Source organism: Megascapheus bottae, chromosome 19, assembly GCF_031878675.1.
Source record: "Megascapheus bottae isolate mThoBot1 chromosome 19, mThoBot2.hap1, whole genome shotgun sequence".
Classification (NCBI taxonomy): domain Eukaryota; kingdom Metazoa; phylum Chordata; class Mammalia; order Rodentia; family Geomyidae; genus Megascapheus; species Megascapheus bottae.
Window position 1 is genome coordinate 20,058,119 of NC_143527.1, and position 71,864 is coordinate 20,129,982.

At 43.1% G+C, this 71,864-nt stretch overlaps 1 protein-coding gene across 2 annotated transcripts; it reads right to left on the reverse strand.

The window, feature by feature from the left end:
* Nucleotides 1–1,710: 1,710 nt before the first annotated feature.
* LOC150049719 (urea transporter 2) lies at nucleotides 1,711–45,476 on the reverse strand. Of its 2 annotated transcripts, XM_090353176.1 has the most exons (19): nucleotides 45,305–45,476; nucleotides 43,634–43,814; nucleotides 42,520–42,709; nucleotides 41,292–41,420; nucleotides 37,734–37,926; nucleotides 33,093–33,240; nucleotides 31,740–31,874; nucleotides 31,296–31,345; nucleotides 30,687–30,861; nucleotides 17,942–18,064; nucleotides 15,806–15,888; nucleotides 14,289–14,448; nucleotides 13,298–13,487; nucleotides 12,659–12,787; nucleotides 11,664–11,856; nucleotides 8,525–8,672; nucleotides 7,857–7,991; nucleotides 5,008–5,057; nucleotides 1,711–2,210 (listed from the first exon to the last, which is right to left on the reverse strand). In XM_090353176.1, exons 1-19 carry the CDS (start codon nucleotides 45,473–45,475, stop codon nucleotides 2,010–2,012), a joined length of 2,784 nt encoding a protein of 927 aa, XP_090209302.1. In that variant the 5' UTR covers nucleotide 45,476; the 3' UTR covers nucleotides 1,711–2,009. The 2 variants fall into 2 exon arrangements, with proteins under 2 accessions (XP_090209302.1, XP_090209304.1); XM_090353178.1 differs by lacking the exons at nucleotides 17,942–18,064; nucleotides 30,687–30,861; nucleotides 31,296–31,345; ... (5 more) ...; nucleotides 43,634–43,814; nucleotides 45,305–45,476 and adding an exon at nucleotides 24,386–25,115.
* Between the last annotated feature and the right edge of the window lie 26,388 nt (nucleotides 45,477–71,864).

The following is a 71,864-nucleotide window of genomic DNA, read 5'->3' on the forward strand; positions in this document are numbered from 1 at the left end:
AGCCATAGGTACCTGGCTAAAACTCGCTGTTGTTGTTTTTTTAAAGGATGGATTTTGGTAAAAGTGTAATTATTCCTTAAAGCTGTGCTGTAATGGGTCCGCCTTCACCCCCTTTCTCCCTCTTCTTATGCCATCACTCATCATGCTGAACTGGAAGTATGTGTGTGGCTAAAACAGGTTAGTGCTCCTCTAAAGAAGGGTGGAAAGCTGGGGTATGCGTCTTTTCACAGGGAAGACCTGTGGATTAGGACAGCAATTGAAGAGATACCAAGAGTGACTAATGGTCAAGGTTTACTGCCATTCAAGAGGGGTTGGATTAGTTATCTTGGCACACAAGGCTGAATTGCTACATACTGAAAAATGGTCTGGGAGTTAACAGTCTTCTCTCCCACAACAAAAAAGCCATGTCCAGTGCCATTTCTGTATACCTCTTCTTCTCAAGCCCTGCTCTAAGTTCTTCTGAGCCCTCATGTTTGAACTCAGAGCCCCAACTTACTAGGTAGGTACTCTGCCACTTGAGCCATACCTCCAAATTCTTTCTGTTTTGGTTATTTTGGACATACATTCTCACTTTTGCCCAGGCCAGCCTGGATGAGGGTCTTTTCACTTATGCTCCCCACTGTAGTTGGGGTGGTAGACATGAATCACCATGTGTAGCCTTTTCTGTTCTCATGAATTTTTGCCTGGGTTGGTCGCAAATCACAATCATCCCAACTTCAGCCTCTTGAGTATTGGGAATTCCAAGTGTAAGCTACCAAACCCACCTCTCTTCAGATCATCCTTTTGTGCGTGTGTGTGTGTGTGTGTGTGTGTGTGTGTGTGTGTGTGTGTGTGTGTGTGTAGGGGGTGGTGGGTCATGGAGGCTTGAACTCTGGGCCTGGGCGCTGTCTCTGAGCTTCAGCTCAAGTCTACAGCCTTAGCTCTTGAGCCACAGCCCCACTTCCCAATTAACCACTTCTAGTGATCAATTGGAGGTAAGAGTATCACATTTTTAATGTCCGGGCTGGCTTTGAACCTCGATCCTCAGATCGCAGCTCCTGAGTAGGATTACAGGTGTGAGCCACCACACCCAGCTTCTTCTGATCATTCTTAACTCACCCTTGTCTCCTTTCAGACACTGGAAGGGTTTTCCACAAATGAGATGTGTGCAGAGAGATGAAGCTCCTTTTAAGAAAACTGACAGCCAGCTTGAAATTTAAACAGTTTAATGAGAGCATGGCTATGAACATTACAAAAAGAGAAGTAATTACTTTTACAGGATGATTTGGATGTTGGAAAAGATCAGATTTCATTTCAGAATATTTCCAGAAATATTTCTGTTACGTAAAGGAAGGCCCATTGATAAGTTCAATTCCTCATCCCCAATCTGGATGTCCTTTCCCCCACCACCCAAAACATCAAAACTTTCCTGCCTCTCCTCTGGGTAATCCTTCCATCTGTTTCTCAACTCAGCAATGACTTGATCAATTTACAGGAGACAGAGAAGAAACTGTGCTTCAGAAGCAGAACGGGGTTTCAGAGACCCTTCCAGTCATAAAGAAATCCCTGCCAATAAGAAATCAAGGCTGAGGTGGCTCAGGAAGGGTTGGTCTGAGACAGATGGAACTGATTGGTGGCAGAGCTCTCTCTCTCTCTCTCTCTCTCTCTCTCTCTCTCTCTCTCTCTCTCTCTCTCTCTCTCTCTCTCTCTCTCTCTGTGTGTGTGTGTCCACCCTCTTGCATTCTGGACTAGACCATTTTCTGTCATTGTGCATTGCTACATTCCATGATTGAGTAATATGACGAAAAGTCTCCCGTGGAGGGAGTTTGCATAGAGCCAGCTGTGGTACAAAGTTGAAACAAACAGAGCTTTGGTAAGCATTGTGCATCTTAGAGAGGCTTCCAGAGGGTGACAGCACACACGTTCCTAGTGCTTTTGGGGGAGTTAAGGAGGTCTTCAGGGGAGGTAAAAGGGGTCTTCAGCTTGGGGACCTCGCTGCATTTACAGTGGCATGTTTTGGAACAGGAAACCTAAGAGACATCATAGGCCTGATACTTGGTTATGGTCGACGTCCTTCTGTTCCTCTCCTGGGACAGGAAGTAGACACGGTTGGCCTCTGGGTAGGTGACTTTGCTGAGTGGGAGCTTGTAGATGGCAGGGTTGTTGGTTGTCAGGAGCAGGAAGGTGAGGGCTGAGAGGCAGAAGGGCCATGTACATGGCGGTAATCCAAACTGGAAGGAGAGAGACACAGAAATGCTTCAGTTACATAAACACCCAACAATGACAGCAGCAACAACCACACCTCAAGTGCTTGTTTAATTAGCCATTTTAAATTCCTTCAACCCTAGAGAGAAGAAAGGATGCTTTGTGGGCACAGCTAAGGGTAATGTTGGACTGGCTGCCAATATAGATGAAATCATGTCACTGGTGACAGTCTGCACTGAAACAGGTGAAGACATGTTCTTCAAAGTATAGTCAATGGATGGCAATGGGGCTCAATATGCTTTTACGTGCAAGATGTAGTTTGTCTTGGGCCATCTGGTTAGGTTATTCATCTGGTTGTGATAATTCTGTGCCCTCTTTCAGAAGCCCCTTTGAAGAAGTGTCTTTGATATTCCTTGTATCTCAAGATGTTTTTCTCTTGGCCACAGGTTGGAGTAGATGTAGACAATTGACTCAAACACACCATTGCATACCCATAGGCCCATAATTTGGGCCAGCAGAATCCTTCTTTTGAGAATGAGAACTCAGAGGCACCAATATTTTATCTATAGAGCTCTTGAACTGAAAGGCCTGGAAGACCACACAGAGACGGCATCATTTAGAAGCTGAGAGCAGCAGAAACCCTTTACAGAGACACCCAGCCTTGTTCCTGGGAAGCGTAGCTGCTTCTCTTCTCAGGTGCTCTCGGGTCCCACATCTCTTGCTCATCCTGATGACTTGATTTTCATTCCTTGAGATGATCAAGGATATTTAAATATTCCTCCTTTGAGAATACTCTTCATTTGAGATAACTTGAGTGTCAGTTTGCAGACAGCCTATGAATTCAGCCATGAGGTAGATCAAATCTTCTTCCCCTGATGTTTTATGATAAGCAGTAGTAGGAGCCTGAGGTAGCCTCAAGGGAGTAAATGACATTGGCCAGGTGTCCATCCAAAGATGGCACTGTGGAGGGATTTGGGGAACAAGGACAGTGCCAGCACAAGAGCCCTGATTTCTGATCAGGAGTCTTTCTTTTCAAAGCCCCACTGAGAAAGTACCAGGTGCTCTGTGGAGTCCTACAGGAGGAAGAAAGAGGGTCCTCTGCCCAGATCCAATCTCAGATGGGATCCTGTTGTTTCATCACTTCATCTTTCTGAGGCCTATTTCCTCAGGAGTAACAATACTGACTTGGAGAGTTGGAGCTTTGTGTACACTAAGTAGTCAATAAATGGTCTTCAGGACATGGTGACCTCTAATCAAGCAGATGGCAGCATCGTTGAAGACCCAGGCCTGCACTGTTGAAGACCCAGGCCTGCACAGATGCACACCAGTCAGAGAGCAAAAGAATAGGGCTCAGAGTGCTCTTCTGAGGAGGGCTTGAATGGTTTCATACATGTAGTTCAACATTTTTATATCCTGGAACTCCAGATCCATTCATAGTCTGAACTTCCCTGTAAGTGGTCAGTATAACATCATCCATGGAGTAGGCATTTCATAAGTCAACTTAATTTTGTTTGAAAAGAAAATGTCTAAATTGAGCAATACTATACGTAATTTCTCCCTGCATACAAAAGAAAGGGCCAGTGTCAAGACCTAGGATCAGGAGCCAAAGGTCTCTGCCTGTACCTCTTCCAGTGTCTTGTCAGAGGATGGCACATGATAGGTATTGCTAACTGGTTGAGTGAATGGATAGTTCCAGATAAGAAAGCAAAGCCTAGGATGAACAGGAGCCTCAGAGGCACACGTTGTCCTCATGACTTCTGTCAGTGTTTCTGAGGATCTCTGTTCAGCCCCAGCTCCACTTCTGGTTTTTGGTAAGTAACTGGTGATAAGTCTCAGGGACTTTCCTGGCTGGCTTTGAACCATGATCTTTAGATCTCAGCCTCCTGAGTAGTTAAGATTACAGGTGTGAGCCACTGGTACCTAGTTATTCATAACTTCTTGAATACTTACTATGCGTTGTTCCCTGCCATAGGTACTGGAAGCCAAGACAAGAATATGCTAGGCCTTTGCATGCAGGACTTGACTCTAGTTTACTCCTGCATAACATGTGGTGGGACCCAGAGGAGGACAGTCCACTGGGGGAGACAGGCTAAGAAAAGGCTAATGTGCTTAGAAAATTCTTTCTGAGGCTAAGTCAAAACCATGTGTTTTCCTTAGAGGTGATGGAGAGATTTAAACAGGTGTGAGGGGAGTGCCTATGCCTTCCCCATCTGTAGGACTAAAGGACATCCCTCTTCTATGTGAACTGTCTCTTATATCTCTAAGAAAGGGAGACACTGGTTGCAAGCCAAGCCCTGTGCACTGCATAGCAGACCTAGGCTGGCAAGTGGCAGTTCCTGACTTCACAGACCACCTGCATTAGAGCCCAGACAAAGAATGCATTTTGGAACTGCTGCATGTGCCAACAAGCCACCAGCTCAGGCTTCTCTCTGATTGGTTAGGGTTTGTCCTTGCACTCTTCCCTAAAACCTTTGCTGATGGCACCATCCTTTCTGTGACAAGGTGGTAGTTTCTATGGGACAAGTGTACACTGGCTTACAAGCCACAAGTGAAGAAGGAAAATAGTTCTAGAGGATAGTAAAATAGAAAGGGGTTAGATTTTTCAAGAGCAAAGATTTGCAAAGAGGTTCAGTGCCACTGACAGTGGGATTTGATTAACTCACAGTTGACATTTGAGTTCCCAAGGCCTCGGGTGATAAGGTGAATAGTGTGGCTTGGTACTGGAATTGGTGGAAATCTGGAAGGGCTCCAGGAGGAGGGTTATGCTCAGGGCTGGGGAAATCAAGGAGCATGCGAGCTTGTTTATAGCCCCCATAGACTTACCACAGACAACATGTTGGCCAGAGCGGCACCCAGGTAGGCTGCAAACAGTGCTGGGAAGAAGAATCCACCATCAATAGTCAGTCATGGTTTCCCAGCATCTCAACCTTAATCTACATGCTCTTCACTCATTTTATGCTACAAATGCTATCTCTCAGATTCAACAAATACCGGCCGAGTCATGTTGGTGTTTGGCAGCTTTAAATGTGTTAAATTCCATGTGCCGCTAAGACAGCAGATGAACTTTGTTAAAAAAGGGCCAGAATTTAGCTGTTACAGTTCTCTTGGGTCTCACCACCTTGCATTCCAGTAAAGGAACATTTAACAGCATAAACCATAAATGAAAATTTTACTATATAGCAAAGGCAAGTGAATCCCAGAAGTCCCTGCTAGAATATTTCATCACAAGGTATTAACATAATATGGGTTTCAAGGGACTAGCAACATCCTGTAAACTCGAGGAAAACCAAATAGGCCTACTGCCTTGTCTCTTGGGCTGTTAGAAGAGGGCATGACCAGGCGGACTGCTGAGAAGAGACTGCTGGGAAGAGAAGTCAGAGGCAATGAAAATGGGCCAGGGTAATTGGGCTTTGCATCTGGAGCCTTAATTTCTCAAGAGAGTGCATCCCAATTGTCCTTAGGATACTAACAACAGCTAACCTTTATTAGAGAATGACTATATGCCCAGCACATAGCCACACTCTCTATAGTCTTCAGCATTCCTAAAATGCAAGCACTAATATTGCCTTTATTTTGCAAGAAAATTGAGGCTCTGAGCGGTTAAAGAACACCATTATTTTGTCTGTTTGTGAGGTGGAGAGGCCCCATTGTTTTTGAGGTAAGAATTCAAGATGGAAGAGGAGAGGAAATACAGGAATGGATTAGATAAAGTAGGGTGCAAGGCAGGCAAGTTTCATGGGTTCCACTCTGGGAGGAAATAAGAGCCCATGCCACCCTTTGTATTGCTGTCTCCTCCTTCTTTTCTTGGAATGCAGATTAGAGGGCTGACACTATCTGCTATTTGTTATGTGTTAGCTACGGGTATCATGGCCCCCATGCATGATCTGGTTTCATCCTGATACCAGCTCTGTGAGTGAGCACGATGGTGTGATCACTAAGAGTAGATGCAGCGTGCTCTGGGTTATATGGCTGACAAGTTAGCAGAGCCACGGCCAGCAGGCTGCAAGCGTGAGTTCTTCATCACAGGGTGCTGCAGCCTCGCAGGCTTGAGGTTAGGAAGAGGCAGGAAGACAAAAGAGCCCAACCCAAGCATCATGAAGACCAGAGATAAGACTGGGAAGAGTGGAGGCTCAGAGAGTGGCCTAGACCAAGCTCTATTCCATTCAACTCTTCCACGATTCCGGGGCCAGAATTTGAGGCTTCATTCCTGTGCCTTCCTCACCCCACTGGTACTTGATCAGACTCTACTTGTGACTGACAGGAAACCTCTGGAAACCTTCTGCATGGTTGTGTACATTGCAGGGCTTGCAGAGCAGGAGAGGAAGTAGAAGAGAGAGAAAAGAAGGAGAAAGGGCACGCTGCCCCTTGTGCAGAGCAGGCACCAGTGATGCCAGCACTGGCTGCGAGACTTTGACCAAGGACCCACTAGAGGGAGCACTAGCTTCAGGAGGGAGTATGCCATCCTGCAAAGAGCACAGACCTTTCCAGACCTGACTCTGGATGATTGATTTGTCTCCGTCCCTTATCTGTGCAATGGGATGGCAATCGTATCAGAGTACTTTACAGTGAAGATTAAAAGGAGATACCACCCATCTCAGGTGTGGCATCATTGATGTTCTTTGCTGTGGGGATGGCCTGTGCCTTAGAGGATATGCAGCAGCATCCCTGGCCTCTCCCTATTAGGTGCCCGGAGCACCTCGCTCACTCTTCTAGGAAGAAGTGAAGCCTCACTCATTGTCTACATGGTCCTGAGATTGAGCACCTTTAATTTTGCACAGTGGCTGCGTCACTCCTCTGAGCTTAGTCCTGACTCTGCAAATGGATACATTTTCCCTTTGTTTGCCAGGTAAACTAATACCAACCATGGAGAGTTGGTGTTGGGATAGAGATGAGATGTTTAAAAGTGCCTACTTAGCAGGAGGTGCTAGGTGGGCTACCTTTCGTTGGATAAATATGGCAGCTCTGACTTCTTAGGTAATAGTGCTTTGCTAGCCTTCGATTGAAATTTTCGGGTGGCAGAAAATAATTTTAGAAAGGAAGAAAGGAAAAGCAATGTTACCTTCATATCTAGTTTAGAATTTGTTTTATATATCTTTATATTGACTGTCATACAATGGAAATGAAAACACATCTTCAGAGTACATTAAGGAGACAAACATTTCTGATCCAGAACATATCTAGCAAAGAATAGCTTAGAAGTTTTGCAATGTAAACTTATTTTTTGTTAAAGCTTATATCCATAAAGTTTCATGATCTATAGATATATGGAAATGGAATCTCTGTTCTAAGACATAGTCCAAGTGAATTTTATTTGGATAGTATCAAGAAAATGATGGAGGTTTATAAACATATGCAAACATACCAAATTGTTCCAGTCATTCTGATTTGCTGGGACTCTGAACAAATGTGCAACCAGGAGGGATGGGACCAGAAAGGGCTGATGGCTAATATGAGGAGGTTTAAGCTTTATTGTTTTATATGATGTAAATTGTCCAATTCTAGCCAAGTCAGTGAAGTGGTTTTTCTTTTTAAGTGATTATTCCCCTCCCTCCCTCCCTCCATTCATCCCTCCCTCCCTCCCCTTTTTCTTTCATTCTTGCTTTTTTTTGGAGGTGGGCAGTAAGACCTAGGCATCATCTACAATTGAAGAGAGTTTTGTCAGTGGTACCTACAGCAGGCAATGGCCAAGATGTGAGTCTGCCAGGTGATGACGTAGAACATGCCTCCGATGGCGATGCATGCAAGGGTGCTGTTGAAGCCACACAGGCCAAAGTAGATGGAGTCAAAGGGTGTGGCGATGCTGAGAGCTATGAGAGAAGAGGGCTGGGTTTGGATCTTTCGGGGCTCAGCTGCCTGTCCCAAGCCTCCACAGACCTCTAAGCTCAGGATATTTATTTTAAAAATAGAACTTCTGATTTTATTTAGTAAAAATACATTGAAAGGAAATAAATACATACATATACAGAGAGCCATGTGACTAGTAGTGGCTCACTGTAATGAGCTGAAGAAATACTTTGAGAAAAGACCCTGAAGTCTGATTTAACACACACACACACACACACACACACACACACACCCCTTTCTGAAAACTGAAAACAAATCCTTGCCTTTTTTCATTGGATATAAGACTTAAAATATATCTGGAAAGAAAAGGCTCCCAGACTTTTAAGTTACACTAAGGTGTTGCACAGAGGATCTTGAAGTCTTAGCACTGGAAGCAGAGTGCAATGGAAGGGAAAATTTTCCAGGGATTTGGTGTGATGTCACCATTTTCCTTGGAGCTGCCAGCAGGCACTCACAGCCCTAGGGCCCATTCTCACAGGGGAGAGGTGACACAGACCTGCTAACATGCCCATGGTGGATCCAATGGCTGCGTGCAAGCAAATGAGAGGCGACGACACCAGCAGAGCGATGAGGAAGAGGCCTCCGGTCCATGGGTTATCACAGCCGTACACCTGCCCGATTCCGACAGGGATGGCTCTCAAAAGCTGTGGCAAGAACAGGGTTTCTTGTTTGTTATGGAGCATAAAGAAACAATTTAAACTTCTACAAATGGTTCAGCATCAACCTTCAGGCTTATTTTTTTGACAAGGTCTTGCTGTGTATCCCAGGCTGGCCTGGAACCCATGACCCCCTACCTTAGCCTCTCAAAAGCACACTATCATCGTGCAACAGGTTTCTAAGACACTTCTGCCCAAATAGCTTAGCTGCAAAAGGAGCAGAATTTCATCATCTTAACTTTGAACTCTGCTGTATGTGTTAATGGAGGGAAACCTGAGCTTTAATGTAACAGCACACCTCAGACAACCAATAGAAGAAAACTCTGCAGGTTCTGACAGTGACTTCTTTTTTTCATATATTTTTTATTGTAATTAATAGAAGGGTTACATGATATTTGCCAGATAAATGGTGCATTAATTCCCATACATTGATACCCTTTCACATGTCTTGGTCCCCATTTCCCTCCCCCCTACCCCCACCCTCATCTTGTTTTCCCCCCTTCCCTATTCTATTTCAAATAACCAAATACAAATATATGGCCTTTTGTATCAAGGTTTTGCTCTATTGCAAATCTCTGCTAGGAGAGCCCAAGGTTTCTACTGATTATGACAAGTGAGGGAAACCATTGAGCCTATGTTCCTTTGAGTCTGGCTTACTTCACTTAATATGATCTTTTCTAAGTCTTTCCATTTCCTAACAAATGGGGCGATGTCGTTCTTTCTGACAGCAGCATAGAATTCCATTGTGTACAAATACCACATCTTGTTGATCCACTCATCAACTGAAGGACATCTAGGTTGGTTCCATACCTTTGGTATGGTAAATAGTGCTGCAACGAACATTGTTGTGCTGGTGGATTTAGTATGTCCTTGTTTCTGGATGATTGGGTAAATGCCAAGTAGTGGAATTGCTGGGTCATAGGGGAGTTCTATGTTTAGTCTTTTGAGGCACTGCCACACTGCTTTCCATAGTGGTTGAACGAGTTTGCACTCCCACCAACAGTGTAGTAGTGATCCCTCCTGGCCACATCCCCTCCAGCATCTGTTGTTTTAGTTTTCTTGATCCTGGCCATTCTAACTGGAGTGAGGTAGAATCTTAGAGTTGTTTTGATTTGCATTTCTTTTATGACCAGAGATGTTGAGCATTTCTTCATGTGTCTATAGGCCATTTTTGTTTCTTCTTCAGAGAAGACTCTCTTTAAGTCTTTGGCCCATCTTTTAATGGGATGGTGGTTACTTTGGAGATTAGTTTTGGAGTGATTCAATTTTTTGAGCTGTTGATATATTTTAGATATGAGGCCTTTGTCTGTTGTATGGTTGATGAAGATCTTCTCCCACTCTGTAGGCTTCCTAATTAGTTTACTAGCTATGTCCTTTGCCATAAAAACTTTGCAGTTTAATGCAGTCCCACTTATCCAGCCTTTCTCTGATTTGTTGTGATTCTTGGTCTTTATTAAGAAAGTTTCGACCTGTGCCAAGGAGATCTAGTGTATCTCCTATTCCTTCTTGTAAAGTTTTCAGAGTGACAGTGACTTCTTAAGCCAATAAATTTCACTACTTGGCATTTATGCAATGGTCCAGAAACAAGGACATACTAAATCCACCAGCACAACAATGTTCACTGCAGCACTATTTACCATAGAAAAGATATGGAACCAACCCAGATGCCACTCAGTTGATGAGTGGATCAACAAGATGTGGTATTTATACACAATGGAATTCCATGCTGCTGTCAGAAATAACGACATCGCCCCATTTGTAAGGAAATGGAAAGACTTAGAAAAAATCATATTAAGTGAAGTAAGCCAGACTCAAAGGAACATAGGCTCAATGGTTTCCCTCATTTGTCATAATCAGTAGAAACCTTGGGCTCTCCTAGCAGAGATTTGCAATAGAACAAAACCTAGATACATAAGGCCCTATAGTATGATGCTAAATGAAAGGACCTCCAGGATATAGAAACAAAAGCCATATAATGAGTGATTGTTGTCCTTAATGTACTATGTTATCTCTCATCTCTTTTGCTGTCCCTTGGTTATCTCATATTGTTACAGTATTTCACCTGTATATATTGTATATATGCTTATTTGAAATAGAATAGGGAAGGGGGAAAACAAGATGAGGGGTGGGATGAGGGATGGGGGTGGGGAGAGGGAAATTGGGACCAAGACATGAGAAAGGGTATCAATGTTTGTGAAGTTATGCACCTTCTATCTGGTGAATTAATGTAACCCTTCTATTAATTACAATAAAATTATATAAAAAATAAATAGTAAACAAAAAATAATAGCATGGTGGGGGTACCTTTAATGATTTAATGCAACTGAATGAAAGAAGCAGCATAAGTTGTATTAAAACTGGACCAAAGTATCAAAAAAGACTCTTGAACAAATACATCAAGGGGCTGGTGTTCTAGTCTTGGCTTTGTTCTGTAATTTGCTATGGGACTGGGGATAAGCTTTCTCTGTCTCTGTATTTCTCTCTCTCTCCCTGTGTCTGTTTGTCTGTCTGTCTGTATCTTTTCATGCTTGTACTAGTACTTGAACTCAGGGCCTGGGCATTGTCCCTTAGTTTTTTCACTCAATGTTGGTGTGTTGCCACTTGAGCCACAGTTTGATTTTTGGATATGGGTCTTATGTATTTGCCTTTCTTGGCTGACTTTGACTGCAGTCCTCTGATCTCAGCCTCCTGAGTATCTAGGATTACAGATGGGAGACACTGGTCCTCAGATGGGGTGACTCTTTTAACCTGACCCCTGCTTTGTTCTCAGTGATGACATAATGGGAACAGAAATAGCACTTTAACTCCTAGAAGGAGACAGGGATGGTAGTCCATGGGACAAGTATGTGGAAAGCTTAGTACTGTATAGTTAATAAGTATCACCTGTGGGTAAGAGCAGTAAGACGGATAAGTAAGTAAACGCCACTTTGGCATTAAGGATTTTGTAAATACTGCCCTTCCTCCTTCCATAATACCTACCAAGGGCACTTGGATCTCTGACCAAGTGAGATTGGGCACAGCAGATACAGGCTGCAGTAGCGTTGTGGGGAAGAAGAGGTTGTAGTGGCCTGTGGCTGCCAGGTACAGAGTCACGGCAATATTGAAGGGCAGTGTGAAGACAGGCAGGTCCCACTTGCTGAAGATGGTACTCAGGGCACTGGAAAGGATGGGGCTAGGGGCAGAAATAAGAGAAGCTGTCAGGCAGATTCCTGGCCCCAATACTAGATGGCACAGTAGTACGTGAGAGGTCTACTTTTCTTGGAAGAGAGCAGCTTGCTAGGCCATCCTCTCCAGGCCTGTTCCATCTTAGGCAGGCCTTTCCTGGGGCCTCCACCCTGCATGAGGTGAAGAGACAGGGCAGGAGGCCCACATCCAATTCCAAATCTTCCCGTGAGTCTAAAAACATCCTCAAAGAGACAGAGTTCTAGCCTCAGGCAGATGGAGAGAGAAAGTTTTGGTGAACCCAGGGGAGGTAATTATGGTTTTGAATAGCCAAGTCCCCCAGCCTTGTGGTCAGAATGCCTTAAGGTTTCTGGAAGTAAGGGATGAGTCCTGAGCTCGAGGGCTCTGCCTGTAGCTGCCCTTTGGTCTACCTGGAAAGACCATCTAGGTCTGGTCAGGAGTCCTAGGCTAGAGAAAAGCTTGGAGAGCAGAAGTGCAGGGATTTCTAGGAACTGACAGGGCCCTGTAATGTGGCTTTTAACCTGTGTGGTCTTCTGTGCTCTGGGAAGGCAAGACCAAAACCCTGTTAAGATTTTAAACAGAGAAGAGAGGGTAACTAAGGAGGTGTCATTCATACATGACCCTGTATTGTGTTGTCTCTGTGAAATGTTGATAATTATTGGTAGTAGGAGTTTCTGATGTGCAAGAAAAACATAGTCCTTTCTATGGAGTTTAGAGAGGCAGTCAGGGGGTGAGTATTAGAATGGTTTCAGCCCTTTGCTCTGAACCCACAACCTCAGAAACAAACTTACCAAGACATGGACATAATGATGACGGGGAGCAGAAGCCACCAGTAATAGTCACCCTTGTCTGAGAACACAGCCATCAGTAACCCCACCAGCACCCCATTGTAGCCATGGAGTCCAGATGCAATAGCAGACCTGTGGGTGAGGGAAGATAAAAACGGGGCTGGTAAGAGTGGGAATGTCCCTCACGGCCGTTGAGTTTTTCTTCATTCCCAGCTGGGGTTTTCTCAAACAGGTCACCCTTCTGGGAGTGGGGAGAGAAGATATCAGCTCTAATGATCTTTTCATTTCCTAGATAATAGGGGTGTATGAGAAATGATTGAGGAGCAATTACTTTTTGTTTTCCTCCTGGTACTGGGCCTTGAACTCAGGGCTTTATATTCTTGCTTGGCTTTTTCAAGCAAGACTGATGCTCTATCATTTAAGCCACACCTCCATTTCTGACTTTTTGCTGCTCAATTGGAGATAAAGGTTTCTTGAATTTGTCTACCTGAGCTGGCTTCATACCTTGATCCTCAGATCTTGGCCTCCTGAGTAGTTAGGATGGCATGAATGAGCCACTAGTGCCTGGCTAGTGCCTTGTCTTGAGGGGAAGCTGAGAAGGAGAAGAATGGTCCTTTTATGATTGGGCCTCTAGGAACTTACTTGTCCTGGCTCAGGATGAGGGCAGTCAAGGTGGATACGACAGTGCCCAGGCAGCCTGACATGGCCCACCAGGGGTTCTGGACGAAGAGGCCAAGGATGATAAGAATGCCACTCAGGGGGTTATTCACAAACATCACCTGAGACGTGCCTCGGAGCACCCAGTCAAGAAACTGGAACACTGGGGATTTGTCTGCAATGGAATAGGGTAGGAAGTCAGTAAATGCTTGGTGTAGGTATGGATCCAGCCTGGGGTAGACTGTGTGTATGAAAGAATTTCCCTGAAATCCAAGTAGGTGTTCATGGAATCAGCCATAGACTGTCACCTGAAATAGAGAAGGATACACAAGGATCCCCGGAGAATGGGATTGCCTAAGAAATCTGCTGCTAGTCAGATATTGCGTTCTGCACTGTGAATTAGATACCCTGCACTATCTGTGCCTTCTAGGAGGGTGGCATGAACTTTCCAGAAAAACCTTCTTGCTGCATGAAGATCATTAAACTTGTGAGTAGAAGTCCTGGGAGATGGTTGGAGAACCCACCAGCCTAATAGATAGTTTTTCAGTGAGTCATTTAATGTACATTTCTTTTAGAATGCTGGCTCTGGAATCCCAGCATTAATTTTGCCCATCTACAACATTTGAATGGGCTATTTGGAAAGCAGAATTTCTCTATTCTGAAATGAGTGCTCTCTCTCATGTTCTCTCTTTCATGTTCTCTCTCTCTGTCTCTCTGTCTTTGTCTCTCTCTGTCTCTCTGTCTGTCTGTCTGTCTGTCTGTCTGTCTGTCTCTCTCACACAAACACATACACACACACACACATACACATACATACTGGTATTTATATCTCAGGATACTGTAATAATGGTAGATTTCTTGGCTTCTCTGGATGACCCTAGGAACAGAGCCTGGCTGGCCTAAAGAATTTCTTGGCTAAGTGTTTCCTAGGCATGAAGAAGGCAGCCATTTTAGGGATACTTTTATAATACCGTACCTTTAAGTCCCTCTCCACATTCCTTCATCTCTCCTGTGATGTAGCTGAGGGCTCTGCTGACCCTCTTTCCTCCAGCAGCCATGGAACTCTGAATCCACGAAGTCTTGGATATGTTGGTTTCTACTTTGATCTCAGAAGTCTCTTCCATGGTGTCTGGATCCTGTTCAGGGACAAGAGATGGGCAAGAATTGTTCTTGTTCTATGGTTTTCTATGGGAAGTGACCTTGGTTGTAGTCTTGAACTTTGGTCCTGGGCACTGTCCCTGAGCTCTTCAGCTCAAGGCTACCGCCCTCCCCCTTGAGCCATGGCCCCAATTCTGGTTTTCTGGTGATTAACTGGAGATAAGAATCTGAGGGACTTTAGTGCCCAGGCTGGCTTTGATCCTCAATCCTCAGATCTCAGCCTCCTGAGTAGGTGGCATGAGCCACTAAGGTGCCTGGTTATGGATTTTTTAAAAATTATCTTTTAATTTTTTTTAAATCTCTTTCTGTGGATTAGGATTTCTTGTTTATCATGTCACCTCATTTGGTGGTGGAAACCACCATGACATACAACTTCTTGTACCTCTGTGCATGAAGATTCAGAACTAGTTATTTGCAAAGATCACATGATAAAGAGTTCATCATGGATGTTTAGATTTATTCATTTATTTTTTCATTTATCTGCTAATATATTTTTTCCAGACTGTCTCATGTACCTAGTTTTTAAATGTTATTTTCAAAAGAAGTTTTATTTTTCATTTCATTTCATTTTTTTTTTGCTAGTCCTTGGGCTTGAACTCACTGTCCTTGGGCTTCCTTAAGGCTGGAGCTCTACCACTTGAATCACAGCACCACGTCTGGCTTTTTTTCTATATATGTGGTGCTGAGGAATTGAACCTGGGTCTTTGTGTATGCTAGGCAAGCATTCTACCACTAGCCAAACTCTCAACCCCCATTAAATGTTATTTTCACTATACTACAGTTTCTATCAGAAACTGTCCCTCCTCATAAAGTCTAGTCTTTAGATTTTAATTGATCATAAATATAGATGTTATAATTGAACATATAAAAATGCTATCTTTGAAAATTATCAAGTTTTACTTCCTAAATGTTTGACTTAGGGGAAACCTGATAATCAATACTTCAAAGGAACTGGAAAGTTCACAAAGTAAACTGAAAAAAAAGACGTATTTTTTTTTGCCCCAGTCTTGGGGTTTGAACTCAGGGCTTGAGCACTGTCCTCGGGCTTTTTCTCAAGGCTAGTGCTCTCCCACTTTAGTCACAGTACCACTTCTGGCTTTTCTATATATGTGGGACTAAGGAATTGAACTTGGGTCTTCATGCATGCTAGGCAAAACACCTTACCACTAGGCTAAACTCCCGGCCCCAAATAAAACATTTTAAAATCCATATAATTACATTTCTGAAAATGTGAATTCAAGTAAACTCTGCGTACAGCCACAGCCTCCTTGCTGGCTCTCGGCTCCATTAGCCTGCAGGAAGCTCAGTCCCTGACTTGGGCCACCTGATACTCACAAGCAGCTCCACTGCTGGCTTCCGGTATAGAGAGGAGAATGACTCTTTGATTTGTCTTTCCTGGTGCTCACCTTTCCCAAACACTGGAGTTGGAAGGAATAAGAACCATTAGTTGAGATGCCTCTACTCTGGCACCTTAGAAGTGATTTCCTGCAAGATTCAGGTTAGACAAATGGGCACCTCCCAGTTTCACAAGGAAATATAAATTCTATAATCTTGTAGCTGAAAGTCCCCTCTTTTCCTTTTCTGCTCAGAAGTTTATTTAGATACCCCCCTTGAGGAATAGAGTTGAGTTCAGATACTTTAGTGATCCTTAATTAAAAATCCCTGATTTAGCTGAAAACCCATATTTTTGAGATGAGGAGACAGCATCCCAGAGGGATAATAATTCATCCGTGATCCCTGAATCCAGGGCTCTTTCTCCTTTACTGCACAGGGAACTTGTAAATGTATAGAGAAGGGAACTGAGATGTTGATATGCTTTGCTTGTTCCTCATAAAATCATAGATTGCCTGAGGAGCAGGATCTAGGCTTGAACTTGGCCAGATAATTTCAGGCTTTGTGGTCTTCGGTTTCTTTTTTTCCCCCTTTCTTTGTGTGATTTTAGCATTTTAATAGCAATTGAAATTTAGATCAGAACAGATGATATCTGTAGAGCCACTTCAAACACATTTTGGTATGCCCTTGTAATTCTAGAAAACTCTAGTAGTATGACTCTAAACATTCTTGGCTATTATGGGTGATTTATTTTTAAGTGTGACTAATTCCATCAGGGATTGACCTATTGGCAGAAAGATCAGGTCCTTGGAAGTTTCAGTCTTGGTGCTCTGGTTCCCTCCCGTGGTCAAGTGTGAGAATGGCAGGCTCTGGCGGTTGCATTTTCAGAGTGAATTGGCTGTTCATTCTTGTGACTGGCCTCTAAGCACTAGAAGAGATGGTATTCTTTGGACGGAGTGGTCACTAAAAGTGTATTGTGTTTGTATTGTGTGTGTCTCTCTCTGCCTTCCAGGTCCAGACATCCACTCCCAGAGTCCTTTGCATGACACTGTACTATGCTCCCTCCCACCTCACCCCACCTACTATCCTGAGAGACGGTGAGAGGGAGGTTGTTGACCTTTTAAGGCAAACCATGCACTCTTTTACACCATCAAAGACAAGCTCCAGGGCTTGAGAGACCCCTTGAGTATCTGCAGTGCTCTCTCTATTGCGTAGGTTTGCTCCTGAGCACTCCAGACCCATTGCTGGGGAGTGGCGGGTGCCATCTGAAGTGATGAGATTAGAAAAGTGGAGAGGAAGATAGTCATTAAAGCAACTTCTGTGGGCACAAGATATGAGTGGGCACTGGCTGGCCCACTGGGAAGTCACTCCTGTTAGCTGCGTGTCTCTGGTCGGCCCTGCTCACTCTCTGGGGTTGGGTGGCAGCAGATGGCTCCTCTCTGGCTGTCTTCACCTTACTCCCACCTGTAGCTCTAGGGTCTTTCTGTTCTCCAGAACCTGACATTACCTTCTAAGTCCAAGTTTCTGGCCTTCTCCCCTGCTTAGTTTGTGCTGTCCTCTGAGCCCTGCTCCCAGCCTTTGGGTACCCTCCCCATTATTCCTTTTTGACCAGTTCTCTTGTTCTGGACACCACTCCCCTTGCTTATCATCCAGTGTTCCCCTTACACTAGTGTTTCAGTTTATTTTATGATTTTCTTACAGCAGGGTCTTGCTACATAATGACAACTCAGTGATTTTCCTTCTGAGATTACAGGTGTTGACTACCACACCCTGACATGAACAATTGACTTTTGACTTGGTTTCAGACTAGAATCTCAGAAAGACTGTGAAAAGATTCTGAGGCTAGCCCGAGCTGCTCTCTTGAATTACATTGATTTGGGGGCATGTGATGCAGGTAATTGCTGTGTGTGGTCAAGTTGAGATGCTCTGGCTTAGTCCTGAAAAATCCAACTGCCTGTCCACAGTCAATGTCCCCCCACACTGGCACCTGGGAACTGTAGATTTGGCCAGTGTTCTCGTGTGAGAGGAACCCCATCTCCTACTCTGGTTCCCGCCTGTGGGTTCCCCAACCCCCTGTAAAGGAAGGACTCTAATAGTTCTAGTGCATTTGGACTGAGAAGAGAGGGAGGACGTGCGCACCTTTGCTCCTCCTCCGAATAGATGACCACTTGATGTGGAACACACTCCTGGGTCTAGGGAGCACGGCCTCGGAGCCCTCCTCGGCCTTGGGGCCTGCTGTGGGTGACTGCGCCCCACCGCTGCCTAACCAGGGCAAGAAAAGACAGGTCAGTGTCCTACCTGGTCCATGCCCCTGAGAGCCAAGCAGAGAGCCAGGAGGAATGCAGCCAGAAGTTGGAGAGAAGCGAGTAGGGCAGCCTGCACGCTGGAGTGGTAACTGGATCCCTCCTTAGATAAAACTCATTGTGGCTCCATTTTTCATGCTGTAACTTCGACCTCCTCTCCCATAGGAATTTAAGTTACCTCTGGGTCGAGCGATGGATGAGCCAGCCTTAAACTCATTTAATGACATGGTCAGTGGACCAGAAGGAACACATGGCCCCTTCAGCCAATACCTCGGACCCAATTTGTGGTAGAGTTCCCATGCTGGCTATTTATTAGATTACCTGGATGCTTGAAAAATGTCACCCAAGCCCTATGCCACACCAGTTAAAGAGATTAACTGTTTTAATCCCCATGGTTCTAATATGCAGCTTGGCTGAGAAATACCAATATAGAGTCTTGCTACTCTAATCCTGGCCCCTGGACCAGCATTAACATCAGCTGGGAGCTTGTTAGAAATGCAAAAATCCCAGGCTTTAGCCCATAGTGATGGAATTGGGATCTATATTTCGACAAGGTTCCAGGTGAGGTCTGTGCCTGTATTAAAGTTTGACAAGTATCAAGCTATGGAGGGGAGGGTCAAGAGTTGGAGTGTGTTCTCAGTGACAAGAAACCCCTTTTGGTATTACATTGTCCTCACTGGCCACATGGTGGGGTGGAAGCATTCTTATCACTAGGCACAATATTTCTCAAGGCGATAACAGCTGGCCTCAAATCCCTTGTGAAACTTACATGCCCTTAGTCCCACCCACGGTCTGGCCAGAAACCGAAAGTGATTGAGTTTTGCCTGGCATTTGGCAAGTCATATAAACCCCTTTGGCATGTTTCCTCAATTGTAAAGAAATCAACTCCAAAGAAATCTGTAGCTCTTGCAGGACTGAGCTGCACACTCGACTTGTATGTAGTGGCAGTTATCCCACGGGGATAGCTGCTATTTCTTTCTCATGCAACAAATTGAAATCATGCTTGGTGGCTCTTGCTCCCTCCCTCCAGGCTTAGTGGCCCCTTATCCTGAAAGGACATCTGGTATTTTATACCCATCTGCACTGACTCTTACCTATCAGAGAGTGAGTTATAGGTTCTTGATTGTACATAGTGGTGATTGAGTTCTCTTTATTTCTCAATTATTTACTGTATAAAGGTCATTTACAGAGGGGTTATGGTTACCTAAGTCTGTAAAGAGTCCATTTCTTTTTGAGCAATGTCTCCCCTTCCTGTGTTCTCTCCCCACCTATAAGTTGTATGGTTGATTTTCAACATAGTGTGTAGTGAATATTCACTGTCTGTCTAGTTGTGAGTTCTTTGACAACAAATTTCATGGCAAATTTCTCAAGGCATCTCTGACACCTCTCACACATTTGGCACACAGTAGGTAGGCAGAACTGCTTTGTGAATAAATTAATAAGGGATGGTTATTCTATTATTTTTAACTTCTGAGTGGTGTAATAAGCAATGCTATTGGCTATTGTTTGCCAACAACTGAAATACTGAAAAAAAATACATCTTATAGTAAATGTTAAACACTTGATAAATATTGAACTAGAGGTGAAAGGCTTTCATAGGCGGCATCTTGTAGGTTTTTTTAGTTGATCTTTCCCCAGTGTTCCTAGAATAATAACATGGCTGGCCCTCTATGGCCAACAAACCAACCAGAAACCCAGATGGCCTACAAGAATAGCTGGAAGAGCTCAGTTAATAAGAGAGAAGAAAACAAGGCATTGAAGATGGAGATCTGGCTCAGTGGGATGTGATCTGGTTACCAGATGTTACATAGATCTACCCCATTTGTCCAGACAACCCTTGTCTCCCTGGAGGTGAGGCTATTTTTAAGTACAAATTTTGCACATAATAGGCACATAAGAAATGCACACAAATGCAGCTGTAGTACTCACTGAACAGTATGTTGAAAATGAACCCTATGACTTGTAGATGGAGGTAGGAGGAAAAAACTGGGAGAGAGTGAGGGAAGGAGTGACATTGTCCCAAAAGAAATATACTCTTTACCTGACTTATGTCTGTAGCCCTTCTGTATACCACTTTTATAATAACAATAGCACATTTAAAAAAAAGAGAAATGCACACATAGAAAGTAGTACTCACGTGGCCCAGTGCAGATGCGGGGCCCAGGGACTGGGTCCACTGAGGCCTCACCTGGCCGCGTGGAGGGCCAATGGTCTAGCTCTCTCAGAACTTCTGCACGTAGGCTGTGTCACGTGCTTGAGAGCTCTGTCCTCAATACCCTGCAGGTCACCTTTGAGCAGCTGAGTGGCTTCTTGGCATGTCCTACCGGCATAGGAACTTTTGTTGTTCCCTGCTCTAACAAGACTTATTAAGTGTCCCAATTCATATAGCTTCAGGCGGGAGGGAGGTGTGCAGGAGACTGTTTCAGGGGTATGGTCCCTGCCCTCAAGGATTGCCGCTAGCTAGTGTTTTCATAGGCAAGAATCCAGTGATCTTCTTATTGACTCAGAAAAAGAACACTTTCCAGCCAGGATTTGTTCAGAATCACTTGTTTTCCCTCACTTTGTGCTAGTACTGGGGCTTGACAGGGAAAAGCTTTACCACTTGAGCCACATCTCTACTTTTTTTGTTTGTTTGTTTGGTGTTTAAGTGGAGATAAGAATCACATAAATTTTCCTGCCTGGACTGGCTTTGAACTATGATCCTCAGATCTCAGCCTTCTGAGGAGCTAGGATTATAAGATGTGAGCCACCAATGCCTGGCTGGAGAGTATTGATACTAAAAATACTCATGCCTCTCTTGAGTTCTAACATAAAGAAAGGCCAGCCATTGGCATCATCAGTGGTAAAAAAAAGATTTGTGATAAAAATAAAACATTTGAGGATTATTATAATTTTCTTGAGGGAACAAAACAAACTCCCCCTCTATTTGACATTTTTCAGAAGAGAAAAAGTGATCTATGTACATTTCTGAAATATATCCAACCATGAACATGCCTACACACTTTTCTTTTTTTGAATTGTCTTTCTTTGGTGTGGCCAATGTGTGATTCACTCCTGTGGATGACTCAGTCCTGTCCATTAAATCCACAATATCCAACATCTCACAATATCCACAACATCTCACAATATCTAACGTGTCTACCATCAAGACCTATCTTTCATGTCCCTTTGGCTCTATGAGCTGTCCACTCCTTGGACCTGTTGTTTGTGGATGTACATACCCACAAGGTAATTTCTTAGCCATAAGTCCAAGTGACTTGTTTTGTTTTGAAGAGGCACACTGTATATAGTTTGATTTTATTTATTTTTGCCAGTTCTTGTCCTTGAACTCAGGGACTGAGCACTGTCCTTGGGCATTCTCAAGGCTAGAGCTCTACCACTTGAGCCACAGCACCACCTCTGGTTCTTTTCTGTATATGTGGTACCGAGGAATTGAATCTGGTCTTCATGCATGCTAGGCAAGCACTCTACCACTAGGTCAAACTAGTGGTTTGAGTTTCTTTATAATCAGTTTTTTATGATTAAGCTTTAGCCACAATTTGAATAGATATGTTCCTGTGTTGATCTTTGTACTGTGATTTGTGATTTTCTGTGCTGCTATGTGTATGAAGGAAAGAAAGAAAGAGAGATAGGTGAAGGCAGGAAGAAAGAAAGATTGAAAAAGAAAGAAAGAAAGAGAGAGAAGAGAGAAAGAGAGAAATGCTTGGTAGAAAATGGAGTGACCCCTCTCTTCTGTGAAGTTGTGTTTAGTTGACATTTTCAAAGTCCATTCTATGGATGAGGCCTTAAATGTTACAATTGGGAACTGCTTTTAAATGTTCTAGTCTAGCCCTTTCTTTTACAGATTGAGAACGGGAGGAGGTCTGGAGAGATGGAGTGACTTGCCCATCGCTTCACAGCTATTGATACAGAGAGACATCTAGGCACTGCATACTCTGTCTCATGCCTTATAGTCTAATATTTACTTCCCTGAACTTCACTTGATCACTTTCAGTCTGTCAATTCAGTTGTGTTTTTGAATGCAGCAGCTAACTAAATATTCTAGAATCCAATAGTCCTTACATGATGGCTTCCTTTCCTCAAGACAATCTCCCTGAAGTCTTTCTAATATAACTGGAAAGAAAGGTAGAAAGATGGGACAAAGAAGAAGATCTGATCATAGGAACATTTCTAGATAAGTTATTTTGGTAGCTCTAGCTTTTTAATCAGTAAGCCAATTTTTGTGTTTTTTTTTTTAAAGAAGTTAGTGTGTAAGTCACAACAACTTTGAAATAAGGAAGACCCATTTTTATGGTCAATTTCAAACTCCTTAAACCCTCTTCTTTCCTACACAGCTCAGTTAGCCAATGAACTCACCTGAATTTTGTGGGGGTTTTTTTTTGGCGTCATTGGCTCCCTCCATGGGGAAGACTTTCATAAAAATAAAATAAAAATCTAATTTAAATGAGATTCTATAATATGCTGAGCTCACAGATGAAATTAGAGAGTCCTCCAAAGGCTAGAGAGCACTTTTTGAAGGCTTGTGCTCTACCATTTGATCCACATATATATGTTCAGATTTTTTGCTAATTAATTGGAGATAAGAATCTTATGGACTTTTCTGCCAGGCTAACTTCAAACCATGGTCCCTGGATCCCAGCCTCCTAAGGAGCTACCAGTACAGGCATGAGTCACCAGTGCCTGGCAAGAACACAGTAGAATTTTATGTTCTTTTGGGATTTTGCAATAATTAATTGTTCTTAAATTTAAAAACCACTAAACCACGGATACAATTTGGAAAGTTCTGTTTATAAAGCCCGTGTCAAATTCTGGCTCCATAACTTACTATTTAGGTTGTTTTACAACTTAGCAAAACTACTTTGAATCATGAATTTTTCCATAACCAAGTGGTTTTGAGGTCCAGGCATGGGTAGAAGGAAACTGAGGCCCAGAGAGAGGTGGCTTATTGAATTTGATGCTTTGCTTCTGCAATGTAGGTGCTCTAAAGAGTTGGAGTCTTTCCAAGTGACATCAGAAGTTTGATACTTTTAAAACGAGAAATTATTAATTATTTTATATCCCCAAAGAAGAGCAAAAACCATAAAACAATCATCTGTGTATTATTACATTTGGGACATCCATTGAGAAGCCTTGGCAATTGTTCACTAGATTTGTCTCCTGTGGCAACATCTCCATAGTCTTTTCCTCCTATCCACTCCTGTGCTTTCTCTTCACCATCTGATTACAGCACTGTTCCCCAACAAGTTTAGACACAGCTTTTCAGCATCCTTTTTAATGGGATGATCCAGAAACTCAGTAGCAAAATCAGTCAAAATGGACACTTGAGGATAAACTTACCTTTTCCCTTCAGCCATACAAAGCGTATAAACTCTGTACACATTTGAAAGAAAAGGTACATCAAGACCAGGGTGCTGACAGTGGGCAGAAGCCACAGGTAAATCTAAGCTTTGTACCATAGCTACGCCTCAGAAAACATTGCCTATATATAAATATAAATATAAATATAAGAGTCCTTCTAGCTTGACGCTTCCTAGAGTCTCTCTAGATTCTCTGACCTAATAATTTCAACATCTTGACATGCTGGCCTGTGGTCTAGCTCTGTCTTCAAGAGGGGAGGGAGCACCCAGGCCATAGGTTGCTGAGAAGCTACAATGTTAAGAAATGTATCAAGTGGCTGGGGATGGTCCATTTCTATTGGTGTGTCTCTGGGAGGGATGGGATCTGAGCAGGTGAATGAAGGAGCTTGTGAGTGGGCAGCAGCAGGTGACAACTCCCTGGCTGAAGATGTGCAACACTATTTCATTAGCCAGACTCTGTGTCTTAGAGTCACTCACCATATGATGTCAGAGCTGTGGGCCACAGAATTGTGGAAAGAATGACAAATAACAGGAAATCTCATCCAGTGGGCAGAATGGGAATAGAAATTTGAAGGCTAATTGGCTATTACTAGGTGAACAAGGAGAGTGTCCAGTGTTGTGCTTTAGAACACTTGGACCTTTTCCAGGCTCTTTAATAACTTGGATAAGTCTCTGGGAAAGCCATAGTTTTCTCAAGTATTATATAAAGTGCTTGAACTATAAATATTTGAGTCCTTTTAGCTTGGAGCTTCTAAGATCTAGATTCTCTAGAGTTCTTAATGAGTTTCCATTCCACCACAGCCTTCCCCTGATGCAGCTAAATGAAACAAACAGCTTTTTTTCCCCTTTGAAAAGCCAAACAGTTCAACTGGCTGAGGGAAGGGTCGTCTACATGGTTCACTATTTTCCCCAGAATCTCTTACCTGGGCTTCTTTAGATTTCTGCACAGGACTGGAGGACTCTAGACCATCAGGATTTGAGCTTCTCTCCAGTTGGGTGGCGTCTTTGGTTCTCGAGTCCAGTTGCTGTGACTTCTCCTAAACCCAAACCCTCTTACCTGCCTGAGCCCACCGGGCCACCCTCTTTCTTATTGTCTGTAAATTTACTAATTTGTATGCCCTAAACCCATATGTGGTGCATATCTACCCACTGAGAAAAGATACCATGGAGGAGAGAGAAGGAAGAAAGAAATGCCCCTCTGCAGCTCTCTTCTCTCGTTCTAGTCTTCTTTCCTGCAGACCAATTTCCCTGGGGCAGAGGTGCCCAGACACTGTGGACTCCCCACCTGGACTGAGCAGGCAGCTTTCCTTAAAGGGTAGTGCTGAAGACTGCCTAGTTGCTTCTCTGTTGTCTCTCTGGTTACATTTACTTATTAGGATTCTGGCTCCAGCACTTGCCTTTAAATAATTACCTAAGTGTTGTCTCCTTAGAGGGCAATTTGCCTTCCAACCTCAATAATCTCCTTTAATTCTCCTACAGGCAGGGTACAGGCTGTGTTGTCATCAGTGGTTCAATGGAAATTTTTGCACAGCCCAATACTAGATGCTGTCTTTCTGGTTCTATAGAATTTTTCAGATCATGATGCCTAACTCTTGTTGACTGGGGTCCTGGGGGCTCAACCTATCTGACCTGGGGGCTTAGGTCTATCCGAGAATAGTCTAATAACCCCAGCATCCAGAAAAAGTCTTGGCTTTATATGTTTCGGAAGCTCGCTTGCCCTGCCCAGTCCCATGAGGCTATGGGCCCTGGAGGGCTGGAGCTGGGGAAGGGGCCCAGTGAAAACATGTTTTGTTTGGCTCTGTACGTATGATGGGTCATCAATCCCCAAAGTCATGTACACTCAGTGTTGGAGGGAGATGGCCTATCCAGGATCAGAAACAAAACCTCACACCAAGGACATTAGCTCCACCTGAGTAGACAAACTCCCCCATGACGTCAAAAGTCTCCTTCCCACTGGGCCAGGTATCTGGAACTGCCAAAGAGGGGTCCCGATCACCAAGGGCTTTCTGAGGAAGGAAAACAAACAAAGGGGTGGGAGAGCCCAAAGGGCCCAGCATTCCAGGGAGAAGCAAGGAACATATGGAGAGCAGGCCAGTTCCTTATGCACAGGGCCTTCCTGCTAGTTGAAAGCCGCTGACCACATTAGAACCTTCCCCTTTGATATGTCCCTTGGCCACTTAATCCCTCAGCTTGCTCTTTGCCCTCTTGCTCTAGTTTAAGTGGATACTCTGCCTCTTAATCTCTTGGTTAGAACTTTGCCCATTTGTTCTGTTCCCTCCCCCCCACCAAGAGCTCCTGAACTTCTTGCAGTGAGCATCCATCCATCCCTGGCATAGCAGGGAGACACCATTTGTGAACAACAGGCAATCAAATTGGTCCCTTGAAGAAGTTCACACTGGGCCCAGGAGCTAAAGGAAACTGTGGTTCTTAGAGGTACAGCTATCTGCCAGTGATATGCTCTAGATTTAGAGTGGAACAATCAAGTGCTGTCTTCCAATGCAGAAAGCCAAGATGGACTCTCATCTCTGAGAGGACCTGCTAAAGGTTGGAACGCCTAGATCTATTTATGCCTATTGACTCTATCACTTCAGAATGATGTTTCCTTCACAAGAGTCTGGCTTCCTTCAGCTCGACATCCCTAAACTCGTAGAGGTTAATTGGACTCAACATGACTAGGAGAGGATGAGAATTGCTGTGCAGTAAAATGCGGAGCTAGCACTATTCCAAAGGACAGCATTCTTTGCTTCATCTTTTGCTCTAGCAGCTGATGAGGCAGTAGGGAGAGGCTGGGGCTTCTAGTTGTAAACTCACCAAGGGTTAACAAGGACTTCTCTCCCACTGCCTCCCCCCTCAAGTTGAGGTAGAAGGGGTCCCTGTGGCTTCTTCTCTCTTACCCAAAGGGTTATAAGCAGAAATGACAGTCAAGTAAAAAAAAAGAAAGAAAAAACCACCCCTTTCACACCTCCCCCCAAATAAAACCCTCACATAAATGCAAATGCCTCTGAAGTTTCCCAATGAGACTGTGGTTTATTGAGTAGAAATTATGGTCACACTGAAACTGCTATTTCCCACCTGGTTTCAGATAGTAGCTGTCCAGAGGGACAGCTTTAAGACCTAAGGAAAGAAACAGCTCAGGCTCATATAGGAATCATGAAAAAACAGGGACACAGTCTGATATAGGCTCAGAGGCAAGCATGGCAGACTTAAGTGGTGGCCAGATCTTACAGAGGTGTATAGAAGAAGAAATGGTCAAGAGGGTAGAGGGGTGGGAGAAGCAGGTCAAAGACAAGGCCAGTTGAGTGATGCCATGTCCATGTCAGCAAACATTTTTGGGTGTTTTGGTAAAGTGATCATCATCAAATGGCTAATTGATCAAACCTTAGGAAAGGCTTAAAAAAAGGAGGAAAAAGATGCTACCCAAAGTATGTCTTTGTTATCTTTGGCCTCCATATTGTTATGGTTTTGCTACCTTAGTGGTATTTCTTCCTTGTTCTTCTGAAGACTCAGGGCCATATGGAATCATAGAAATTTGGAAGACAGAGGCTCCACTGATCACCGGGTTGAGCCTGCCATCCAAATCAAGTGCAGCTGCTCCAGCATTGCTTGAGCCAGGAACTCAGTCTTATAGGACATGATTGCTCAGGAAACTTGCATTGTTACAGAGTCCTGCTCCCTACTGATTCAAATTCTGCTTACTTATTTCTTCATCCCCATGCTCTGCTATGTGCTTTAATCATAGTGAATTGACTCTTCTGCAGATTACCATGGCTTTTGCTATTATTTCTTTTCCTCCTCTTCCTCCTCCTCCTCTTCCTCCTCCTCCTCCTCCTCCTCTTCCTCCTCCTCCTCCTCCTCCTCTTCCTCCTCCTCCTCCTCCTCTTCCTCCTCCTCCTCCTCCGCCTCTTCCTCCTCCTCCTCCTCCTCTTCCTCTTCCTCTTCCTCTTCCTCCTCCTCCTCCTCCTCCTCTTCTCCCTTCTCTTTCCTCTCATCCCTTTTCCTCTCCTTCTTTTCTTCTTTTTCCTCTCTTCTTTTCCTGGGCACAGTCCCTGGACCTTTTTTTCTTTCAAGGCTATTACTCTACTACTTGAGCCACAGCTCTACTTCTGGCTTTTGAGTGGTTAGTTGAAGGTAAGAGTTTCATGGGCTTCCCTGCCCAGGATGGCTCTAAAAATACTGATCCTCAGATGTGAGTCTCTTGAGGAACTAGGACTACAGGAATGAGCCTCTAGTGCCTGGCTGCTGTACTTGTTTTGCTGGGCTTTAGATGGTGATCCTCCTGCATCTGCCTACTCTGTATCTGGGCATACATGTTCACCCTCCATCCTTCACTTCATTTGTTCTTTTTAATTTGGACACAGAATGTCACTGTGTAGCCCAGGCTTGAACTCTGCCTCTACCTTCCAAGTGTAGGGATTATTTCTCCTTTTTAAACTGAAGACAGTCAGCCCCCTGCCATTTCCAAGGGGACAGGGGTGCTGCAGCCCCACGCTTGCCCTAGTTGACCTCATCTCTGCATGCTCGCTTTGGCCAAAGATTACCTCAGAATGTGATGCCTGTGTTTTCTTTTTGCACTCTCTTCCTTTTTCATCACACCTATTCTCAGAAATGACCTCTTCCACCTAAGATGCACGCGACTGATCATGCTTACTGTGTTGCTTTCTCAAGATGGTTTATATTTTAACAGATTCAAAGCCTTGAGTCAAAGGGATGGCTGGGAATGCTTGGGTAGCAGGTAATGGAAACAGGTGATAAGGAGATATAAAGGCGAAGGTTTCTCTTATAATTCTTCCCCCTCCCCCTTTTTTGGGGTCATGGGGCTTGAACTCGGCCTGGGAGTTGTCCCTGAGCTTTTCAGCTCAAGGCTACTGCTTTGAGTCAAGTCTCACTTCCCATTTTCTAGAGGTTAACTAGAGAGAAGAGTTTCAGGTCCTTTTGGGCCCAGGCTGGCTTTGAACCTTGATCCTCAGATCTCAGCCTCCCAAGGAGCTAGGATTACAGGTGTGAGACACTACGCCTGGCTCTCTTGTAATTCTTAAACTCATATATGACAGCATTCCTAAGCAGAGGAACAAACTGACCAGGTAATTTCTTTTCAAAATGAAATGGTACTGCGAACATCAGTGTATATCAACAGTCTAGTTTGAGGTACCAGCCTTGTCTCTATCTAAGGTGAGTCTATCAGTCTGGACAACCACATTCTTGTCAAATGAATTCCTTGAAGTCAGGGACTGTTCTGATTCTTTTCTGGCTTATTGTCAGCCCTGGGGTTGGAATGAGGTGGGTCCACAGGGTTGTGAATATTGACAGACGTGGACAACCAACACAGGGAATGAGGAAACTGGTTGAGTTTTGATGCTATAAGTCACCAGAAGTTGTAACTGAGTTCAGAGACAATTGGAGATAGGTGACAACAACAAAATAATAGACATCTACATGAGGATTCAATCTCAGCCCTCATCCTACAAACTTTGTGATATGTGATTTTTCCTCCCAATCAACACCTTCAATGTATCTATGATAGTGAAGAAAAGATGCAGTAGCTTGAGGATCAAGTGGGAGAAAACATCCATACATAGAGCAAACATGGTAAAAATAGTGAAGCAACTTGACTGAGAACAGGGATCACCAGCATGCGGAAACAGGAATTCCAGAGACAGAAGATGGAAGAGAAGGAGAAAAAGTAACAAACACATGTTAAAAGAAAAGTTTCTGAGCTAAAGAAAAGTATGAGCTGATAGGTCAAAAGAAGATTCACGAGAAGAAATAACATTCAGACCTAATTTCATAAAGTTTCTGAAGTCCAAAGAATATCTTACAGTTACCAAAAAAGAAAGCATAGGCTATTTACAAAAAAATGAATGAGTTTGATCTCAGACTCACTTCTCATTTATAAAATCTGGGATACAGAAAATGAAGGAAGAAAACATATAGAAAACTGATGGAGGTGATTGAACTTCAGAGACTTGATACGTAACTGAAATACCATTTGTGGACATGCATATTCCCTCATGCATTATTTGAAGAAAACACTCAAAGAATGAGTTCTACAGAGATCAGAAGACAGGAGACAGTAAAAGAGGAGGGAGGAATGATTCTTACTAAGAATGCTTAGTCAAATTAATGAAATCCAAATGGGCATAGAATCACTGGGAATGTGTAATTCTGCGTCAAATAAGAATTCTTATAAAAAGTAGAGGCATAGCTGGAAGGGAAACACTTTCAAAATGATCAGTAATCTCACGGTAGAAGATGGTTGGAAAAGTACCAGTGTCTTCAGGACTAGGGAACTGGGGAGAGAAGCAGTGAAAGAATTTTAAAGGCTCAAAGCATTGGGGAAGTGCTAATGAAGAAATAGACTTTTGATCCTGGGAAAGAGGCCTTGACTGCTACTAGAAGTCACAATTCAAATGTTTAAGACTGCTCATTTAAATCCTGGAAGTGCCCTAATTGTTTAGACTTTAAAACTCCACACTCCATCACTATAAAATCCCTCTCTTCTGTGTATGACAATTCCTCTTTTTCTACATTAGGCAATAGGTGCCTATTTACCCAGGCAAGGTACCCTTACCTCCCAGCAGGTGTCCTTAACTCAACTCCCACTTCTGTTGTCTGCCTAGAAGCCACTCAGCAAGTTCAGTTCTGTAGCATCTATTACTTAGTTATGTAAAAAGATCCTATCCTTTTTTTTTTGGTCAGTTTTGGGGCTTGAACTCAGGGCCTGGGTGCTATCCCTGAGCTTTTTTTTTTGCTCAAGGCTAGCAATCTACCACTTTGAATCACAGTTACACTTATGGTTTTCTGAGGGTTAACTGGAGATAAGAGTCTCATGGAGTTTTCTTGCCTGGGCTGGCTTTGAACCATTGATCCTCATATCTTAGCTTCCTGAGTAGCTAGGATAACAGGTATGAGCCACTAATATTTGGCTAAGATCATCTATCTCTTACTTATCTTTCCAAAAGACTTCTGTTTTATGCCAACACTATGTAAATCAGTCTCCTTATTTCTATCTCTGTTATTCTCATCACCAACTTCTTTTAATGATGCACATGGAATGGTTATAAAAATTTGAACAGAGAGAGAAAAAATCAGCCTCAGAGAGAGAGGGAGGCACAGGTATACTTCATTTGATACAGGTGTAAAGACAGGCAGAGAAGGTGAGTGCTGAGCAGATGGCCCCAGAGCAGAGACCACAGGGAGTCAGGCAGGAACATTTCAGCTAATCACCGCTGGGAGACTTCTCTTCCTCACTGCTCTTCATCGTCAGGTAGTAGACACGGTTGGCCTCTGGGTAGGTGACTTTACTGAGTGGGAGCTTGTAGATGGCAGGGTTGTTGGTTGTCAGGAGCAGGAAGATGAGGGAGGAAAGGCAGAAGGCCCAGGTACCTGGTGGCACACCAACCTGGAAATGAAAACATTGGGGTCTATAGAGAATGTTTCTGGTCTTGTGCTGGGCTAGAGACTTGGGAGAAGGATGTGTAAGGGTGAGGATGGGTAGCCCTGGTGAAGAGATCTGAAGTGTTGGTCTCTCTGAGCACAAGGGTTAGGGATTGTGTGTTTTCCTTAACTTCATCTCTCCAACCCTATTCTCTAATACTCATTATATTATGGTCCCTTCCTTTTAATATACACACATGCACGACATGCATGTACAGCATTCTTTTTTTGTCTTTTCTTTTGGTACTGGGGATTGAACCCCGGACATTGCAACTGCTTCACTCTGAGCTACATCCCAACCCTGTACTATTTCTCAGCTGAACCTTGAACAAAACGTGACGGAAGCTTTGGGTAAAGTACCATAATCTATAACCCACTCTCAGGAGACTCCATACTTACCACCGCCAACATGTTGGAGAGAGCTGCTCCCATGTAGGCACAGAACAGAGCTGTGGAGGACAAAAGACCATGAGACTCAGCTTTGTTAAACCTGGCTCCTCTCTCCTGCTCCACCACTGCTCCAGTTGACCACAAATTCCCCTTGATAACACGGCTCGTGTGCTTTCCTGTGGCCTCAGGGTCTATATTACACCTTGAGATCTGATAGTTGTCGGATGTTCTTTGCTCTCCTCTGGCTCTCTCCCCCACACTGTGCATCCCTGGAGGGCAGTGATTAGTGCTTTCACATCCCCTCCCACTTCCAAAGTGACTTTACCTAGAGTTGGCATCGATACACACACTTTACGTGTCCCCACTGACTTTGGGATAGGCTAGCACAGGCACATCACCATTGAGGGAGAGAATAAGCAGAGTAACGTGGTTGTCCTTTTCCCCAATACCAACCGCAGACAAGGGCCAGCAGGTGGGTCTGCCAGGTGAGGGCATAGAACATGCCCCCAATGGCAATGCAGGAGAGAGCACAGTTGTAGCTCCAGAGTCCCATGTAGATAGTCTCAAAGGGTGTGGCCACTGTCAGAGCTGTGGAACAAGATGACACAAGAGGGTTCCCAAGTGAGCAGAAGGTAGTGGTCTCTGAACTGTTTTCCAAAGGCCCTGTCTTCACAGAGATGGGACTAGGTCTGGGATGAGGGGATATCTGCCCTACCTCTTAACCAGAGCAGTCTCGCTTTCAGCAGACAAAATTACAACTTAGTGTTCTGTTTCATGGGGTTCAGGAAACTTGTGTATGTACACACTGATAAATGGAGAGATAGGAATGTTCCAGCAAAAGGGCACCACGTAAACATTAGGTGAATCTGGATTTAACAAAAGCAATGGGAGTGGGCATGGTGGCTCATGCCTGTAATCCTAGCTACTTAGGAGGCTGAGATCTGAGGGCCACAGTTCAAAGCCAGCCTGGGCTCTAAAGTTCCGGAAGACTCTAATCTCCATTAAAAAGAAAAGGAGAAGTGGGGCTGTTGCTTAAGGGATAGGGTGGTAGCTTTGAGCTGATGAGCTCAGGGGCAACACCCAGGCCCAGGGGTAGGGTGGTATCTTCGAGCCAAAGAGCTCAGGCACAGGGCCCAGGCCCAGAGTTCAAGCCCCCATGATCCACAAAAACAAACAAACAAACAGATCCACGGGTACCTCTTGGATTACTTTTATTTATGTAATCTTTAATGAGTTTAAAATTATTTCAAAAGGGGGAAAATAAAAGTTCTGCTTTCAAAAGTCTTCTTGCAAAACATTGGAATATATATATATATATGTATGTATGTATATAGATCTTTCTCTTCCAATGATCCCATACTCATTTTTCAGACTGTTTAAGAAAGAACAGATCCGTACATAAATGTGCATACATTCATCCACGTATGTGCAGGGATGTGAAGTTCTGTTTTGGGCAATGCCAATCTAACTTTGAGAAGGCCTTTCCTTTTCAGCTTATTCAAACCTTCCAAGTGCTGGGCCACGTGCAGCTGGTACCCTGTCAACTCCCCATCCTCCACTCATTTACTCCCCTTCACCCTTAGTTTCAGGGCACAGTATGCAGGCTCCTAACATCTCTACATACATCTTGCCACTGCAATTTGCTTCGTTTGGTGGCTCACACAAGGAAAAAGCAAATCCCTACCACTGATAGTGTTTTAAAACTCCACCAAAGAGAGTAAGTAGAATATTTGCTGTGCATGGGGGAGAAATGAGCTTAGAAAATGATTGCAAAGATCTCCATTTGGAGCAGAGGCTCTGTCGTACCTGCTAGCATCCCAATGATCGATCCAATGGCTGCATGCAGGCAGATGAGTGGTGAGGAGATGAACAGAGCCACCAGGATCAAACCGCCTGTCCAGGGATTGTCACAACCATACACCTGGCCGATCCCCACAGGGATGGTTTGTAGCAACTGCAAAGCCAACAGAATGCAGGTCACCGGATTGTGGGGTTGATGATGCAAAGACCTGGCCACAGGCCTAGGACCCGAGCCATTCCTGGAAAGGTAATGGAGTGGAACAGATGGGTGACTGTGCTCTCCCCTGTGAGAGAAAGTAGGGGAGGGCACGAGCTGGAACAAATAGCTCCTCACTCCACCACCTACCAGGCATCCAGCATCCCTCATGTAGTCAGGGGAGCCCTCCACGTGGAGGCTAGGCATGGATGCATCTACAGAGATGGCCTCTGCTACCAGAGGAGAAGTTTTGAGGGAGTCAGAATATAGCTTCTTCAAGGCTGCCATTGCAGGCTTCAGGTCTTAGGGGCCTTTCTGTAGACTTCTTGAAATCGCAAATATTCCACCAGACATAGTGGAACTCTCCAGGGCCACTCTGATAGATGTAAGGAAAAGGAAGAGCTACAGTGACCAGTGGCCTCTAGGCCTGAGCCTTTGAACGTGATCCCTAATTGAAGGTCAAGTCATTTACTATCTCTTCATTAAGAAACTGTGGAGGAGTCCTCTTTGTGGATGCTGCCCCTGGAGTGCTCCATTGAAAGGTAGTGGGCCATTTGGAAGGAGATGTTTCCTCTCCTGTCAGAGCACGTAGCATTGTGGGAAGGTACTGTGTGAAACATACAGACTTTGACTTGAACAAAATAGTGTCAATGAGCCTAGGAGTGGCTGATGATGATGAATTGGGAACTGATATCAGCTGATCTTCCTCTGGCCAGATGGAGTTGTCCAAGTGTTTGGAGTCTTTTGAGGACAAAGAGGAAAAGAGGGAGACTGGTAGAACTGGGTGAGTCTTGGCCTGGGAATGCAGAATCTAACGGTTACTAGATACTGTGCTCATTGTGTGACCTCAGGCATGTCATGTCCTCATTCTAGGCAATGTCACCTCCTCTGCTATATAAGGAGCCTGGCCTGGCAAATGACCTTCTTGCTTTAGCATTTTGTAGTGCTTTTCTGAATTACTAGGACATCTGGCTTTCTAAGAGGAAAGGCTCTTTATGGCTGGGGATTCTGGAAGTGTTCAGTTAATGTGTACTATTGGTCCTGTGGATCCCATTTATATATATTTTTTTCGGTCATAGGGCTTGAACTCTGGGTCTGGGTGCTGTCCCTGAGTACTTCAGCTCAAGGCTACTGCCCTACCTTTTGAGCCACAGCATCACTTTTGGTTTTCTGGTGGTTAATTGGAGATAAGAGTCTCATGGACTTTAGTGCCCTGGCTGGCTTTGAACTGCGATTTTCAGATCTCAGCCTCCTGAGTAGGATTATAGGCTTGTGGGTCTCATATTTTGCTGTATATTGGAGTCCCTTGGGAATATTTCAGCCATACTGATGGCTGGCTTCTCCAGAGAGTCTGATTTGACAGCTATGAGCAAAGGTGAAACAGAGTTTGGGTCCTCTGGATTAAGTACAGATGATAGGCTATAGATATGGGAGCCAGTTGCATTTTTAGATGAACATTTGCTTTTTGTAATATCTTGGTTTAAATTTGGAACCAGTCTTATTCCTTTAGGGAATCGTGTTTGAAGAGACTTAGAGAGCTTTCAAGTTTTGGTCACCCTTTGTCTCCTAATGGGTAGCCTTTTTTTTATATCCAAACCCAGCTATAAACTTGTGAAAGAAAAGGCAGGATTGGGCCCAGTGTTTTTTTGTAGGAACCTATAAGACACTTTGTACCAGAGTAGAGAACTCAGCTTACGTGTGCAGAACATACTAGAAGTCTGGTCAACAAATATCCCACGACTGGCCAACATCTCAGGAATGTAGAATGCTGGGGGGAATTCAACTTCCACCATTTCTATCCAGGGACACAGGTGGTGAGCCCCAAGCAGTCAAGTATGAGAGGAATGAGGGGCCACGTGGCCTTGGAAGAGAGCCTGGGTTTAGAATGAAGCTGCTGGGATCCATATTTTATCCTGGAGGCTGTGCACCAAGACAACCTGCCTCGAGACCACAGTACTCTCCAGGCTGCAGCTGACACCCTGGGGTGAAAAGCAGTCAGGTATGTGTGGAAATTTACTGAGCACCTGTACTTCTCATACTTCTTAGAATGCTCATGAAACAATACTTCAGTTGAGCGAAGAGCAAGTCCTCAACGCTGTTGTGGAAAGAGGAAATGGTATCAGCTCTTCAAAATTTAGATAGAGGCTGATGGGATGGGATGGAAGGAAGCTGGCTTGAGTGATGGGCTAATGGGGAGATGAGGGGGTGGTCTTGGGGTGTTAAGGTGCTCATATTTATGTCCAGCCCCAATTTCTTAATTGTGTATTTGGAAGATGCACAGGAGGCATCTCTTCTTTGTGACCTTCACCATGCTGGTCCCCTCAGCACTGGGTTGTCCAGCTTTTCAGTGTGGGGTGCCACATGAGCCTATGGCTGTCCAATAGACAAAGCCTCATGGGTAGGAATCAGCACACTGAGTCTACATGCCCTAGGCCTTATCATTGACAATTCTGTCCGAGTTTTGTCTCTGCTTCCATCCCAGCAGCTTTGCATTGGTCAGGGGGGCTTTCCTGAATAGTCCTTCAGTGTAGGTCCGGAATCTGCCTCTGATCTTATTCCATTATAATCCAGGTCAAAGGTAAAATTTAACAAGGTAAAAATCTTTAGAAAGCTTTTGTGTGCCCTAGCCTTTGCTCCAGAAGCAAAGGAGCATTTCCTTTCTCGACACGTTTAGGTTTCGATTGTTGCTGGCCCTGGAGGACCCTGGGGGTGATACTGCAGAGCTGAGTACCAAGGGAAAGTTGCTTGGAGATGCGGGCACACCTAGATCACAAGGAATGACCTGGCAATGAGGGCTCCAAAGTCCTATCATAGTAATAATATTGAAGGGCATGGGTTACACTTTAAACATTTAAGAAGACTATCATACAAGCGATTATGTTGAAGTAGTCTAGAATGCAGAGCTAGAGTCCCTAGATGATATATAAAGGGAAATGGACTTCTGAGGACTGAAAAGAGCACTAAAGGCATCTCATATTGGGCTGGGGCTGCTTTGAGATGTAGTGGGTTTCATCTCACTGTGTTTATTCAAGCTGAAGGCACATGACCTGATGGGGTCTATGGGTATAGTGGTTCAAAGTTGGGTCTGTCAGGCTTCTCGGATGTTAGGCACAGATGCTAACATTGGGTAACTGCTTCTGTCCCACAGATGAAAATCTGCAGTCAGGGATAATATTAATACCCATAGTACTGGGTTATTATGAGGACAGAATAAGGTAATATAATAATCAGGGCTTGGAAGACTGTGGTATATAGTAACTTGCTTATCAGTGTTAACTGTTTGCTATTTGTATACCTATTAATAAGACTAAAAAATGTATTTTTTTTGTTGGTAGTGGGGCTTGCACTCTGGGCTTGGGTATTGTCCCTGAGCTCTTCAGCTCAAGGCTGCCTCTCTACCACTGGAACCACAGCATAAATTGTAATTCTATATATTTAGTCTTAGCATAGATTTTTAGAAATCGTATTATTTTATTCTTAATGTCTAGAGATCAGTGGAACAAGTGAATGTAGGTTGAGATATAAGTAGATTGAGTAGGTTAGAAAGCAGAGACCCTCAGCTTTGGACCTACTCACATTGTAGACTGTACAGTTCTATGTTGAGGACAGGTCAAGATGACCTATGCTCATGGGAGATTTAGTGAGTTCTACTCACTAGGTGCCAATAGCACCTCTCTAGTCTTGATAACAAGAAAAATACCTCCAGACATCACCTAATGCGCCCAAGGAGCCAAATCCCCCTTGCCTGAGAAAAATTGCTATGGACTATAGAAAAATTCGCCGTTTGTCCTATATTGATAATATACTTTTTTTTTTTAAAGTTCTAGCCTTAGGGCTTGAACTTAGAGCCTGGGAGTATTCTCTATAAGCTTTTTTTCACTCAAGGCTGACACTCTACCACTTAACTCCACTTTTGGCTTTTGGGTGCTTAACTGGAGATAAGAGTTTCAAAGATTTTCCTGCTTAAGCTGACTTTGAACTTTCTTTGATTTCAGCTTTCTGAGTAGGATTTTGGTCATGAGCCACTGATGTCCAGAATAATACTTTTAAAATGCTAACTAAAAATTGCATTAGTTTTTTGCCCCCTTTATCAAATTGCTTATCTTATCTAATATTTTTCAGTAAACCACAGCCATCCTGAAACATCAATGTAATGCTTATCTACTCACTATTTTTATCTCTTTCCATGTGCGGAATGTAGGTTTCATGGGCTATTGCCTCATTTCCTGTGTATGCCCAATATCTGAAAAAGTGTCTGGCACATGTTAGATGTTCAACAGAGATTTGTGGAAAGGCGGAATGGGTAAAGTAGCCACCATTTCTACTTGCTGCCGAGGCCTGTCATGTGGTTTCCAATGAAGCTCAGACCTTGGGTAAGCTATAAACCTGACTATCCAGAAGGTCTACAGTGGGATCCAGGGGTTTCATCTCACTACCCCTACATGACTTACCAAGGGCATTTCAATCTCTGTCCAGGTGATGTTGGGTACTGAAGAAATAGGCTCCACCAGCGTTGTGGGGAAGAAGAGGTTGTAGTGGCCTGTGGCTGCAAGGTACAGAGTCACGGCAATATTGAAAGGCAGTGTGAAGACAGGCAGGTCCCACTTGCTGAAGATGGAGTTCAAAGCACTAGTAATAACTGGGCTGAAGATGGAAGAGGGAAAGGATTAATTATTATAAGTGTTGTTAGGGCAACACTGTCTTGTCTTCTCCAGCCACTGTACTATCTGCCTGCCATCCCCTCTTCTTGTCATAATCATTTCTAGATCCTTGAGATTCCAGTGGTCTGTTGATTGGGGATTTAGAACAAGGTGTTCATGTTAAGCTCATGGTTTTGTGAAATGGTTTTGAATGATATATTGAAAATACATTGAAAAATCAAATATAATTCACTGGAAGAATACTTTAAAAAAGGATATGTAAAACCGATTTTTTGATTCCTAAGACACACACAAAAAAATCAAACAAAATATTACAAAATGTGATTGTCTTGGGATCATCAGGTATATACCAGCTACTGCCTTGGGCTAAGATAACATTATTTTGAGTCTATATAGGAGGAGGCTGCATGTCTATAGATAAATACATAGATGTGGACTCAGTAAAACTACTAAGAACATTGTGAGAACTGTCCGGTGAGATAGAGCTGTTAGCTGTTTATATCCCCAGGTCTCTTGGTCTTCTTCTTTGGAGAGAGCATGACTTTTGGAACTAGATTGAGCTCATTTCTATATTTTCAAGATGAATGATCAATACTACAAAATTATTTTCTCTTAGTTTCAGTTTCCTCTGGAATGGATTCCTGAGGTGACTCGACAAAACACGAATTCCTATGATGATGTAATTGAATGGCCTAGCTTTAATTAATTACTGAATCTCATCTGGGTAAGTAGAGCTGCTTCAGAAACCCTATTCCAGATCTCTAGCACATTAACTCTTCAACACACTCAGAACTACTTCACATTTTCACTGTCTTCTTATTGTTTAGTTTTAGCCTTTCACTGGCTTTTATTTTAAAAATAGAAATGATCAAAAGAGAAAAGTTTTATTTTCCCAACCCTAAGAATGCCTATCTTGCTTGCTTTGGTCCCATATATCCTGCCTCTTGTATTTGATGAAAATGTCCTTCTTCTTCACCAGGATAATTCTGTTTCTTCTTCTTTGGAACAGATTTGTCTCAAGGACTTTAATTTTTTTTAAAATTTGTAGTACACCCGTGCTAGTTAACTATTTCACATTTTTCATGCCTGCATCTTGTTTAGTTTCAGCCTATTTGCAGAGCCTTACTTCATTAAAAAATAGAAATGGCCTCAAGCTTGTGATCCTAGCTACTCAGGAGGCTGAGATCTGAGGAATACTGTTTAAAGACAGCCCTGACAAGAAAGTCCATGAGACTTTTGTCTACAATTAATCACCAAAAAGCTGGAAGTAGAGACTCAGTGGGAGATGACTGGCTTTGAGCTGAAAAACTAAGGGACAATGCCTAGGCTGAGTTCAAGCCTGGCAAAACAATAAAAAGTAAAAAAGAAAAAAAAGATCAAGTGATCATTTGGTTTATAACTGTGTAGATCATTTGCCATCTGATCATGCTTAAAGCCCTGTTTAAAATCTCTGCTTAAAATCCTTTAACTGTTTTGCATTTTTACTACAGTTGTAATAAAAGTCGGAAGACATATTGCATCTTTGGGGTGTATGAGCCCTCATCTCACTTCCTCGGCTCTCGCCTCCTGTTACTTCCCCATCCACGGCCTCAGCCTCCTTGTTCTTGTCTGTTTTGTGAACACTTCCTTCCCTGGTTCGGATCTTCTTTTTTTAAATATTTTTTATTGTAATTAATAAAAGGGTTACATGATATTTGCCAGATAGAGGGTGCATTAATTCCCATACATTGATACCCTTTCACATGTCTTGGTCCCCATTACCCTCCCCCCCCCATCTTGGTTTTCCCCCCTTCCCTATCCAATTTCAATTAACCAAATACAAATATATCCAATATATCAGATAACAAAGTGAGATACTGTAACAATATGAGATATCCAAGGGACAGCAAAAGAGATGAGAGATAACGTAGTACTTTAAGGACAACAATCATTCGTTATATGGCTTTTGTTTCAATATCCTGGAGGTCCTTTCAATTAGCTTCATACTATATGGCCTTATGTATCAAGGTTTTGCTCTATTGCAAATCTCTGCTAGTAGAGCCCAAGGTTTCTACTGATTATGACAAATGAGGGAACTGGTTCGGATCTTCTATCTGCAACATCCTTCAACCACGTCTGCAGATGGCAATGTCTTCCTGTCATTTAAGTGCTGGCTGAAATGTTTCATCTGTAAAATGGCCTTCTCTGACCATTTAAGCCTGGATTCACTTTTGCTTTCATCAACACACTTAATCACTTCTTGAAATGATTTTCTTTTATTTACTAGTTTCTGAGTATGTTTCTAAATAAACTCTGAGAGAACAGATACATTTCCCTGTTCATAGCCATTCCCAATATGTGTGAAAATCCCCACACTCAGCAGATGAAGGTCTAGTCCCTAAAACCTAGTGTATTGGATAAACAAACCTGGGAAATGCTACCACTAGTACCTACCCTACTTAGACCAAACTTCAAGGACTACATGAACGGATTAATGAACACACGAGAGTGGTAGGTAACATAGCAGCCCACTCAGGGTAAGGCATTACTGTTTTCTCTTTGGGAAATAGGAATAAGGACACTGAAGTCTAACTGCCATCCAGTGTCATTGCTCAGGGGCTGTGCTGAGAAGCTTCATCTACATAGTTATAAACCAGATGTATGCAAATAAGAACAAATTTCTGCTCTTCCCAGGGTATGGGGGTAGGGTAGGTATGGGGACCATTACAGAAATCCCCATAGAAATGACTGCTTTATCCTTTTGTCCCAGTGGATTAAGGAAGGGAAAAAGAAACCCCAAGAAGAAAAATAAATGGCCAGGAATGCTTAATGTAGGAATTTATTTGCAAGCACTCCTAAAAAGTAATGAAACAGTATTTAAGCTAAATTAAACTAACTGGTGTTTAGTAACTCCAGACTTTGAAACTAAAGAAAGACATTTACTTCTTGGGGATGTTCGAAATAAATCACCATGCATGCCTGCTTTATCGCTGGGAACGAGAATAAATCTGCATGTCTGAGGGAAGTTAGGACAAGTGTGATATATGCATGGGAAGTCAGTGGTGGGGGGCAGAGGTTCACATGACAGCAGGCACACCATTGAGATGGACACTCCACTGACTAGGGGCAAGTGAAATGAATGCTAGTCTCTAGCCATATAATAGAAACATGGGGTCTTAAGCCGCTTTGAGGGGCCACTGTTATTTCATCTCCACAACCTCCTGGCCTTCACAGTGTCCATCTAGGTAAAGCAGCCTGACTATGAACATTCTGGGTTGACAACAGTGTATACCCAATCCCTGTCCAGCGAAAGACACAAGCACCGTGGGGTCCCGTGTGTCTGGAAGTAGAGAGAAGGAGGCACCTCACCAGGCCATGGCTGTGCAGCTCACTGGAAACAGCAGCCACCAGTAGTAGTCTGCCTTCTCAGAGAACACTGCCATCAGCAGCCCCACTAGCATCCCGTTGTAGCCGTGGAGTCCGGAGGCGATGGCCGACCTGGGGGGCGGGAGTGGGGGAAACAGTTATTTTTTTTATTGGAATTTGCTGGTGCCCTGAGTCCCTTCCTTCCTGGACCTCTAGGTTCTCCTCAATTTAGACAATTCCTTTGATAATGATATAAAAAAATCAGCCCACACAATGAATATTGCACAGAGCTACCGACTTCTTTCTCAATGACTATTTCCACACTTACCCTTGATTACTCTTTCTGACTTAGAAAATTACACACTTCTGTCTAATCTGTGCAATGTGGGTCAGAGTCTGGATCAGAAAGAGGTTTAGTGCTCTTAGATTTCTCTTCTGAAACAAAGTGAGAAATAGATCCATACTGAGAAGTGGGAAGGGGATGTGAGATGGCTCAGATTATTTATCCAGAGAGAGGAAACACCTGAACACCAGCCCCAGAGAGCACTGTGTGCCTCAACGGCCATCACTCCCTGCTTGTCCCCACAGACACTGGGCAGGAGATGGACCTCAGGGCTCTCCACCCACTTCCCAGTTTAATAGAGAGAGAACACTGACGCCCTGACCTGGAAAGAGCTTTGCATTTCCTTCCCCCCTTTTCTCGCTCCCCTTTTGCCTCTCCCCTTCTCCTTCTTTCCATTCTTCCTTTCCCTCTCTTTCCCCTCCCTTTTTCTCTTCTCCTCCCCTCTCTCTCCCTGTGGTACATCTTAGACTTCCATTAGATTTCCTTCTATACCTAGCAACCTGAGACACTCCTGAAATGAAAAGGTGAGCTCATTCGTCCATCTTCCCAACAGACAAGTATGTCTGATTTCTCTGAATTCTTGATGACGTACTGTCTTGTATGATTCTGCTCTCCTCAAACTAGATTCTAATCCCCATGAGAGAAGAACATCTTAAGATTCCTTCTGCTTCTACTTCAGAGGGAAAGAAGCTTCAAGCCAAAGAAGCTTGATGCTCTGATTTGCTGTGAGCCAGAGCATCTGAGTCTGTAGGGGCTTCCAGTGATCTGCTCAGAGTTGACTCAGGAGATTTGTCTGTCTGCTAAGACAAGGTTTTCTGACTGCTTGAGCAAACACTTCACCTATCTGCCATCTGCGTCTTCCCAAGGGACCCCTAGAGACAAGCTCACCTGTCCTGGCTTAAGACGAGGGCAGTTAAAGTTGAGATGATGGTCCCCAGCGCCCCAGTAATGGCCCACCAGGGATTCTGGATCAGAAGTCCTATGAAGATGATGAACCCGCTGAGGGGATTGTTGATGAACATCACCTGAGCTGTTCCCCTCAGGATCCAGTCTAGGAACTGGAGGGCCGGGGGCTTATCTACAAGAGACAGACAGCCATCAACAGAGTCCTTCCAGTGCTTCCCCCCTCTGGACCACTGATTGGCAACCAAGGCTCGCAGGGATGTAGGTACTAGGACATTGTCCTCTCATTTAACCTGGCCTGGATGAAGAAGCAGAGGCTTGGGAGTGGGGATTGACATTTAGTCCAAATATTTCAGTAGCCCAGCAGTCAGTTGTCAGCAGGTGGTAGTTCTTTTACCATACAGGCTGGGGCACCATGCTGAGAACAGTTTAACACAGTTCCAGCCATTGGCTTGCTTGGCAAGAAAGGCCCAAGCGCATTCCTAGGAAATTTATTGACCCAAGCAAATGGATGAAGAGGCAAAGAAAGTCTTTTTGTGTAGTATTCTATGGTTCAGTTGAGGGAAAGCATCTGAACAGCACAGAAAGTTGCCTAAAGAAAGGAAGCTGGAAAAGAAATTGTTTTAACCCAGCTGTGGAAACGATTATTGAACTGGGACCAGGAGGAAGCCAGGTGTACACGAGGGGATGTACAGATTTCTACCACCTCTGGTTTGGTTTCCAGGACAACTCATGCTGGTTGGCGCAAGTAGAAGCTAATAGGGGAGCAGTTAATTCAAGAAGTGACAAGGAAGGAACCATAGGGCCCTTTTGGGAGAGTGATGTCAATTTGGCACATAAATGGCTGGTGAACAAGTGGCCATTCAGTTTATTTGGGAGATGGCTTATATGTGGCTAGAATTAGGGGAATACATTTAATTCCCAAACTGTGGGGATTCCAGGCTTAGTGGTATATTTTGCCCACCTGGAGTTGACTTGGGGCTGAAACTTCCCCTAGTCATAGAGCTCTTGTTTTGGGAGAGAGGAAGAAATGCTTGTGTCCAGCTTGGAGGGATTGTTGTGTGCCACCAGGCCCCTTGCTTCCTGGGTGCTTGCTTACCTTTCAGCCAGTTCCTGCACTCCTTCATCTCTCCTGTGATGTAGCCCACTGCTTGGAAGAGGCTGAAGCCTCCTCGGCCTGCAGGGCCTCGGTGGGACCCCTCACTTTCTCTCCTTTTACTCTTTTCATTGGATTTTTCAATTTTCACAATGTGGCTGTCTTCATCAGATGATCGGAGGTCCTTTTAGGGAAAGCCATGAGAAGATATAAAATAATCTGCCTTATTTTGCTTCTATGGCAGGATCTTGCTATACAGCCGGGATCGTCCTCAAACTCCCCATCCTTCTGCCTCAGATTCCCAAGTTCTGGGACCAAAGTCATGCACTGCCACATTTAATATACATAAATGCAGGGCCTGGGCACTGTCCCTGAGCGTTTCTTCTCAAGGCTAGCACCCCACTACTTTGAGTCACAGATAAACTGTGTTATATTTACATAGTGAACTGTTATTTTGCCATAAAAGGAAATGAACTACTACATCATGCTATAATATGGATGAGCCTGAAAACTTTATACTGAGTGACAGAAGCTTGTCACCGAAGCTCACAAATAATATGATTCCATTTATCTGACATCTCTGCTGTTAGGTTAGTCCTTAGGAACAGAAAAGTATCATGGTGGTTGTCAGATAATAAAGTGTTTGGAATGGGAGGTAACTGTTTACGGATATGGAGATTTTTTTCTTCAGATAAAGCAAATATTTTGGAATTAGATTGTAGTGATGTTTACACAACTTTATATTTAAGACCACTTGTGTGGAAGCAGTTTAAGAGAGCAGATTTTATGTTATGCGATATTATTTGAACCTGTTATGTGTCCACAGTGCTAATTGTTAAAGGCTTGGTTGCCAGCTGATGGAGCTTTTGGAAAGTGATTGTATCATGAGGACATTGACTTCTCCTGGTTGAATCTACAGAAACAATCATAATTTAATGGTGTTACTGGGAATGCTGGACATGAAAAGGTATGGATATTTGGAGGAAGTAGGTGCTTGGTAGGACATATTCTTGAAGGGCACTTGGGAAGCAGAGAATCTTCCTGGCTGCCGTAGTATGAGCAGCTTTCCCCTCTGCTTTTCCCTTCTGCTGTGATGTGGTAGCTTCCTTTCCAACCACAGAAATGCAGCTGGCTGACCATGGGTTGAAACCATGAACCCAAATATACCTTTCCTCCTTTAAATAGTTTTGCTCAGGTATTTGTTACAGTAATGAAAAGTCTGGCTGGCACAGTATGTGAATTATAATCTACAAAAACAATCTCAGCAGTTTTGTATACAACCCTTTCTATTTTCTCAGCAGCTAACCAGAATACCTCTGTTCTGTGTTCAGATGAACAATGGCTTGCATTCTAACAAATGCCGTTTTTCTAGAGGCCATAGGGGTCATTCAGGGGAGCAAGTCTAAGGGCAATGATTTTGGGCACTGATTGAAAGCCTGGTACAACTGTGTGAATACACATGTGTATTCTCTATGTGTCCTTAAGTTCAAGTCTTACACAGAGCCACATGCTCTCATCAAAGGCCAGGAAGGACCCATCATGGATATGACTATTGTCTCCCATTGGCATTTCACGGGCCAATTCTGAGTCTATAGGGAATATGAGTAGCACCATTTACTTCCCGTCCCCCTAATTCTTTATCTGTGAAACGACTGGAAGGAAGACATTGCTAACCTTTTCTTCAGGCATTTCCAGCAAGGGCAGGGCTGGGTGTGTATCTTGGGAGCTTGAAGGCCAGGTAGGGCTGCTTGGCTCTGATTGGTAGAATTTGTGTCTGCTGGAATTGGGCTCTGGCAGGAGAGGGCTGCTGTGGCTGTCAGACATCTTCAGGGTATGGTCACTCATCTGTCATGTGACTGGTGGAAGGGAAGAGAAAGAGCAGGCGAATGAGAATGGGAGAACAAAGAGACTTAGCTGAGGCTATTCTGACACTGGAGAAGGGGTAGCATGTGACATGAACGGATGAATAATGACACAAATGTATTATTATCTCCACTCCTACGGCCAGTGTTACCAGAGTGGCAGGAAGCCATTCCTCTACCCACATAGCTTTATTTTTCAAAATATCCCCATCAAGAAGAAAATTCAGCTCTGCTGTCAAGATTTCTCCAATAACCTAGTTAGAAGTCTCTTTACTTTCGGATCACTGAAGTACTTTTTCATTTTGCCCATTATTTTAACATATACAGTATTATTCACTTGATATGTTCATACAGATCCAGTCGTAGTCCAGGGCTTAGAAGAAACATTTTTTAAGTTTCTATGGAGATAATGTTGTTTCTGCTTGAATTCCAATCCCCGCTTTCTCCCCTCTGTCTTTGGAACCCTATTCAGTCCATCTCCTCCTATGGGAATGTCTATGTTCTATGGGAAGTCACATGCCTTTGGGCTGGGTGGAGATCTTTCCCCTTCATGTGGGGATCTTCTTTTCTTTCCCCTAGTAGGCCCAGGATTTGTGCCATGACTTGCTTTGGGGGCACCACTGCTTATCTATTTCCCATTTCACATTTGTTACCCTCCTTTAGTGCTACATTTTTCTTCCAAGCCAGTTAATGTAGCCCTTCTTCTTTGCCTTCTTCTCCTTCTTATGACCTAGAATTTCCCCCCATTGATCTGAATTATGTACTCCGGGCTTCAGGAGGTTTTTGATTGTTTGTTTGTTTGTTTTTAGGACAGAGGCAGCAGATCTTTCAGGTGAGTGCTAGCAGTCTTGACACTGGCTATTGTAGACTCTGGTCAAGGATTGCAGAGGTCTCTTCTACATGGGATGAAGACCCTTGCCAATTTGTACATTAGTACCATTTTCCCAGGCAGTTCCTCTCCTCCTTCCAACAAGATGAATTCTTACTTTGCCTGTTGCTTCCACACTACCCCTCACCAGGGTGTGTAAAACTTCTCTTCTCTGAGGCTCATACCATCTGACCATTCCTCATACCTCACTGCTGTTATTGAATTTATGCTCCCTCTCTTATTCAGTGAGGACTTTAGGTGCTCTTAAAGTCCCTTTGTGTAGACTCCAATAATTCCAAGCAACTTTCATTTCCAGATGGACAGCTCATTGTCCTCTTCGCAGGGTTCTCATCTCCATGGACAAATTCTTTTTTGTTGTTTTTGTTTTTGTTAGATTTATTACATTCCTTTATTATATATTCGATCAGTTTGTTTGATTGCAAAAATTATTCATAAAACATTGAATTACAATTTTATATCTGCCTCTAGTAAAAGTAGACATGCTGTAAGAACAAGCAAAGACCCTTTTCAAATCAGTGGTTTCTAAATATTTTGGTTGGTGGCTAATTCACCATTAAACCATGTTTCTTAAAGACGTAAGTTCTTAGGGCTGGGCATAATGGTCACATCTATATTCTCAGGTACCTGAGAGGTGGAGTAAGTGCGATGACAATTGGAGGACAGGCTGGGCCAAAAGTTAAGGAGACTCTATTTAAAAGAACAATCTAGTCATGTGGAAAATGCCTATCTATGGACAATTTCTGCCTCTCTTTCCAGCTACCCATTTCCATAGCAGAAGCCTGGCTCTATATAAACACTGTAAAATCTATCCTCTGGTTTCTGCCTCCAATAACTTCACGTTCTTTCTGGAGACTTGATTCATTTTATCTACCAGCTACCTATCTTCCTTTTTCTCCTTGACTGGTATAGATTTCAAGGCCTATTATTTCATTGCCCTTGTTCTATTCTCCTTCCTTCATGCCTTTGTGGAAAAACATCATCCAGGATAAACCCAACTTTTCCATGTGCTCACCAAGCTGCCTAATATGGCTAAGGAACAGCTTCATAAACTGAATAGATGGCTTTACCTTAATGTTGATGATTGTCATTCCCAAATTAAATACGTGTCCTTAGTCCACTTCGCTCCTGCTTCTGTTACTACTGCTTTGCAGATCTAGTCTTCAGTCCTCATCTCAACTAGACTGCTCAATGATATTCTAAGATGTGACCATCCTCTTTGACATGCTGGTTAGCTTTAACAGCTCACCCTCTCTCCCGCTGCTTCTTCACCTGCCTCAGGCTGGCTCACTCTTGCACATATGGTCATACTTCAAAGCTCTCTTTGGACCATTTTTGCCGAAGTTCCAGCACAAATGACTCAGCTGTTATTATGACTTCCTATTCCATTGACATGCTTATGAGTTCCAAATCTAATGTTCCTCGCCCAGGCTTGAATATCAGATTAAGAGATTTGACGGTCTACTTTATATTTAATCATGGATATTCCAGAAGTAGCCTAAAGTAAAGGTGCTGAAAACTTGTAATATTGCTGTCCTAAGTCCTGAACTTTTGCATGGGTGCCCCTGCCAAGTGCAAATTTTCCCTCTAAAGCTCTTGCTCAGAAAACTCAGAAGTCATTTACAATGCTGTCTTTTTTTACCACTCCCCAAGACAAGCAATTCTGTCTCTAAATTACCCCATGTTTTCAGACAACAGCTAGATGCTATTATACTTTATTCTCCATACTTTTTTTTAACGTGGTCTCTTTATCTTACTTTCCACTTGTTGGAGAAGCCTTCTCAGATCCATCTTGCCCCTAATACTTCTGTTCTTTACATACTCTTATGAGACACAGTATTTTTCTTTATAAAAATTCTTATGTATTTATTTGTGTAAACCCCACCCACCTCAGAAGTCAAGATTCATAAGAACAGTGACTTCATCTGTTGTGTATGCTGCTATGACTGTAGCTCCTGGAACAGTACGTGCTGCATAGTACATGTTCAAGGAATATGTACTAAATGAATGGAAGAAAGGAGGGAAGGAAGGGCAGAAAGAAAGGAGGGAGGAAGGAAAGGAGAGAGGAAGGGGAGGAAAGAGGAAAGGAGAGAGGAAGGGGAAGAAAGAGGAAAGGAGAGAGGAAGGGGAGGAAAGAGGAAAGGAGAGAGGAAGGAGGAAGGAAAGAAGAAAGGAAAAGAGGAAAGGATGGATGGGGAGAAGGACAATATTGTAATTTCAGGTTGATTCCAGAGTGGGAATACTTCCTTGGAGAACTTTCCAAGTCTCTATGGGAATCCCTAATGGTTTCAGATAGATATAGACCACCTGCCAGCTCTGCATTTGCAGGATGCAGAGACCCTTGTCTTGATTAGCACCTGTATTCTCTTCCAGAAGTAGTTTATCAAGCCACAGATAATTTTTTTTTTGATGGGTCATGGGGCTTAAACTCTGGGCCTGGGCGTTGTCCCTTAGCTCTTCAGCTCAGGGCTACCACCCTCCCGCTGAGCCACAGACCCACTTCCCATCTTCTAGTGATTAGTTGTAGATAAGAGTCTCACGCTCTATAGTGTCTGGGCTGGCTTTGAACTGCAGTCCTCAGATCTCAGCCTCCTGAGTAACTAGGATTACAGGCATGAACCACTGTGCCTGGCTGCCACAGATAATTTTTTGGTGGATCTAAAACATCATTTAAATCTAGTACACTGTGATATTGCCAATGTTCTGGAACAGGGGAATATTCCTTTCTTCTGATCCTGAGGTGAGATGTGGGGTACACTGCCCTATAGGGTTGTACTTGAAAGATTAGGAGTGATAATCACAATGAGCCTGGAAACTGGTCCTTTCCAACCTGCGCTCCCCCTCTGGTGGCCAAGAGCTCTTATAGCAACCCTGGCTCTTTGGTAAACATTTCCACATGAAAAATAAGGGAAGTTGGCAGATGTCTAGACATGTGATCTGGATGAAATAGAAATATTCTGGGAAGAACTTGTGTTAAATTCAGTGGCTTTAAAGCCCATTAAAAGTGCAGTTGAAAAATGATAACAATAGTTCTTTTTGAAACATATTTCATTGACTCCAAGTAGCTACTGTCTCTAAGATACATGATAATGTCTCACAAAGACAAAAGTGCTGCCAATGTCAGCTGTAGGATTCATCTTGATCCGAGATATGTTAAATTGTGGTAACAATGCATAGCAAAATTAGTAATCCCAAAGACATAAACTGATCTATTTTGAATGGATGCTGCTCAAATGCACAGGTTCAAGCTGGTAATGAGTATATACAGGTATTATTGCTTTATCAAAATACCTCAAATATGTTTATATATAGATATATATTTTGTCTGTCATGGGGCTTGAACTCTGGGCTTGGGTACTGTCCCTGAGTTCTTCAGCTCAAGGCTACTGCTCTACCCCTTGAGACAAAGCGTCACTTCCTGTTTTCTAGTGATTAATTGAAGATAAGGGTCTCATGTTCTTTAGTGTCTGGGCTGCCTTTGAACCGAGATCCTCAAATCTCAGCCTCCTGAGTAGGTAGGATTACAGGTGTGAGCCACTGCACCTGTCTGTTTATATATGTTTTGATGAAAAACATGTATATATGTTAGGAGCCCTTTAAGAATAGAGACTGTTGATCAGGCACTAGTGGCTCACGGCTATAATCCTAGCTATTTAGGAGGCTGAGATTTGAGGATCTCAACTTGAACCTAGCCCAGGCAGAAAAGTCTGTGAGACTCTTATTTCCAATTAACTACCCAAAAAACTAGAAATGAATGTATGTCTCAAGCCTTGAGCAAAAGAGCCAATTGAAAGCACGAGGTCTTGAATTCATGCTCCAGTACCAGTACACACACACACATACACACACACACCATGAACAAGGACTGTTTCTTTCTTAGTTTCTGTGCCATCCAGCAGAAAGCCTGACACATAATGATTCCTGGATAAATGTTCATTGAAATAAGAAAATAATAAAGGCACATATAAGGGAAGTACTCTCTACTCTCTAAATGGGCACTTGCTTCTCCACTCTTGTGGAAAAGGGTACTGGAACTGTTAGTCATGTGGATGTAGCTCTGTGAACTTCCCAAAGGATGCTCATCTTGTCATTATGTTGTCTATAGGAAGGAGGCACCCAAAGGATTGGCCTGGATCTCGGCCCTCAGCCCAAGACTGTTTCCCAGACTCACACAGCCTCCATAGAAATGATGTGTCCTCTAGGGAACACAGTGTTCCTTTGTCATGGGAATGTTTATCCTGTTAAAATGGGGGAATTTTGGCTGGAGGGCAGGGGTGAGATGTGAAGCAAAAATGGCCTTATAAAGAGAGAAGGTCGCTATGTTTGGAAAGAGGCCCCCACGCTGGAACTGTCCAGGCTTCTTTGTCCCTCTCTTCAAAGGGCAACCTAGGATTCTCAGGGCAATCACATTGTTGACTCAGTTCCTGGCACACAGTAGGAGGTCCGTGATTTTCATTTCCCTTCCTCTTGTGCTTCCAAGTTGCAAGGAGAGATGTCTAGAGAGACCAGATGAAGCACAAGCTGGCTAGGCTAAAACAGAAACTCTTTCAAACAGTTCCATAAGGCGTCGCCACTTGTTAGAACTGGACATGGAATTCCTGCCCCAGCCACGTCCTGTCTGAGAGCCTCAGAGTCTGTTCCCAACTCCATTAGGAGCCAGTCCATTAAACCTGCTTCCAAGAACACATAATGATCTGCCTGGCGCTCGCCCTCACTTCTTGGCTGCCCACACCTCCTCTTCTCTCTCAGAAATATAGACAGAAAAGTGCTTTGGATCAGCCCTGCATCTTTCCCAAGAAACCCCAGGATCCCTGAGCACACTAGTTCCCCATGCTCTTTGAACTCTTGTTGGGTACCTACTATGTGCCTGGAGGCTCCCTTGGAAGGAACAGAGCAGAAAGTTCCGGTGTCTTCTGCAAAAGAGATATTTTGAACAGTGGAGAGAGACAGTGACCAGACTCTTAAGTACTAAGGGAAAGTGATGGCAGATGGTAAACCCAGTAATTTGCCTGCCCAGCGTTGGAGACATGAGGCCCAGGGTTCGAGTCAGGATTTGGATCAGCAGGAAAGGAAGAGAAACACGTTTCAAGCCAAGGCAGTTCCTGAGGAAATCTGGTTTGTGTCAGGAAATCTTTCCCCTGGGAAGGGGTGTCAGCAATCAGAGATGAGGCCATGGTCCCCACTTGTTCTTTTAATGTTTATAAAAATGTGGCTCCTACTAGATTATACTAATTTGAAATTCTTTTTCCTCTTTTTTTTCTCTATAAGGCTATTCATTCCTAGTGGAATACAAAAATAGGCTTATGGCCAAAGGGGAGAGATGGGGCCCCCGTGGGACATTTTTCTGCATCCTTGGGGGGTGAAGTACCTGTGCTTATGCCTTTTGGTTTTGGTTTTGATTTTCAAGTTGGTGATATAAATTGGTAGAGTCAAAGCTCTCTCTCTTCTATAATCTTTCAGGTTGAAGTATAAAGGTGACTTGCCTAGGGGTGGAAATATGTTTAAAATGATTTAATTTATGTGGTCTTCTGTGTTTGGAGGTTGCTATAGCTCTGAAGAAGGAAAAGAGACCAGCAGGTACCCTTAATATTTGTTGCCTTGATTGGTTTTGTCCAAGAAACAAGGAGAGTTTTCACAAAGTTGCAATATCCTGAGGCTCCAGGTGGATATTTTTTTTTGAGGGCACAATGGATTTTTATTCTCATATTATATGATATTATTAAATATGCTTTAAAATGTTCATTCTGATGACTTCTGTGAGCACACAAATTACATTATATACAAAACACTATACTTACAAAGTATACCACATGATTATGTAGTATTACATAATCATTACATGTCAAACAATTGCCTTGATATTTGGTTGACATACTTACTTTGCAAATATAAAGACAATTGTAAAGTAAAAAATACTTCGTTTACATATAGGCATGTGATTTTGTAAAACTTCACCTCGTGCAAATAAGCAATGTGATAGCAATAAGAAGGGTTAGGAAAAATGTAATAACATAAATTTTAATCAACAAAATGTTTAAAATATTGGTTGAAATAAATGTAGGACAGCATCCACAGGAACATTTGAAGTTTGTCTCTGTGTCTATGGAAAATTTATATTATTTAAGGTATATATGTATGTGCCTGGTGTCTCAATATGTAAGTAATGGGGATATATATGTGTATATATTGATATATACATCCACATACCTATATCCCACACATTTATTGTTCATTGTTAAAACATACATCCTTCAGATATGCAGTTGGTATTGATTCTGGGATAAAGGAGTCTTGGATTTGGATTTGAGGTACTTTTTCTTTTTTAAAGCACTGTTCTATAACAACTAACACTGTTATGCCATGTTAAAGATTAAGCGGATATTCTTTTTTTTTTTTTTTTTGCCAGTCCTGGGCTTGAGCTCAGGGCCTGAGCACTGTCCTTGGACTTTCTCAAGGCTAGAGCTCTACCACTTGAGCCTCAGCACCACTTCTGGCTTTTTTCTATGTATGTGGTGCTGAGGAATCGAACCCGGGCCGTCGTGCATGCTAGGCATGCATTCTACCACTAGGCCAAACTCCCGGCCCCTAAGCGGGTATTCTGTATCCTCTCTTCCCTAACCTCTGATGATTGAGGTTTACCTCTGTGGCTGGGGTCCTCTAGCTTCTGAGGCTGGCTATCCCTGCTATTAATAATCGTGATTACTGGAAACTCTTCTATCTTCGTAGCTGACACTGATTCCCCATTGGGCTTTTACTCTTGCTAGTTTTAGTTTTGTCCATCTCCTCTATGCAAGACACATGAACCCTTTTCCTATCTACAGTACTTCAGAAGCTGATCCTAAGTCTTCCTTTCTCTGAGGATGTTCTCTAGAGTTTCCTTCAGTCTGGCTCATGAGACAAGGCCCATCCTCTGCCATCCCACTAGGAAGCTCAGCATCCTTCTGAAAGGAGCTTGTTGAGGCAGGTTGGGTTATTAGGATCATTAGACAGATAGGATGGATGAATAGTCCACTGGCTAGGTTAAGGTAAAGGTCTTTCTCAGGGTTTATTGCGTAAGAGTTGACTCATTGTCATTTATGAGGGGTGGCTCTGAGCTTTTCTTGGCAGCTCTAGTCTACTGAGTGTGACCTGGGCTGGGAACAGGCTGACTCACTGGCCAGAAGGTCAGGTTGGGTGGAGCAGGGTCAGAGTCAGCATAGCCTCTTCTGGGTTATCTGAAGACTGTCTGAGGTCAGAGCTAGCAAGCCTGTGCTCATGCTTTCTGGGTTCTTTTGCAAGGGTTTGGATTGGGGCACTGCAGCTGAGAATCTAATCAGGCCTGGCCAGGGAATGCTGGCCCTTAGCTGAAAGGATTCAAGAGTCTGTTGTGGTTGTGGGGAAGAGACCAGCTCTTTGATTCATCTCCTGAGATACCAGCTTGTGATTGGAAAGGCATCTAGGGGGTGGTAGCTATATCCTTTTCAGCTCACACTTGAAAATGGAATGACTGGTTCCTGACTCATTACATGCCATCATTGGCAATCCCTAAGCCATCAAGTTTTCCTTTAAGTGCCTCTGCCTGATAAAGCCACTTTCTCAGTCTGTGAGGAGTGTCAGCTAGAAGCTGATTTTCCTGACTTCTGTTTCCCAGTTCTCTTTCATCTTGCCATTAGTGATGGATGCATTATCTTAAAATACTACTTTATCATGCCACTGACCTAATATTTTCAGAGATGCTCCACCTCTGAAAGTCTTGCTTTTTGAACTGGAAAAGTTTGCTTTTGAGCATGAGACTTTTGAGCCAGGGTGGCCTAGGTTCAGGGTACACAGGAATTTTGTGGAATGTTAATGAGAAGTAAATTTCCATAATTAGACCTCCATCTTCAGGTAATTTTTGTATATTTAAGCAAGTATGGGTTAAGCAAAAGTTAATGCAACCTTTTATATTTTAGGCAAATGCTCTACCATTGAGCTACATTCATCAGTCCTACCCCTTTTTTAATTAAAGAATTTATTAACGTTGATTTTTACATCATATTTCAAATGATGTGTTTAACAAACAAGTATTCAAGAAGGAAATCTCTATGTATAATCACTGGCACTTAGATTTTAGAACATAATTAAAATTAAGCTGAGGGGTTTTATGTCATAGATAACATATTAATCTGTGTAATAAAACCTTATGTCTATAGAGTCATAAATTTTTATGTCTATGTAGTTGTGTTTCTATTTCCAATACCATGTCCATAGCATTGGGTATGCAAATATTGAGTCCTCGCTCTTGTACTGTTTGGATCTAATAGCCACATATTAAGGATCCCATGCGCCTTTTGTTCCTTTGGTCTTGACTTCCTTTTTTATTTTGAAAATAAAAATTTCAGGGTAGACATTTTGAGTCTGTAGTGGCTACTTTGGGTTGTGTCCTCAGATCATAGAGTACGAGTGGACACTCAGAGCCTGGAGCCTTGTTCTTTAGGGGCAAAGGTCTCTGAGCTGAGGAAGATTTCATGGTGAGGCTACCTCCTTTAATCCCCCCTCCAATTCCTTACTCCATGAATCCTGTTAAGGAACAGTGATCCACCTTGAAATGAAGTCAGTTTTCCCCATGGCTCCTGACAAACCTGCTGGGCTTCAAATAGACCTATCTGGCCCAGCTACTTAACAGAGGGGAAAGCAGAGGAGAGCTAGCATAGAATTTAACAATTCTGCAAGCCAGGTGCGGTGGCTCACGCCTGTAATCCTACCTACTCAGGAGGCTGAGTTGTGAGGATCACGGTTCAAAGCCAGCCAGGGCACTAAAGTCCATGAGATTCTTATTTCCAATTAATCACTAAAAAATGGGAAGTGGGGCCATGGCTCAAGGGGTAGGGCAGAAGCCTTGAGCTGAAGAGCTCAGGGACAATGCCCAGGTTCAAGAGTTCAAGCCCCATGACCCACCAAAGGAAAAGAAAAAAGGAACTTAACAATTCCACCTTAACTTTGCCCACTCTCCTTCTTTGTGTCATTTTTATAAAAATGGGCAATGTGTGCAACCTGGAAGTGGCTGAAGTCAGTTACCAAGATGCTTATCATCTGACTCTTCTAAACTAGATAAGTTGGCTTTAGTTAATAGACAAGAATTTGAAAAGATGGAATTCATCTGGAAAGTACTAGAAAAGAAAATGAGCTTGTTGTGAATGCTGTCAAGTAAGTAGAGGCCAAAAGAAGTATGGCTAAACCCTGGCTCTGCAACCAACTGGGATGCCGTGTTGAACAAAGATTTCTCTTCCACTGTGAAGCAAGGATGGTGAGAACTACCACATAACGCAATGTGCAGAAGGCCCAGTACCCAGCCTGGCATGCAGCAAGTGTCAAGAAGGATCAACTTCTGCCATCTTTCCATCTTTTTTTTTTTAAAAGGACCTGAGACTCTTTTTTTTTTTTTGCCAGTCCTGGGCTTGAGCTCAGGGCCTGAGCACTGTCCTTGGACTTTCTCAAGGCTAGAGCTCTACCACTTGAGCCTCAGCACCACTTCCGGCTTTTTTCTATGTATGTGGTACTGAGGAATCGAACCCGGGTCTTCATGCATGGTAGGCAAGCACTTTCACCACTAGGCCAAACTCCCAGCATCTTTCCATCTTTTCTAGGCTTGTTCAACAACTCTAAAGATTTCAACAACCCAAGACTTAATTAGAGAATTTGTGGAAGTAAAACATTTAGGAAGTCTATTCCTTTCCTTTCCCCTTTTCAGTTTCCCTTCCCTTCCCTTTCATTTCCATTTCGGTTTCCTTTTCCTTCCTTTCTTTTTTCTCCTTTCCTCCCCCTCCATTTCCCTTCCTCTCTCTTCTGTGTAACTCTAAGAGTGAGAAGGGTCTAGGTAACACATAAGAGTCTAAATTCTGAGGAGAGAAAGAGAGGAAGAGCATCAGGAATCAAGAAAGAGATGAAAAGATGGTTAAAAACCTAAGAAACAAGTTAATTCAGAGACAAGTAGGAAACCATTCCAACCCTACCTCCCTGAGGGAAGAAGCCAAGCCACAACCACAGGGTGGTTTATTACTGGGCAGTTTGGAAGTGCTGAACCTGGTAAGCAGAGTGTCTAGGATCCTTGTATTTTCCCTTCAATGCGGAACTCATTGTTATACTTGCCTCCCCAACTCTCTGATGCCATTGGGGACATCACTTGGCTTGAACATTTGCTGCCCTGGGGGACATATGCTGGAGCCTCTGGAGTGGAAGGCAACCTGCTCAGCCACGAAGCTCATGATGATCAGTAGTACCTCCCAGTATACAAAGAATGAGTGCCTCAAAAGTATATGCAGCCCTGATATTGACAACAGGCATTTGGGCAGCTTGGTCCTCGCCTTGCATTCAACTCTGATCTGTACAGTGGAAACAGAGGAACGAATGACTGCCATTAAGATTCTTGATTGCTCCTCCCCCAGAGCTGATTTCAATACTAAAAAACCTGGAATGAATCCACTCCAATTTATTGACTATGCATTGAATATTCTTTTTACTCTATAATTTAAACAACCTCTTGTGTTTTTATCTTTATTTCTCATCTGATCTTCATTTTAATGTAATTTTCTTTATTTTGTAATTGGAGTGTTAAGAATCTCTTGCTCTTTTCCTTCATATTCTTTTCCTTTCTTCTTTTATTTACTTTTCTTTCTTACTTTTTTCCTTCTTTTACTTACTGCTTCCTTTTCCTACTCTCCTTTATTTCATTATTTCATCATTCTTATGTTTACCATTGTTAATTTTCACATTATGGCTTATTCTACATTATTTTTGCAATTTTCTTTTTTGTGGTTATCGGTTGCATAGTAGTTGCTTCTAATTGGTCCATATTGTAATTCTATATCTGGTTGGTTCTTATGTTATTGCTGTTGCAAAATTTTGTTTTTTCCTCTCTCTGAGTGATACTAGAGAGTAAGCTTGTAAGAGAACTAGAAGAGAGATCTATACCAACTGATAATCAAATTTCATCATAGACCATAAGACGTGTGAAAAAACAAGGGAAGCTGGTTCATTCAACAGTTAAAAATTCTTTAATAATTGAATCCAAAGATACTGAAGTGATGGAAATGCCTCACATAGAATTCAAAAGTCTAGTTTAAAAAAATCAATGGCCTTAAAGACTATTCAAACAAAACAGATGAATGAAGTAAAGAAGTCAGTTCAAGACTTGGTTAAGAAATCCAACAATTTGGAAGAGAAATTCACCAAGGAAATAGAGTTTAAAAAAACAAACCCAGAAACATAACAAACTGTAATTTTTGGAGATGGCAAGCTCAGGAAGTCAAATAAAATCAGAAAGCATTACCATTAGAATAGACCACATAAAATAAAGAATATTAAGGTTTGAAGACAATTAGGAATTATTACATTCACGCAGCAATGAAAATATAAGCAATTGTGACTGGAACATTCAAGACACAGGGCAGGTTTAAACATACAAATCCATCATATAGAATAGAGAACTGAGATACAGACTAAAAGCATGTAATACTTAATGAAGTTACAGCATGCAAAAATCTCCCCAAATCTAGGGAAATAAATGAATACCCAAGGCTTTTAGAACCCCCAGAAGCACAAGCAAAAATAATCTGTCTATATTACATTGTATCAAAATGCCAAGCATAGAGAATAAGGAAAGACTACAGAAAACTGCAAGAGAGATTTTTTCAAATTTCTAGCAAAGGCAAATGTATTGGAACAACAGAAGACCTCTCAGAATCCCAAAGGACAGAGGAACATGAACTGATGTAGTTTAAGCTTAAAAATTTATTCCTCAAAATGGAAGAAATAAGAACCTTCTACAATAAGTTAAAAATGAAAGCATTTTATCACCACTAAGTCAGCACTACAAATGAGTAAGCAGAACATTCTTGTGGTGGAATCTATAGTTTGGTGTTCCCTCTTTATAAAGTACATTATAATACTCTAGACAGCTAACCATTTTTTCTTAGCTTTCTTTGTAGGTAGAGTTTTAGGAAAAATAAAAGACGGGTTAGGAACATAGCCTAGTGGTAAGAGTGCTTGTCTCGTATACACAAAGCTCTGTGTTTGATTCCGGTACCACATACACAGAAAAAGCTAGAAGTGGTGCTGTGGCACAAGAGGCAGAGCTCTAGCCTTGAGAAAAAAATTGTCCAAGGATAGTGCCCAGGCCCTGAGTTCAAGCTCCAGGACTGGAAAGAAAAAAGGAAAGAAAAAAGACTGTCACATATGAACTTAGGCAGAAATGGAGAAGATGGAGCAAAAGACTCCTTGACTCATTTTTCTAATGAAAGTAAGGCTTTGGACATAATATTGTTTTTCTGTCACCTCAAGTGTCAGCTTTATGGAGTTTGACAGGTGGTGTCACAATTCTGAATTCCTGTTTCCTGAAATACAGTGGTGGCTTGAACTCAATATTATTGTTTCAGCATTGGCCTCAGAGTGAGTATCTCCTTCTGCAACTTCACTCCAAATTTTGTAAGTCCTTAAATATTTATAGTCCTTCTTACAGTGGTTTCTGTTTCCTATGTGGAACCCTACTGGTAAATCATCTACGAAAACTAGAGTATTCTGTAAGATGGAAGGGATGGAAGGGATAATTATAAAAGAGGTTTGGGAAGGAGGACACTATTTAGCATAAAGGGATAAAGGTTTTCAACGTTTAGAAGGACAGATGAGGCCACTTGAGTTGAAGGTATTAAGAGTGTCTGCTTCTCTTTTTTTTTTCATTCCCAAATTGATAGTTCATCATTTACCACCTTCTGCTGGCTGGATGATAGTTTTTATTAAGTCCTGGACTTGAATGAAGAGTTACTTGAGCTCCCATTCATTGACACTTAGATATGTGTTTTTTCAGTGTGGTAGTCCCCTCATGGATGCTGCAAAGACAGATTTCATCTGGAAAAGGCAGAGTGCTTTCTTTCCCATCGCATTCCTTTGTCACCCTGCTGGAGGCTGCAAGCTGCTGTCCTCTGCTCCTTCCCTGATCACTTACTTCCCCCGGGGAAGATGAAACAGAGGGACCAGCTGTTCCTTGACACCATAAATCAGAAGAAAAATCATCACATGGAGTGTAAGGAGACCTGAGATCTAAATTTAGCCACCTAGCTGGGCAACCTTGAGCAAATTTCTTTGACAAGCACACACTTACTGTACTGTGGATCTGCCCATTTCTCTCAAGTGTGAGGGTTGCAGCCAGCAATTAGACCACAATCATTTCTCCTTCTGCAGTTATTATTATCTGCTTACCTTCCATGATCTACTGTTAACGGGTCTAGAATAATACTGTTAGACTAGGACTAGATCCTATAATCTTTCCTATAGACTCTATAAATGCTTCCTCATTGACACCGGGCAGGGCATAAAGTTGACATATCTTACTGATCCTCCCCCATCCTGTCACAGAGAAGGCCATAGCCCCCAACACAGGGATCTCACTCTGAGGGTATATAAGACAGTCTGAAGGGGTACAGATAGATGTTAGTAGAATACCTAGTTATATTTTTATTTTATTTTATTTTTTCTGTTGTGTTTTGTGCGAGTACTAGGGCTTGGGCCCAGAGCCTGAGTGCTGTACCTGCTCAAGGCTGTGCGCTACCACTGGAGCCACTTTCCATGTCTGGATTTTTGGTGGTTAAATGTGGGTAAGAGTCCCATGGACTTTTCCTGCCATAGCTGCTTTGGACCATGGTCCTCAAATCTCAACCTCCTGTGTAGCTAGGATTATAGGCATGAGCCAATGTTTGCTAGCATTTCATGTAAACCGTCCTGGCTCAGACCCTCTTTCCGATCATTATTTATTGCATGTGGTCCTTACCTAACTAGCATCAAGATCAGCAATACAAAGTTAAGAGGAGAGTGGCAGCTTATGTAGGCTCTGGAGCCAGCCAGTCTAGCTTAATCCCAGTTCATTTATATTATTACGATGATGATGATTTTGGGGAGGAATGGAAGAATCCCAGGGCACAGAAGTCTGAGTGTTAAAAATGGACACTCAGCAATATTCTTTCAAAGACCAATGTGAGCCCAAATAATCCACAAGAAAGGAAAAGATTATTGCCTTCTCATCCATATTATGAAGTCAGCGGCACTCTGTTTAGTCACAGTTCTCCAAAATGCCAAAATTATGAAGTTTCTTTAAACAGGATTGACATTCATTGTTATTAAAATTAAACCTCACCTAAATGTGTGTAGTACTTTGATGTACTACAAATAGATAAGCATCAAATAGATGTGCATCAAATAGATAAGCAGATACTGAGCGGAGTGCTCAAGAATAATTTTTTTTTTTTTGGTCAGTCTTGGGGCTTAAACTCTGTGCCTAGGCATTGACCCTGAGCTCTTCAGCTCAAGGCTGCCAACCTACCCCTGGAGCTACAGCATCACTTCCGTTTTTCTAGTGGTTAATTGGAGATAAGAGTCTCATGGACTTTAGTGCCCAGGCTGGCTTTGAACTGTGATCCTCAGATCTAAGTCTCTTGAGTAGGTGGGATTACAGGCATGAGCCACCGCACCTGGCCTCAAGAGTATTTTTTAAGGCAGAAGTACAAGCAATGAACTTAGAGCCCATTGAACTACATGTAGACTTGGGTCTTAGACCCAAGGCCTTTTCCTAGACCAAGAACATATACTCTGAAGTGACAGAAAAATGGAGATTCTGGCGGGGTGCCCATGGTTCATGGATGTTTTCCTTACTACTCAGAAGGCTGAGATCTGAGGATAATAGGTTTGAAGCCAGATTGGAGAGGAAATTCCACAAGACTCTTTGCTTCAATTAACCACCAAAATGTCAGAAAGAGAGCTGTGGCTCAAGTGGCAGAATGTTAGCCTTGAGCACAAAAGCTTAGGGACAGCACTCAAGCCCTGAGTTCAAGCCCCACTATTCACACACACACACACACACACACACACACACACACACACACACACGAAGAAAGAATGGAATTTAGTCATTCATGCACCTAATACATTTATAGAACAGGGTTGTTTCCATGTAGTATATTTTCAATGTAATTTAAGAAAACAGACTTAATGATTTAAGGTACTGTATCTTAGTTGCAAAAGGATGTGAATGATTTGGTATAGATATTTTCAGATATGTAGTAAACAAAGCAACAATGTTAAGTACTATGCCCACACAAAATTCTGGTGCTGATAACTTGAGTTATGGTATCCTGCATCCTTTTGTGATGGCGAATTGCCTCTTGACATTAGAACCAATTGGATCACACACCAATTCCATCCTTCAGAACCCAGCAAGAAATGCCCTTTGTGCCATAGTCACTCTTCAAGTAATTTGTTTACCCTAGCCATCCAAACTCAGTCAATAAACCATAGGGATTGACAGAGTGTCAGCGTATAGGCAACAGAAGAAAATTGGAAAAGTGAATTGTAGGTGGTGAATGACTAGAAATAAATCATCAGCTTATTCCTGTTGCAGACACATCTGTGACCAGGAAGAAATCTAACCAGTGGAAAATCTGAGGTTGGACAAAAGGGGGCCACTTAATTCTGTGTGAATGCATTCAAGAGTGAACACTATCTGGTTCTCTAAGCTAGATGGCTCTTCAAATACCTGGTTTTGTTAAAACCACATTTGTCTGCTGTTAGAAGCCCTCTAGTTATTGCCTGGCATTTGAAGTTATACCATTAGTGATTTACTCCTTTGTCAGAGCATAGACCTCATCAGTATCCTCTTTTGAAAAAGCATGCCACTCTGGAAAGAGTTAGCACATCAAGTTGATGACCCTCTGGGATGATTATCTGTTAAACGATTTCCTTGCTGTTAGAGATCTGGAATAGTATTAGGGCCTTATGTATCCTGGGAAGGGAAAGGGGAAGCAACAGGTGCTGAAGTCTGGGGAATAAAGGCAGAGGAAGAATGACACAAGCCAGGGCTAATGGTGTTGATTAACAAAAGCATATATCTTAACCTTCTAATTCATATCTAAAATCTACTACTTTGACCTCTGCATAAATGATGATCTCCCAGACCCAGGTAAGAATCACATCTTTCAGAAGTAATTTGAGGTAATGCACCATTCAAGGAACATCGAACACATTTGGGAACCTTCAGTTTCAATGGCCTTGGCATCTGCAACTCATTGTTGATGGGCCAGGAAGGTCATAGAGAAGGTCACTCATGGCAAACCACATGAGTCTTACCAATTGTGGACAAACAAAAAGACAGGAAAGATAGGTTTCTAGGGAGAATAGAAAAGTGCTCTTTGAAAGACAAAATAGATGGGACTGGGGGTCACTGTGGCACATCTCACAGGATCCCACTTTTCACTATTGTTGTGGTGGTTAATGATCATTTCTGATGCTCAGTTTTGCTTCTAGTTCAACCAGCAGATACCACTGTTCAATACTGCTCCCTTTTGGTATCTGGATTGTCTCTATGGAGTCAGGGAATAAAAACAAAAAGCAACAACAAAAAACAACCTTCAATCATTTGACAAAATGTACTTTCTTTTTTTAAAGAATGTATCAGTCAGTTGCTAACTAAATTGGAGGGTTATTTTTGTCTTGATTAAAGAAGTTTGTTTTTGAAAATTACAAGTTAGATAACTCAGAATACCAGGTGTCTAATGGACTTGGCTGGTTGTGCTGACAGATATTTGATACAAGAGCAATTGATGAGAATTTGAATGAATCCAGTCAAAATGTTTAAATCCATCAACTGGGAGTGTGAACCAAATTCTGCTCTGGAGAGAGCACAAAGTATTTGAGCTTTGCAGTGAGGAAGTGCAAGCCATGAGAGAGAAAGGAAGAGAATGCTTTAAAAGAGGAGCCTTCTCTGAAAGACCTTGAGAGAGGTTTTATGTCTTCTGGGCTCATGTTCTCAAGGCAAGACTCATTTGTGAGCCTCAACCAAGCCACTATCCCATCAGAATTACAGGCACCGTGCACTGTTCCTGGCTGATAATTGTCCTTAGCACCTTATCCTGCCCTGCAGACAGTTTTCATTCACTCGTGCCTTCATGCTGTGCCTTCATGTCTCTTCCCCTGCAGATTAAATACTCTTAATTCTTACTAAAAAATGAATGACAAGTTAGACTACCCACTTTCTTCAATTAAGATTACATTTTCTGTGGGCACTGATGTTAGTTAAACATCTAATATGTCTCAGGCACTATGCTGAGCCTTTTAGGTTTGGTGCTGATCCTGGGACTTGAACTCTGGGTCTGGGTTCTGTCTCTGAGCTTCTAGCACTATCCCATTTAAGCCACTGCTCCATCTCTGGCTTTTTGGGATAGTTAATTGGAAATAAGAGTCTCATGGGCTTTACTCTCCTGGCCAGCTGATCCTCAGATCGCAGAGTCCAGAGGAGCTAAGATTACAGGCACAAGTCCCGCGGTGCTTGGTGCTCCTTACCACTGACTGATTAATGACTTATTCATGATCTTTTGATAATTGCGCAGAATTGAAATCATTTGTCCTCATCTGGGTAAAGAGAATGCCCTGAATCTCAGAAAAAAAGAACTCTGGGCATCACATATAGCTGTTTATGCCCTCACCTTCTACAAGCTGGCAACAGTGTTTCTGCTTGCTAGCTAGGCCAAAGCAGATGTTTCTTAGATAAGACCAATGAAATGCTTTCAACCCGGTCAAAGGATATAAAAGTCACTCTAGTTCAACAGGAAAGCCTTAAGGTTCAAAGTTACTACTATGTTGCAATCCAAGGTTACACCTCAACTCCATGCCTCCTTAATGGACATCTCAAGTCCATGCCTCCTTAATGGACATGTCTGACCCATTGATTAAGAAAGAAGACATTGTGCTGGTATTTCGGCACACCTCTGCTCAGGGTAGGTCAGGGGATTTCTTGTGAAAGCTAGTCTGAGACTGAACAAGGGAAAAAAGCCTACTGGAATTAAGGTGATGAAATCAAAGTGATGTACATGGACCCCAAAGACATTACAGTCCCAAGGGACCTGAGTGATGAACTGGTTCAGCCAATCCCTCATTTGTAATGTGGCCACAGAGGAGGTCTGTAGCAAAACATGGCCACTATTATTTCTAAAAATCTATGACCAAGGCTAGCTTCTTGGTCCTAGAGAGAGGTTGGGCAAAGTCTTGGAAAGAAGGTCTGGGTTCTGGGTTGAGTTCTACTAGACACTGAATGTGTGTGTTTATAAATATATGGGAGCATTCTTTTGAGTTTTCTCCACAATGCCCCCATGTGGCAAGTTTTGCTAATATTCTGAGAGATTACTTGACTGCAGAAGTTAGCAAGAAGTGGGTGGGTGGAGGAGTTAGCATGATGGTGCAGGCTGGGTGGTATAATCTGCTTGCAAAGGGCCCACTGGTCGCTAGGCTCCCCCTGACACCACTCATAAGAGTGCCACATTATAATTAGAGCATGCAGTGCAGCCTTGATTAGCTGTGGAAAGGCAGCCAATTGAGTGGAATGAGAAACATCCCAGAAAGTGGTCAAGAAGAAGGTTCTGGTGAACAGTGCCTGAATCTAAGCCTTGATGCTACTGCTTCTGACATTATGATCCTGGGCAGATCACAGAGCCCGAGTTCTTCCATCTCCAAAATGAGATGATGATAAAATTGATGCAGGATTGGTTTCATGCATCTGTTGCCAATGCCAATGCACATGACCCTGCATACACATGGGCTCTATAGTTACCATCTTGAAATTCATAATAATTCAAATAGCTCCAATTATTCAAAATTCTTCAAGCTTTGGCCATTGAATTCTCAGATTGAGATATCTGCTCAAACTCAGTCCTACCTCCTTTGGATCTCCTGGTTCTTAACTGCTTAATTTTCATCCCTAAATCCTTGTATAGTCTCTTTCTCTTTGCTTTCTATTCATGAAAGCTTCCCCTAGAAGCCTTCTATCCATGCTCTCCCTCATGCGGAATCATGCACAGGTGCTGAAGACACTCAGAGCCAGGAGCATGCACTCTCAAGCATCTTAGTCCCACATGAGGATTCAGTACATCTTGGTAAATGCCTGTGGGTTGGAGGCCTTTGAGAAGGCAAGGTACCTGGCTCACCTCCTCCATTCCTGGTTGATTCTGGTGCAGCAATCTGATGGCTAGTTGCTAGGGAAATCTGGCTACTAGTGGTCTTTTTCAAAGGAAGAATTACAGGGTGAGGTCTCTTGGGGCCTTTTGAGGATCTGACCTAGGCAGTGACCCTGTGCTGAAGGGATGGGCAAATATCACTAGCTAGTAAAGCATCATGAGTGAAGGATGGGAAGAGAGATAGAGAGGGGAGAGAGGGAGAGAGACCCACAAAAAGCAAACCCAAAAGTTATATGTACTTTTGCACCTTCAACTGTATCCTTTATCCCTTGTGTTTTGAACAGTGGCCTCATTTTCATCTTGTACTGGGACTCCACATTCTGTGGCCAACCCTGTGTCTACCTCCTAGATAGTCATGGAGAATTAGACAAGCAAGTACCTGGAAGGCTCCTGATGAGGCAGCCCAATTTTGCCTACTTTAGTATGAAGCATGGACTTGCCTTGCTATTTGGGAGGACTCGTCTCTCTTCACCTAGCCCATAGCAAAACAGAGCATTCTGTGCCTTCTTCCTAAGTTGTGTCTTGCTTTTTCCCACCCAGCAAGGCAATGGAGAAGAAGTAGCTACTTCTCTAAAAGTCAGAGCAGGTTGGGACAAGCCTGTGTCAGGCATCTCTCTGAACCCACTTGTCCCGCAGCCACATGCACTGAGATTCAACTCCTTGCCAGCATGATAATGAATTAAAGAATGAGCTGCTGAAATGAGCCCTCCATTGTGCAGAGGCTGTAATGGGGCTGGTTATTAGCAATTCCTCCTGCATGGGCTAGGGGTATGAGCAATAGAATTAAATGAATTTCCTTTGAAAGTTCTGCTGTGCCAAGTAAGAGATATAAATGCTGCATTATGTGTTGAAAATACCTCCAGGGTTTGGTTTATAGACTTGTTTATATTTACATATTTATTCGAATGTTTATGACTGTCTCTCTGTCATTTTCATGTTGGTATCTCCTCACTCATTATGATTTTTATGGTTGCCTTTTGGAACTCGGTGGCTGTATACACCAGCCCATGATTTGATGAGAGGAAGGGGTCCAGGAGAAGAAAATAAGTTTAATGTCATAGGTGGGGGAAGAGTCTTCCCTTGGGGTAGAAAGTTGAGAGTGAAGAGAGAGGTCTGTGTGTTTTTGTTAGGATCAGGAGCAGTGCCTGCTGGGAGGCAGAAAGGTCTTATCCTGTCACTCCTAAGAGAGATAAGAGGCAAAGGTCTTGGCATGTTGGCTGCTCAGAGGTTTCAGATTGACTTGTGGGAAGGATCAGAGCAGGGACTCAGGCCTCTTGATGCCTGAAGCTAAGCCAGATCCAACTCTTTTCCCTCCTATACACAGGGCACACTTTAGCCCTTGGGTACATGCTACAGGCAATGTGACTCGAGCTCATGGTATTTTTAGGTGCCCATGACAATGCTTTAATTTCTTTTAAAAAGCAGAAGAATAAAATGCAGAGAATCCAGCTGGTGTTATATTTGTCTTGATACCAATACAGTCATAAAATGTAATTTTTTAATATTTTTTATGGAAGAAGGGACTTACGAAAAGCAAAGTGCCTGGGGCCCTCACAAGTCATAATGTAGTCCTGCTAATACAGACAACCTAGGAGAGCTAAGGGAGGTGGGGGTGGGGGGAGAGGGAGTAGTGCCTGGGTACCCACACCCCGTGGCACTGAGTCTGTCTCTCCTTTCTATTGCCTCTCATCCTCAGCTCCCATGTCTCAATGTCTTGTTATCTATCTCTCTATGGAAAGATCATTGCAACTATGGAGCAGGGGGTTTCTGGGCAATTGGAGATGATTGGTAAAGTGCAGCAGAGATAACTTACATGGGCAAATATGCCCTAAGAGTAATGCCCTGCCTTATACAGTGTCAATCACAAGGCCAGAGAGGATGTCTGGTTTCTCAGAGTCTCTATGGCACCTAAGGCATAATTATGTGTGAGGTATAAAAAGTGGGGGCGGATCATCTGTAGAGCTCTGTGTAGTAAAACACAAGGTGTATCATGCACTTCTGTGGCTCCCCAGCTGGCCTACATGCTGCAAACATGATCTCCTGGGAGGTCTTCTGATCCGAGGGAAGGTACTGTCATTTGCCAAGGTGCTCAGATGTCACTCATTCACATCCATCACCAAATGCAGCAGAATTTCCTATTAGCTTTGTCCTTGAACTAACTGGAATCAATTTTGTTTAAAAATCACCTTGGCGATCCAGTGCCTAAGCCTAAGGCACTGTTATCTTTTTCCTAGACGTGGGAATGGGACTAGACCAATGTTTTTACATTCTAAGCCTGTCCTTATTCACTCCAACCCTCTCACACATCCAAAGTGTTCCCTCCAGTGCTCAAAATCTCTCCTGAGACTTGCCAGTTCACTCAGACATAAGCCACAGTCCTTTCCTGGCCTGCTGGACTTTGTGATCTGCCTTTGCCTATTTCTTTAGGTCATCTCTTACCTTTGACTTGAGCATGTCATAGCATTCCTCCTCCACGCCCATTGCACCTTCCCTCTGCCCTTTGCAGGCAATGTGTTCTTCTAGAACACATTGTAGCTCCCTCCCAATTTTCCTCAGAGCACCTATACAACCTAATATCCTAGCATATGCCCACTGGAAAGAAGACTCTGTGTGCCACTCACCCTGAAGTCACATACTCAAGCACTACTTGTTATTGGATTGATAAAAGATGATGAACCAAAAATAATCTCAAATTTAAAAATGGCTGAACACATGCCCCTAAAGGTAGACTTTCTATTTTTACCACAGATTTGGATCCTCAAAAAAGATTGTGTTGAGTCTCTTGGCCTCCCCTGCGTCCCTGCTTTGGTTCTGTCTCTCGCATCATATTGCATGTGCTATTCAGAAGCAACTCAATGTCTGCTATCTCTATCTTATACTCACACATCTCCCAGAGGAGGTTTCTAAGATATATCTTGGCCTGTCCATTATTTTTCTGCTGAGATCTGGGTCCCACCTGTCTCCTACCACCCATCTCAGGATCTTGGCAGCAGTAGCCTATGCCTTTCAGCTCCTGCAGCAGGCTCTACATTTCCAGCCATAACTTTTAGATCATAAATTATCATGACATGATTATTGCTCAGAGCGGTCCTCAAATTGACAAGGAAGGCAGAGGGAGAAGGAAAAATCACTCCTTCACACCAATAAATTTCAGATTGAACTATGGGAAGAGGAAGCAAAAGAAGAGGGCTGCTAGAACTGGAGAGGAGAGGAGAGGGAGTGAGCCAAGATCATTTTACTAGTAAATATTGTATCCACGAATTCAACCAGTATGTATTGGTACATACTTTATGAGCCAGATGGATATGGGGCTAAGTACTAGGTATGTTTGGGGGAAGGTTGGATGGCAGGTCGGTTGCCATGTATTAAGGAAGCACGGGTATTGGGAGTGCTTGGGGCCTGACTTCAGTGGCATAGGTGAAATGGGTAAAAGTCAGCCTGCACACTGAGGACTGAGATTGTGTGACCAGTTCCAGTGACCCAAAAAAACAGTGTGGTTGCAGAAAAGTGGGGAAAACAGGCGAAGAAGGTAGTTTAGATGCAGTTCTGAGGATCCAGTGATTTACCTGAAAGGCTGGTAGATAGCTATTGAGAGGAGGTCTTAGCATAGAAAGGGCTTAGAAAGACACTTTCTTTGCGAGCGCACGCGCGTGTGTGTGTGTGTGTGTGTGTGTGTGTGTGTGCGCGCGCGCGCGCGCGTGTGTGTCCTGCATTTTGAACTCATAGCCTAGGTGTCCCTGCAGTTTTTATTTTACTCATTTACAGATTAGCTCCATTTATAGCTTTTTTGGGGGGATTTATTAGAGATAGAGTCTCATAGGCTTTCCTGCCCAGGTTGGCTTCAAATTCAACCAACCATGGTCTTCAAAATTCAGCCTTTTGAGTAGCTAGGATTACAAGGACGAGCCACTGGCACCTGGCTGAAAGGCACTGTATTTGGCATGTGGACCAGGAGCTGGCAAGGCCAGGGTAGAGGCTATTTCTGGGACTCAATGGAGAAGTGACCATTAACAGAAGACATACTATTCATGTTTCTTTAAGACTCATTTGTGTTTTGGATGGGATTGGGTGACAGATGCTATGAGGGTCATTTTAGAGGATGGGGACACCAAGAATAGTTCTGGAGCTGCAGGTAGTAGAGAGGTTAGACATAAAGGAGGTAGGTAGGATCTGTGATGGCAACTTTGTATCATCTTGATAAGGCTTTCAATCCCAGTTAATCAATTAAATGCTAGCCTAGATATTTGTGTGAACATCCCTGTGGATATGACTAAGGGCTTTATTTTATGGTTTATTTATTTATTAGTTATTTTGGTGGTACTCAGGGCCTCATGCTATTTCCACTTGAACTGTGTTCTCCATCTGGTTGGAGAGGAGATCTTGATTGTTGATTTTGGGCCAACACTCACTCCAGGGAATATTGTCACCTTACTGTCATTTACTCCGTGCTGAATCTTATAAGAAATAACACTCACAGTCATGTTAAATGCCACAGAGGTTGAAAGTTCATAACCCACAAACGAGAGAGCTAGGATTGGGTCCAGCATTGTTGGGCTTGAACTATCCACTGGGCTGACATAGCCCTCATTAAGCTGCAGTGCTCTGCCTTCCCTTGGAAGAGAACCAGACACAGCAGGCAAAGGGTCAAGTGCTTCCCCTTTTTGCTCTCAAACGCCTGTTGCTTTTGGCTGGGCAAGGCCTTCAGCACTGATAGGAATACAGTGCGGCATGTTTGCTGGAAAGGTAAGGTTCCCATCTTCTAGTCTGATGTCCCCAGGAGCATACTTGGCAACTGTGAGAAACCAACCCATCCACGTCTGCTCACCAAAGTGTAGACTGGGAAAGTTCACGTGAAAGTTGTATTTTTATGATGCTCAGCTTCCAGTTGGGGAATAAGACTTATTTTATTTTATATTCCCAATGTGGCAACAATGATATCGGAATATAATTGATTATATTTTTGTTTATCTATTGTAGAAGCTTTATAGACTTATGGCTGGAGATGGGATAGCAAGTAAAGGCTGAAAGATCATTGATTATGATCTTGTTTTATACATGGAGCAAATGGAACCAGGAAGGCTGAATGTCTGCCCAAGTGGATAAGCAGGTGGAGTAGGGGGGTAGGAAATGATACTGCTGGGCCAGTTCTTTGTCAACCATGGTCTCTGGAGGATGGAAGGGAGAGCTCTGGTTCTGATTGTTCTTGTCCCCAGTGATAGCTGTGCATTAATTACTGCCTCTCACCAGAATATAGAGATGCTGAATCATGATCTTGTGTCATCGGCTACTGCAGAGATGGAAAATAAAGTGCTTCAAGTGGCTTCAAAGACTGTATCTTTCTTTATGTTTACTAGGGCCTGGCATTTGGCAGCTTGGAAATCTACTAGTTCCATTGGTAGATACCAGTTGTGCAAGCCTTGACCACAGCTGTGAAGTAGACAATGTGTCTTTGGCTTTCCTGGCTGCCATGTTTGATAGGAGCCTCTACCTCAGATGCACTACAGCAGGGTTCTTAATATTTTGAAGGTTCCTCTCTTGGTAGTAGAAGCCACCAAGTAGATAGCTAGAGCTTCTTTTTCTTTAAGTGCTGCCAGGGTCCTAGAGCTTGTTAGAATTGTGTATACAATTGTCATCTCTTCCACAGAGCTGCCAAATGCAGATCTGCAAATGTACATTTCCTTAGGACCTTTGAGCATGTGCATGCCCACTACTGTTGGAGAAGCAAGGATTAAGAACTTCAGATTCACCACTCTCTGGGAATTTTGCATATCAAAAACATAACCAGAGACTATGAAATGCTTAATTAAAAAAACAGGCCAGGCTAGATGATGATGGTGCAGAACTGTAATGGCAGCTACTTGGGAGATGGAGATTGGAGAATAAAGGCTTGAAGCCAGCCTATAGAACAATCCAGGAATAGTGAGTGATACATCTCTATGGTTCCAGTTACATGGAAGGCTGAGAAAGGAGGACTATGGTCTGTGCAAAAATGTGAGACCCTACCTAAAAACTAGATTGAGGGCATGGCTCAAGTGGTAGAAGACCTGGCAAATAATTGTGCATTATTTATTTATAAACAAAGTAAAATCAAATCTGCACTCTTTTATCAGATGAGAACTGGGAAGATTCAGGTATGTGTGTTGGGGTGAATGTAGAGGTTGGTGTAGAAGGGGAAGTGGCAGTTTGATAGTCTCCAGCTGTCAGGCTCCAGCTTGTTGACTGAGGTTCAAAGACTGACTTAGTCACTTAGGTCAACTATGTGATTTTAGTATGAGAGTATGAGAATATGAGAGTATGAGAGCTCAGGCAAGCTACCTCAGTGTTGTTGTTGTTGTTTTTTCTCCCAAAAGTCTGCAAAATGGGATAAAGAGTATCATAATGGGTTGGTAGGGTGAAATGATTTTATTCATGTCTGAATTTTAGGACAAAGCCCTAGTACATTATAAGTATTCAATCAATGTCAACTTTTATTCTGGTCA

Coding starts and splice junctions, on each gene's coding strand:
- LOC150049719 (XM_090353176.1), bottom strand. CDS start 45,475: ATGAGTGACCATACCCTGAAGATGTCTGACAGCCACAGCAGCCCTCTC. Junction 37,927..41,291: donor AGCTGCACAGCCATGGCCTG/GTGAGGTGCCTC, acceptor TTCCATCTTCAG/CCCAGTTATTACTAGTGCTT. Junction 30,862..31,295: donor TCTCCAACATGTTGGCGGTG/GTAAGTATGGAG, acceptor TTTCATTTCCAG/GTTGGTGTGCCACCAGGTAC.